Source organism: Thermobia domestica, chromosome 18 (assembly GCF_964235325.1).
Source record: "Thermobia domestica chromosome 18, izTheDome1.hap1.1, whole genome shotgun sequence".
Taxonomy (NCBI): Eukaryota; Metazoa; Arthropoda; class Insecta; order Zygentoma; family Lepismatidae; genus Thermobia; species Thermobia domestica.
Genome location: NC_137471.1, coordinates 165,424,986 through 165,497,074, shown reverse-complemented (window position 1 = coordinate 165,497,074; position 72,089 = coordinate 165,424,986). Strand labels below are relative to the sequence as shown.

The 72,089-nt window shown below is 35.4% G+C and overlaps 1 protein-coding gene and 1 long non-coding RNA gene across 2 annotated transcripts; both read left to right on the top strand.

The window, feature by feature from the left end:
* Window positions 1-16,389: 16,389 nt before the first annotated feature.
* LOC145676204 (uncharacterized) lies at window positions 16,390-29,163 on the top strand. Its single transcript, XR_014129317.1, has 2 exons — window positions 16,390-17,512; window positions 26,246-29,163. It is a non-coding gene; the product is annotated as an uncharacterized LOC145676204 (long non-coding RNA).
* Window positions 29,164-38,671: 9,508 nt separating this feature from the next.
* Window positions 38,672-70,919, top strand: LOC145675358 (E3 SUMO-protein ligase ZBED1-like). Its single transcript, XM_081745759.1, has 2 exons — window positions 38,672-38,904; window positions 69,548-70,919. Exons 1-2 carry the CDS (start codon window positions 38,672-38,674, stop codon window positions 70,917-70,919), a joined length of 1,605 nt encoding a protein of 534 aa, XP_081601885.1.
* Window positions 70,920-72,089: the final 1,170 nt, after the last annotated feature.

Below are 72,089 nucleotides of genomic sequence, written 5' to 3'. Positions count from 1 at the left end.
TAATAATAATAATAATAATAATAATAATAATAAATCATAAGATAAAAACTAAAGATTTGCAAGAAAAGAGTGATGTGTTTCCATCTGGGTCTACTATTTCCCGTGTACTTTACATATAAAAATAAATTGTACCAATCTAATGCCCTGTTAATTACCACAGCTTTCTAATATGTTTATTACTTTTTGATAAGAACATGTAGAATGTTCCATGAAAACCATCCTACATTAAGGCAATCGTTTTAGACATGGAGTTGGAAACGCCAGTTATGTAGTTGGAAAGAACCGGGTTTCATGAGCACAGCGGTTATGTTATAAATCGGTCCCGTGACCTGAAAACAAAGAAATCGGGCCCCACGTGTTAATTCTGTTCGATATGGAAAAAACTCTTTCTCTTTTCGCTGACATCATAGGTACAATTAATATTAATTTCAGAAGCTTTGTAGATTCGCAAAATAAATTTTCTAGATTGTTGCGAACAATTCATTAAAGCAAACCAAGTTATTGACAGTGATTCAAATTCCTCTGCAGCGTAGATTGAAGACAGTTCGTGGCATATGTTAGTGTTATAAAAAATGTGAATTGATCACACTTTATTCAGAATTTATCTAGGAAGATTTAAAACAAATTGTGGAAATGTATCTAAGGCAAGCAACATTGCTGCGATAAGATGTATTTGGAATCCTGGCTACGTCCCTGCCAGCACGATCCTAAGAGGGTGGATATGTTGAAAGAACAGACGATATGCTCGTTGCCAACAGGAGAGAAGGGTTATTATGTTATGTATACTTAGCAATTATCTTCTCTGATGTATGTATTTAGTAATGTTATCATGTAATTGTATGTGTGACACTGCTCCAGTGTACAATGATTATTTTAAATTGTCATGACAAGCTTTTCTGTATTCATACACTGGAAGGGTTCTAGGTTCGATTCCCGGAGGGAGTTCATGTGGTTCGGATTCCACGTTAATCAGTAGGTTCACGTCTCATATAGTCTCACAGCTAAAAGGGACGTTAAACTTAAAATAAATTCTTTTTAACTATCTTCATTTCTGTCATCTAGAACGTGGCAGAACCTATCAGCGGTGTCTGCGCTACCAGTTATTACAATGACATAATAACATATTGAGACGATTAAAAATGGTTCTGTTTACTCTCAATATATTGTTTATCGGAGTATCTCATATGAAAATAAATCAAAAATACTGGAGAATAAGATGACCTACTCCGCTCCACACTAGCATTCATATGTGAAAAGTTACAGTCAATTATACTGTATATTAACGTTGTATTTTTTGTTGTTGGTTTGCACAAGAATGTAGACCACACATGTGCATTGCCCCAGGGGTTGGTGCTTTTCCAGAAAGTTGCAGGTTTGGTGAGAGACGCTTTACCTCTTTTGTCTAGTGGCAAGACAGTTTTTAGGGACTGACTAGTGGGAAAGGGTTGAGAATGAGCAACAATAGACGACACCACTAAGGTTGTTGTTCTCTTCTTTTGAGGTTTAGTCTCAGTGTGTCCGTTGAAAAGTCTGCAGCTGATTCTTCCAGTCCAGAAGACTGTTGAGAAGAAGGAATATGTTTCAGTAGTTACTGTTAATGAAAATTCTAAAGTTAGTTCGTGGAGTAAACGATAGTAACAAAAGTAGTGAACTTCGATTTTACGTGTTTCGGACGATATATAAGATGCTAACTAGAAGTTATTACTATTATTATCCTGAATATTATCGTTGGTTTTGTTGTATTGTTACGCATCATATACTAAGATTTTGCTATACCGACTGTGTTAACAGTATTGTACCTCAGCTCGTCTCGAGTTACTTTTCGAGACAACGAGAACTTAACATTCGAGATGGTCTCATCAGGGTGTAGTTACATAGTAAAACAGGAAAAGTGTTTGTGACATAAATAATTCATCATCGGCTACAGCCTTAATTTAAACGTAGTTTGATTTGTAACTACACCACTTTCTGAAATTCGAGACAACCATGGTATGCCAGCACCTCTCTTCTTAGGAGAGACTAGTTTTTCTTCGAGACCAGTTTTTTGGGATGCAGTAACCCCCCGTAGCTCTGAGAGGGCCCCCCGGAGCAGACCAAAATTACACGTCTATAATTTAATAACAAATATAATATTATCAGCAGTGCCCCTCCCGGAATACTATGTGTGCCCCACGGAACATTGTTTCAGAAGGACACAGTGGTAGAGAATGTTTGGAGGACTCCTAATCTGACCTTAGTTAGTGTCAAGAGTTATGTTCAATTTCTGCTAGATCTATAAGACACGAACTCTGTAACCACATATAGGATTCGCCTCAAACGGACAAATGGAATTTCTTATGATTTCTTCCAATCAAAATTTGGAAATAGGATGTTGGAACACAGTGGACTGTAAACTTCTTTTTCTTATTTTGTTTTTAAATCAGTAATGTGTCGTTATTATTGCGAATAGATGCTATAGAAAAATTCAGTGTTTTTTAATTTTCCTATAAATATATTTAGTCGAGCAGTGTATCGTGTGCTTCACTTAAAATATATATTTCATGCATAAATATTGAAATGTATCCACAATGTTTTTTAATTATTGAGAAAAGTTTTGTGTGTTTTTGAGAAGTGGTGCACCTCATAGATATAGATGTGTGTGTGTGTGTGTGTGTGTGTATAGATATGTCTACATGAGTGTTTATTGGTGTTTTTCATCATTATTGAAGTTAAAATTTAATTCCTACGCTTGGATTCTGGATGATTTCATCTCTGTTTTGGTAAGTACGATAATGGTCTGTCCTATATAGTACAAAATGATTATCTCATCTATAACTGTCGTATTGTAAGAATATAATTTGATAATAATTTTGAAGCGTAGTTTTAATACCGATAATATGTATATAATCGGGAAATGTATATTTGTGGTAAATTTCATCGGAAACAAATTATAAATACGAAAATTAGAACGAGTGAAACAAAATGTTGCTAAATGGAAAAGAAAGTTTTATTTTAGTTTTATTTTTCTTCTTTACTGCTCTTTTGACATGAAATTTTCAACATACATGTATTTTCAGATTAGACACATGTTAATATTATGAGAAATACCTGGCGAATTCGTTATAAAATTTTATTCCTACAACAACATATTTATAGACATGCGACAATAATTTTGGACATTAGTGTACACCAATGTATATTTTTTCTTTCAGAAGGGATATTGTGAGGGTTACCTCTTACGTTTCAGAAAAAAATGAAACCTTCTCTAGTTGGGAATAGGAAGGGTGTATGCATTGGTGCTATTCACCCGGTTCGCACCTGTTCGCTAGAACCGGTTGTTAAAATACTTTGAGGTCACAGAGCCGTTTGTTACACCCAGAGATAAACACACACACACACACGACCTAGGCCATAGTAATAGAAGGAAGCCAAACAAATTATATCAAAGGTTGATAACAATGTCAAGTATATTGTAATCTTAATTGTTTTAATAGTCTTTGTGTGATACGATCAAGCAAGAGCTCACATTTGAAGTTATACAATGAATATATTTCTAACACATTAACTAAAAATTTCTATCTTTCAGAGAACCTGGTTTGATGCTCTTACGAAAATAGTACATAATATATTGTAATGTTCACTTGTTAAATTAAAAACCTCCAAGTGTATTTCACGTAGTCTTATGCTGATTATAATACATTTCTCATCTCCCGTTGTAGTGTCTCTGAAACACGAAGTATAATCCATGCACTCAAGATCAGGAAAAGAAATTATTTAGAAAAAACATAACATTACATTTCATTCATACTCTAGGCGGCTCCTAAAAGAACCTTGCCGTTTTCATTCTGTACAAATTGCGCTTGTCCACTATACATGTATATATATAAAAAAAATCGAATGTAGGTTAGCGGAAGACCGTAGGACGTATAAGCATCTCAGTTGCGGCAACTAACCTGTAAATAATAACTATGAAGATGATAAACCATGTACATTGCTAAAGATTTTGAGGCATTCTGTGAGGTGACGATATTATCTAAGATAGTGAAGTATTGACTATATTCCATCGTGAATTTCTTTTGCTTTACCTGAAATGAATGTTGTGTATTAACGGTATTGTAAGTATTGTGAAGGTACGAAAATTACATATGAGGTATTCATTTAATATACCTTCAGTAGCTGTCATCGAGGTTTGATGTCTATGACCGCAAGGTATAATACCAACTTCCCCTTTGCGGGCCACAGTGGTTCAGTGGTACAGCATTCACCTCTCGTACATGTCTGGGTCCTTGTTTCCATACCAGTTCGCACCAAGTGAACTGTGTGGTGTACAAACACCCTTTGCGTGGTTTTTCTCCCACTTTCTTCATTAAAAAATTTCATTCAATTCCCATCATCAACGTCTCATTTAGCCTAGAACGCATAACCATGTGACGTAAAACTTTCATGTTTCCAACTTCCCGTAGCATGACAATGGTTTTAATTCATTTGTTATTGACATTAATCATTTATTTGGTTTAGATTTGTTCATTTGGCCAATCTCTACTATTACCGGTGGTGAACCCTTTAAGATGTGGAAGCATATCTCCTCTTTGTCGAGCTCTTTCGTGGCTAAGCGTTTAGCGTAATCATCTTTGGTGCCGGAGACCCTGGTTCGATTCCTAGCGGGAGTTCATGTGGTTCGGATTCCACGTTAATCAATATATTCACGTATCATACAGCCTTACTGCTGAATGGGACGTTAAACTGAAAATCAACTCAACATCTCCTGTTTGTTAAAACAGTAATTAAACACACATAGATGGAGGCAGATGCTCTACTTAAAGTAAGAATTATGACCCTAAATATTTTGATTTGGAAGTGAAACACGTAAAATATTCTTTGTTATAGTTGTACCATTCTAGTGATTTTGTCTACGTTATGTACCCAGAAATAAAAATACATGTCTGGAACATTTAGCTTCTGCTTATGATAAATCAGCAAGTGGCAAGTTGCACCTGTGGTAAATTAATAATATTCATGTAACACCTAAGGGAGTGTACGTGTTTCGCTGAATGGTTTATGAAAACGTTTCTCAAATTATTGTCCGCGGAACACTATTCGTTGTCGAAGGGGCCGCGGTGGCTCAGTGGTAAAGCGTTCACCTCTGGTGCTTGGGGTCCCGAGTTCGATCCCAGCCACGGCCAAGTAAACTTTGTGGTGGACAAACACCGTGTACGTGGGTTTTCTCGGGGCTCTCCCGTTTCCTCCCACTTTCTTCATTCCACCATTTCATTCATTTCTCATAATCACCGTCTCCTTTAGCCTAACCGGCATAATCGTGGGACGTAAAACTCAAACATATCATTTCATTTCATTTTATTCGTTGTCGATGTATGCACACACTATAGTTGGTAACCTTAGATATGTATTGAATGTATAAATACTACATTACGAATTTTGAATGTATAGATTGCACATCTTCTCATACATTAGATACATGTATTATTATAAAATATTCATAATGAACTTAAATTATTTATTTTTAATTTTTGTAATGTTAATAACACTTATAACTTATATTTACAACTTAGGCTAAGAAAGCAATTTGTTGTACATAATTAAATTATATCCAGAGCAATTTTTAACAAAAGAATCAAAATATATATCTTCCTGTACGTAACATCACTCGGAAACTCATGTTGTGGGTAAGGCATATGATGCAGAACAATGAAATGAAATGAAATGAAATGAAATGAAAATGTCTTTATTGAAGCGGGCGAGGTTCAGCCATGGCTGCTCTACCGCTAAATGATATCATTCAATTCTTTTGTGCGTACATTCAGTAATAACGGAAATAGAGAGACCAAATACGGATAGGAATTAATTACTATTGCTATCATGCTATCTGGTGATCTTCGTACTTCGATACAATACGGGTGAATAGTAGGTACCATGATTTCGTTGGGCTGGCACCAAATTATAGGTCAGTATGGGCGTGATGAGATTGAAATCGAGACTGATCGCACCAGGGTTTGCTGGTCATAATCAGCTGTTTAAAAAAATGGTTTAAACAAAAACACGAAAAATGTTCGTAAAAGTGTAAATGTCCGTACAATCTTGATGAGTACACATTTATGGGTTATCACGTTTCACTCCCGTATATTATTCGTATTATATTCAGACCTAAATTCCCCATTCATTACTTAAAAAGATTATACTACAAAAGCAACTTTTGTATTTTTTTATAAGTTTATGAATGCTTCTTTTGTGATTTTTTTATAGTTTGTTATTACTGTTATGCAAGTTCAATCAAAGAAAAATTCTAAATATTGTTTCGTTTTAATAATGTTTACTGTTGATAAAATACATCGAAATGCTGTAGTTTTTTAAGGGGAGGAGGGTTCATACAAATCCCACGAGAGGCATTTATTGAAATCAGAAGTATCTTTGGTATTTATTTATGTATGTATAAATGGGTCAGAGCCAAACTGGACTCAAATAATTCGTATCTTTATTCACTTTTCTTACTGATATGCAAATTAAGCCTATTTCTTCTTCTTCTCGGTGTATTTCTAACTTGGACTTATAAAAGTCGTAATGAACTAACTTGGACTGAATTAGTTCTTCTGTACTCTGCAGCATTTTGAAATTGTCCATATGTAATTCTGAATAATGGTTTCACTTGTGCAACTGGTTATCTTTTTGTCCTTCTGAACTGACTCTTGACAGTTACATTAACAAGTACCTAAAGATCAGGACAACGTATTTTTACCAGGAGTCCTTCATGAGTGAGTCGGCAGACATATCGCATTTGTGGTCAATTAGTCCAGGATTAAGCCGAGAAGCGGTTTGATTCCGCTTTAAGCTTATGTGACCTCTTCCAGCATAACCCGGTTGTTGCACAATAACACCAAGATGAAACAAATTTATTTATTTCTTCTCTCCATATGTGATATAAATACATACAGCAAATTTTTTAAACAAAAAATCTTGTTTAAACCCAAAAAATACCGGGTTTAAACAGAAAATGGGTTTATTGTTTTCATTTATTTAATTTTTTAAACATGGTTTTTGTCAACCCTGCATCGCACCATGCTACTCGTTTCTATGGTCCAGTCACGGCATTCTGTTGCCAGTGTAAAACATTAACCGTTGTGACATATAATGACAAGTAGTAACCTCGTGTGTTATCGGCTTCTGAAGTGCATATGATGAAGCGAACATTGTCTACTAACTATCCGGCTAAACCCCTTATTCAGTTGGGTGTCCGTCTTGGTTAAGGTTTACTGGTGTTCGGTGCAGTGAGCAAAGTTATGAAAACAATTATACCTTGTTCTCTTTCATGTGAGTTTCTTTTTACATTGTTAAAGTACTGTAGATTTTCAAATTATGCAGATTCAATATTGAAACCGGAAATATATCTATAACGAACGGCAGGAATAGAGTGATAGTGTGAGAGTTGCAACCTGTTTATCGGAAGCTGATTTATCATGATCTCTTACGATTTTAAATATTTAGGAATCAATATTGAAACCGAAAGTTGTACTAGTTCTTACTTTAATAGAAGACTCAAGCTGAGATGAAATCTATTCTTAAGATTTGGAATCCATACCATAATCGTTTGGATCGTTAGAGAAGGTGTCGATATATATACGATATATGAGTAGGCCAATCGCAAAACCCGTTAAATTTACAAAAAAACAAAAAAACAAAAAAAACGAGATAGTGGTTGCTTTGGAAACCTTTGTTGTAAAGCTATTATTTCCAAATAGTAGAAAAAGCCATTTTAACTAGTTGAAAATTGAGATTGAAGTATGTGCCAATTACCAAAACTTGTTAAATCCATCATGGCAACAGATGCAAAACCAGTTAAATTCCTCTTCCATATTCAGTTTCATAAACTGTTAAATCCCAAACCTGCAAATAACCTTATGAGGAAAGCAGAATCAAACCCGGTTAATTCCATATTTCAAACAATTTTAGGTTTCGTGCTGTATAGGATTAGTTTAGTAATCTGAATATTTATTGCAACTCTTCCGAAATCATTCGATATTTTATTTGGCAGAATTTGAAGTGTGTGCTTTCATTTTCTTTATTTTTGGACTGAAAATTGAAAAAAAATGAAAATGAAATATTTAGTTTTACGTCCCACGATTATGCCGGTTAGGCTAAAGGAGACGGTGATGATGAGAAATGAATGAAATGATGGAATGAAGAAAGTGGGAAAAACGGGAGAACCCCGATAAAACTCACGAGCACGGTGTTTGTCCACCACAAAGTCCACACGGCGCGAGCTGAGATCGAACCAGGGACCCCAAGCACCGGAGGTGAACGCTCTACTACAGAGTCACCGCGCACCCTGGACTGAAAATGGAGACACTATATGTCTTAACCTAACTGTTCGTGAAACTTTTCTGTGGTTATTTGCTTTTCTTTAATAATTACTAGACAAATGCACGAAAAATCGAATGAAAACGATACTCTAGGCAGCGATGATCATAATTTTATTATCAGACAACACCAAAATTGTCTAGAAAACGTACAAGACACATGAAAAACTGGAAACGAAATGTAGCCTAAAAGACAAGGTGAGTGGACTATCCTATGCTTAAAAGTCATTTGTTTTACATTTCAGGGTAACTCTTTACTTTGAACAGAACATTGTTGGATTAAGTTCTTCTCTAAACAGTATCTTCAGCTTTAGCAGAACCTCTTTCTTAAAATGTCTCGTATCAATTATCATTCAAAATTATAACATGCTTCTAGTACAACATGTTAAAAAAACTTTGCCACTTATTTACCATTTCTGATTCTCTTTCTGCCACTGTTTTGCTCAAACTCAACATTTGCACATTTTGTTTTGCTATATTTCAAATTCATATATTGGGATAATTGGCTAATTAATATTCACCCTATGTTAGTCCATAAAAGGTTACAAACTCTTCCAAAATATATTCATTCAGTTTAGAAATGTATACAGATTGGTAGGCCTATAATTAACTCCGCTTGTAGTTACGAAGGGTTTGACGATTGAAAGAAGCTCAAAGCTCACGTTTTACAAAGAGGTTTTTGAGGAATAGAAAACCGAGAAAATGGTGATGCACCAGAGGACGAAGACGATATGGATTTCCATTTAGTAGATGATGGAGAGGAGGTTACATAACTCAATTTTTTGCACATTTGGATCCATTGTTTTCCATTTAGAACAAAATTAATGTAGCATTTGTGTATAAATATTCATTTGTGCCAATCTTGTGCAATGTATAATAATCTTGTAATAGTTGATAATACATTCCCCCCTCCCTCCCCCAATTTTTTAGTAGGCATAATACTGATTTCTCACTCTGACTCCCTTTCTTTTTGATAGGTTTTGTATCTTGAGCCTAAAAAAATGGCCGCTCGTCCAGATGCAAAAGCTGTTATTTCCATTTACATACGCAAAAGCTGTTAAATCCAAACTATTTTCTTCAATAACGCAATTCACAGACTAGTGTGATTATGCAGCTTTCGACAGACCCACAACCACAATATTCTTAATTCTTTAATGTTCTCTAGTTTCTAATGTTATTTTGCAATTATGACGTGTTTAAACAGTTTTTCTCGATTTGTCACAAATTTTAAAATGTGAATTTAACGGGTTTTGCTATTCGCTTACTCATATATATTCGTATATATCCATGGTCCTAGTAAATACATAAAGGAGTTTTGGTAATTTTAACTTCTCGAAAATAGTTAATATAATATTAATCTATATACTTTGCATTTCTTAACTCTTTATATACTAGGGAATTTTCTCTTATATAATTTCCCTTTAGTTGAATTTCCACGGTTTTTTCTTATTGTCCGCCATTTTAGGCGTAACATGGATTAGACAAAACGAGGATCCTTTTTTTCGCCTATAATGGCGGACACAAATCTTATCATTTATCTGTCATAAAAGTGTCAGATAATTGGAAAGGCGAAACGAGGATTAGGCCAAACATTCGACACGTGTCGACACGTTCATGTAGGCCTAGTGTTGAATGAGGTAACAATACTAACTATTCCTAACTAAATGTATTTATGGCTGCCAGAAAAGAGAGGAGGACCAATAATTTATTTATTATTCGACCTAATTTCGGTGCTTCCTTGACAAGATAAAAGGATTGTGTGGTTAAAAATATTATTATGATTGCCGGCTACAATTCATGAACTTCAGGTTCTTCAGAGGCATAAAATTAATCTCAGAAGAATGAAATATAAACCTTTTCTAATGCATAATATTAATCTTCATTGTAGTGGACTAGCCAAAAAAACTGATAATTTTTAACTTAATCTTGCTTTAATTAACAATTTAGTAAAATAAACGATAGCACCTACTACAGTAGATAAAAGGGTGAACCCGAAAAAAGTGTACGAAGAAGTTAAATTTTCAGTTCATTTCTTAGAGAATACATCTTTAAAAAATTCCATGCATATATTGCAGCTATTTATTAAATATAACGTGCATTTTATATCGGTATAATGAACATTTCTTTACAACGCTACTTTATTGCAGAAACCCTCATATAAGATATTTAATGACAAATTGTATGCATTTTTTCTTCGTCATCCTCTAGAAAATATGATTGTTAGCCAGTGAGATCGCGTGATAAATTTCAAAATGCATAATCGCATGGAATTATGAACTTTGCAAAAAATCGTAATTCTTGCAATTATTAACCTATTCTGCAATGTATATAGGAACCTATATACAAATGAAAGTGATTATGTTTGTAAGTTAAAGACTGATCTCGATCACATTTTCAACATGAATTAGTTTCGGGCCTGGGATGGTTTTCATCATTTAACTTCGAAGACGCGACTTGGGGCTATATAAAAATGATCGTAAATAATCTATATTAGTGTCGAATCCATAGTTTTCGGGATCGCCGAGATGAACAGTGACAATTCCGTCGTCGTTTAAATCCCAATTCACCCCGCAAGTTGGGGCAGAGGGAGGAGGAGATATACAAAGAATATGACGAATATTAATGTCCAATCCATAGTTTTCGGGGTCGCTGAGATGCACAATGATACTTGCAATGCCCTTTAAATTATAATTCATACGCCATTACTACTCCTGAAGGCGGATGGTGACAGGTAAAATTCATTGTAAGTTACCGATATTAGTTTCTAATTAATCGTTTTTCGGGTCCATAAGTTGATTGGTGATAATTTTGGTGCCCTTTTATGTCAAAACTGAAACTATTCTCCCCATGCGAAGAACGGATATTCTGCTAGTTATTTACTAAATCAAACTTAGCATGCGCTAAAATCATGATTCTTCAGAATCTTTGAATATGGCAGCTGTTTTAAAGAAATATATATTTTTTCTGGCGGCGAAAGATTTAATGGAAATTAACGGAAATATCTACAGTCAGGGATGTTCGCACGAGGGAAACATGACCTCAATAGTGTCATTACAATTTTGGGGTGGGGGATTGTTTTAATTTAAAAAAATTAAAATTGCCTCTTTTCACGCAAAGACAAAAAGAAACGTAAAATCCAGTTACCAAGTTAATTATTACATTATTGTACCCAAAAAAGGAAAATGGTTAGCCTATAGCAAATCTAAACATGCGACTTTCAGCGTGCATTGCATGCTATGCCTCACCAAGATATCAAACCGTATGATCTTCATCGGGATACAAAGGGTGGATTTCTTTTTTTAAAAATGCTTCTAGAGATAGAGAGGTCACCTAAATATAAAAATGGTATTTCGAATATCAAATTGCAAGAATACAATTGTTAGCAGGAAATCGAATTGATTCAAGTGTTTTGGTGCAAAGTAATGAACTTGTAAATCATCATCGAGAAGTAATGAAGGTTATTCTTGACTGCTGAAAATACTTAAACGAGGAAATGCTGCTAGCTTTTCGTAAGATAGACTGTATGACGGAAAATTAATGAACAGATTTCGACTCTTTGCAAACCATAACTCAGACGCTGTAGTGTATTGTGAAAAGGTCATTAGACTAGACGAAAATATAGGAAGATGGGATACAACCTTTTAAGCTACCGAAACATTTTTGACCTCATAGATGTTATGAGCAAGCTCGTTGTATCGAACCATGCGAAATGGCGTGGGGTAGTTTCATGTGACAATCGCTGGACAATGGCGTCAGTGGGACATGAGGGCAACCGCCCCCATCCCCACTCTGGATTTAAGATTTTGGACTCAGTAAGGAAGTTTTAGAAGTCTCTTGATAAGCAAAGTCCAACAAAACAAGCTTGAGGACCTTAAACCGAATAAATACGGAGAACACACAGATAATTAAAACTGTAAAGTTGCTCAAGCCCAATTACCAAATGTTAAGCAGGCTCTTTTTAATCCTTGTGCAAAAAAGTATACAAGAGAGCAATATAGGCTTATAGCTCCTTACGGCCAATGGAAATGGATTATAACTGACCAAAATTCGTACTTATTAGGTGTAAGGACTTCCAATTTTTTATGTTGGACTTTGCTCAGCCAAAGGTTTCTATGTCCCCAAAACCTGAAATTCGGGGTAAAGGGCGGATGACCTCTAAACGAACACCCCTCTCTAGCGGCAATTATATAAAATTCTAGATTGCATCTTGCCATGTAGTTTTTCTTTCTTTCATCTCTGATTCGTAGTTATGAAAATTTGACGTCAACCCTCATGTTCGACTTGAGTTTTAGCATACATACGTTCGATTAAAGTTCTATGTCATGAAAAAAAGGAAAGTTTCCTTTAAAAAAAAAAGAAGTTATTCTCAAGCGCTTTATAGATTGGCATACATTGCAATTTATAGTTGACTGTAATATTTTGACAACCATAACAACAACAGAGATGATTATAGTAAGAAGAGAGAAAAATATAACTGTAAATTATGCTCCTTGGATTAATAATCCTGAAACATACTTTGCATATGCGTGTCAATGTTTCGTAGACTCAGTCATACCGTGTTTGTCACCGAGTATATCTGTTGGCTTGAAAGCTTCGGGGACATGAGTGAAAGTTAGTAACTCTTTCCGTCACTGATATAAAAATATCATGGTGCCGAAAAAAATGATTACGTAACAAACTATCAATATTATATTGTAAGTTAGCCATGCCTTATTGTTAAATATTATTGTTTACTTTATTCAGTTATGTATTAATATTTAAATTTAAACATGATAACAGAGATAGAGCGTTCACCTCTGCTGCATGTGATCCTTGGTTAGATACCCGCCTAAGCCAAGTGAACTATGTGGTGGACAAATAATGTTAGGGTACGTTTTCTGTGAATTGTCCCACTTCCTCCCAATTGTTTTATTCCTCCATGTCCTACATTTCTCATACCCGTCTCCTTTAACGTAGTCAGCGTAATCGTGGGACACAGTAACCGGGTTTTACTTTAAGAAAAAGATGAAAAAAAGAATGAAAATTCAAAGAAAGGCCAAATAATACAGGTCCATTATGGTATGTGAATTGAGGCAAAAGTTGGAAACCTCCTTCTTTTTATTCCGTGCCTTTTTTTTCCCACCAACTTCACCAGCACAGCCCTTAATAGTTGACACGTTCCAGTTGACTGGGTTGCATGCAACATGCGGTCACTCAAACGGGAGACACGCCTCTTTGTTTGCTTATACAGTTTCAGAAACCCACAGGCTCGGTTCCTGTCTTCCACGAAACCAGAAAACAAAACTAAATAACATCAACAGACAACTGTCCCGCTGTGAAAACCCATACGTCATTTCTCACTCCCATACGCCAACAGCTCACTCATCCGACCCGACTAGAGCCCTCAAAATTTCTCTCAAAAGCTTTAAATGTGCGTTCATACATTAACGTAAAAGACAAAAGACAGGCAAAATAATTGTTTTATAATTCTAGTCGTTAAATTCTTAGAGTGTCTTGATTTGTTAATACTTTAAGTATATATAAGGTATTCCAATGACAATTAACACAAATTTTCTTTATAAGCAGTTAACGTACGCGCATTTGGCGTGGGAGAACTGGGTTCGATGTCGGCGGAGGCTGCTGTGGTTCGGATTCCACGTTAATCAGTAGATCCACGTCTCATATAGTCTGGGCCCTGAGCCCCAATGAAGAACGACCCTGGGAGGCACAGCGACAATACCATTCGACGTACGGTACCTTATGGGATTTAAATTTTAGTTGGACCCCATATATAGGCCTATATATATATATATATATATATATATATATATATATATATATATATATATATATATATATATATATATATATATATAACTTATTTAAAGTAAAATTTGTAACTAACAAATAAAGTAACGTCTACATACGAAATATTCGATTCCCGGTGGAAAATATTGACATTTGAACCCACTACAGTGGTTCGAATTCCAAGTTAAATGGTCTCTCTGTATTTTATATAGCTTCGGTGATGAGAAAGGCCTATCTAATCTACCTACTTGAAGATACCTTAGTGAACTTAGATTTAACCGATTACACCAGCCTATCAGCATTCGAAAAATGTTTCCAATAAAATTTACGTATCGAATCATCAATTAAAATGACGGGGTTTGTAAACAGTTTTTCAGTTTCGCCGTACACCTCTAAGGCGGAAGGGAATTTTAGCATAGAGAAATTTCTGCCTGCAAAATATAAATTTTATTTCGTACATTTTTTCGTCTGATGCTTTTTTTTTCGAGATATTTTGCAGTATGGAATAACAAAATTCACCCTATGTGTACATTTTCATCCCTCATTTTAATGAACCTACTCCATATTTTAAGTCCTTTAAAAACAAGGTCAGTGGTAGAGCGTTTATCTCTGGTGCAAGGAGTAAATGGTTCGATCACAGATTGCGCCATGTGAGCTTATTTAGTGATGGGCAGTGGGAATATTCCCGGTGGAAAGGAATTTAAAAAATGGGAATATTCCCGGGTTTTTCCCTGGCCTATAAATTCCCGGAAAGGAATATATTTCCATTTCTTTACTTCATCTTCCAAATTATAAGAACCGTACGACTAATTACATTATTTTAATATTTTATGATTTACTTCTAGGTTTTAAAGAATTTGAAGGTTAAAAAATTTAAAATTCTTTGACAGTACTTTATATAAGTAATAATATGATTTTTTAAGTTCAATTTCCATTTGCACTAAAAAGTAAAGTAATTGTTTAGTATTGGGGGGGGGGGCAAAAATAGCCGAAAGTAGGATGATTTACTGAAGAAATGAGTTGAAAGTAGTGTTCAAGTAGTCAAGAAAGTATCGAACACATTTTTTTTTCTTTTTAGGGCAGTAGGGGATTTGTACAAACCGTAAAGGTAAGTCGAAGTGATTTATGTGAGAAAAGAAGGTGAATTGTTGGTAACGAAGATAGAAAACAACGTGCCCTGCGGGGCTATAATCCGCCATCACTCGCTAACGCTTGCTCGGCAATGCTCTCTAAATTTAATGTTGGTAACGTAATTTAACGTATGAAACCATAAAACAACAACATCGGAATAGAATATCGCAAAATTTAGGCAGCCAGAATTCAGGGGGGGGCTAGACCCCCTGAATACGGGCCTGGAGACAACTGTAATAATATAGCTACTGTGATTAAAAAAAAACGAACTTTGAAACCATAATATAGTAATAGTAAAACTTAAAGATTTCATTTCATTTTCATTTACAGAATTATTAATATATTAAAATAAGTTTTCTGATTATTTGAAATCAGACGCTTTTCTAAAATGAACATTATGACTATCTATTCCGTGTCAATACTATAAATTATTAAGCTTTACAAAAGTAGAGGGAAAAAGGAAACCAATCGAGCATATTTTACAACTAACTTTTTATTTATTTATTTATTTATTTATTTTTTAATCGAAGTCTGTGCAAACCATTGAAACATTTCCAAATTACAAATGAAATTATTATTTATATACAGACAAGGTGACCAGAATTTTCACTTGCGAAAACGGGACGCATACGAATCGGCTACGGGGGGGATATCTGACTTCCAGATTGTATTTTGGGACTCAGCAGTGTTCTCAATTTACAAAATACACAAGTAAGAGTGATAACACACCGTTTCTAACTTTACGTATACCACACAACAAATAATAGTTCCCGATTGCAAATTCTGCCCAACAATTCTTTTAATTAGTTGAACACTCAGAATTCCCACTTGAGCCACGAACACACAACTCCCATTTGAAAATTCAGAAGTTCTAGACTAGACACGGCTGAACCTTGGCGACGAGAGTTGGTACGGAAGAGAGTAGAATTTGCATTGACGATTTATATTTTGAATAATAATTACGGGACACCTAGACCATTTTTATTTAAAAACGGGACATTTAGGCGTCCCGTTCGATAATCAGAAAAAAAACGGGACAACTGTTGGAAAAAAGGGACTGTCCCGGCTAAAACGGGACGTCTGGTCACCTTGTATACAGAATAAATTAAACGATGGAGCAACTTATGGTTTAATCGAATATGATGGTGGTTGCTACGATTTAGAAGAAAGCAATTTTCTGTTGGCACTGGCATCGAAACTATTTGTGTACAAACAAGAATTTCGCATAAGCATTTACTTGACATATTATTATAGTTTACTAATAATTAAATAATTATATATTCGTGTAGAAGGAGTTCCGGTCGACCTTTGGAAAAAAATCACCTCACATATCTATCTAGTTCAATTGCACATACGCGTATGCTGATGAACTAAATAACTGAATGTGTTTCAAACACTGAAGTAGCAACACTGAAGGCAAAAATTATGGAATAGAGACCATGGCGACATCTCATGAGAAGTAGGTAAACTAGAACTGGGACTGTGTAAGTCTGGCTGAGTCGCGTTATATGTGGATGGTAGCGACATTCAACGGCGTAGCAGATTATTGTTAGGATTAGCGTTGTCTTGACGCAAATCATTTCTGAAAGTGTCCACTTCATTGCACATTCAAATAATTTAGATGGTACTGGCACTCTGCGTCTAGGAGACCCTCTCCCAAGCGGCTTGTTGCTAAAGTAAGGACGATCTACAAACAAACAATCAATTGCCGAGTGAACAATTGTCACTGATGAAGAAGAATAAGAGGGAGAAGAAGAAAATTGGAAATATAAAGTTCCTTTTGTGAACGGACTTGTTAATCATTTCATTAACACTGGCAACGTAAAATATAATGGGAGTATAAGAACAGTGTTAAATTCTTATTATTTTTCAATTCACAATGGCTGGTAAGGCGTGTGTTAAGTTGGAATTGATGTGCAAAGAAGACATTGCTTATGACTTACCTCATGATGATCCGCTCGAAGGGAGAGGGTGGACATACGAACTAATGACTGACAACAAAGAGTTAATATTATCTACAACGGAAGGAGAGGTATCAGTGTACAAGGATACAGCTATGTGCTCCTTGGATGTGAAACTAAACGTTGATAGGGTAAAACCAGAATCAGCACTAGAAGAAGATCCTGCATTTGAAAGTAATATAGAAACGCTAAAAAAAAAAATGTGGTTCAGGAGACTTGCGCGTCGCATTCTAATGACTCCCAACAATTAACAACAAAAAGTTTAAATTCAGTTCGGCCAGAAAGGTAATGTTCAATTTTTCATTAACTAATTGGCTCAGATTGATAATACGGTTATATGGCTCCGGAAATTTTGTTGGTTAAAAGCAATACTTCACGAGAAATATTTAGGTATGGGAGATATCATGAACGTAAGTAGGTAGCCTACAATTTGGAAATGACATGGCACACATAGACAAGCTGTATACCAAATAAAAATAATAACAAGATTGATACCATCCATACAATTCTTATGTAGTTCATATCTTGATAAAATAATTATTTCTTTATTATTGGTTACACATTTCTCACTATTTGTTTCACATATTTTAAATATGGGTGCTCGACGATATTGTTTTATTTATATAGAGACTTATGTAAAATAACAAATAATGAGAATGGTAATTATCGTAAAATTTTACAAATGTAAAAAAGTGATTTTATTTAAGATTTAGCTCAAATGGGTCTAGCTTGATTTTTTCGGTGGGCTTCGAAAGACATATTTAAAATACAAGATAAAGAATATTTTAACCAACAATGGATGTTCATTATTTGTAGAGGTCCATACATCAGTCCATTTCATAGCTGCACTCATTTTTTCAAGGAAGTCGATTTTTTACATTCCCAGGAATCTTTTTTAGTGTATGGATCTGCATCTCTCAATATGGGATCACTTTAGGGGCTTGGTGAACGTACTTAATATATGAATTATTGTAAAAACAATGCTAACCAGCATTTGCTAAATGGCCGGTAAAAATAAGATTGCTATGCAGATTAGAGCATTACGCAGAATGTGGGTAAACAAAGATAACGCAAAATTCTGTATTCAGGATGACTTACATGTCTTACGTGTACAATGTGTTCTTGTACATTCCTAAGTATTTTATAGGTAACATCCTGAAATGCTTTCTTTGCTTGTATAATTGTGTTCCAAAGTAACACTATACATTACGTACGTAACTTCTTAATTATATGGATCCCTTCATTCCGAAACATTTTCATAGTTCCGTGTTATGATTTGCCACACTAAATTTTGATACTTCATTTCGCTTACACTGGTTAGTAGCTACCTTGACAAGGGATTACTTTGCACATCGGGCATTACTTCGCACAAAATATGAAGAGAGTTTCACAGTCCTCCGTCGGTAAAACAATGAACTGTATACACGAAGTTTCAACTACCCTCTACGATAGAACATGTAACTTTATTTTCGTGTTAATGTTGGGGGTCAGCATCAGTTTTAATTACAGGGAGGGTTTGTTGTTGTAGTGGTATGGAAAGCTGGAAAGACCGCCAAATTTTAAAAGAATTTCCTTGAATGTTAAGTCAGTTTTGTTATATTATGTTTAGTTACTTGCATTATACAACGTAACTAATAACCGTTTGAACCTTTTAATACAAATAAATTAGTTAAACGGCGATTAGGTCCTACGGAGCGCCATTCTGTGCGTAATTAGATAACAACACAGTTTGTAAGTCGTTCATGAAAAATACAAGTATAATGAATTGGATCCTAAAACCAATGGTGTTTACGATCTCTTACAGTTCAATCTTGCAGGGTCCCTGACGATTCGAATGAATCGCTTCTACCGTACGACCTTACATACCACCCTAGTTGCATGCCTTCGGCATTCAAGTCATGACAAATCAGGGTTAATTTCCGAACCCCAATTGGGCTGTCAACATTCAGGCCTTGAGGAGGCATTTTAAGAAAATAAATCCACCCTGGGAGGAGATTTAATGCTACAGCCCAACATTTCATTTCATCAATTTTTTAATCATTAGTATTACTTCAGGCCCGCTCGTACCTACAAAATTGGTAGGTTTACAAATGTAACCTTTTAAAGAGCGCTAGCTAATACTTTTGTGTGGCTTACAAGCAATTGCACTTTCTTTATTGAGAATATCACATCCGAGAGCATTTGTCACAGTAGTGAAACACAAGATAATAGTAATATTAACTTGTTCAATAAACATTATTCTTGTTCAGGGCCTACTCGTACGTAGCAATCTTAATATGTTCTGATAACATAAACCTCAATTTTACCATATACTGCGTAACTGACATAGGCACTCCGTACTATCGATACATCATATTATCCGGTGTTTATCGTAGTACAGGGTACCGTGGAATCGTAAACGGGCTTCCCTTCTTCTTTTTCTCGAGGCCGGTTTATGATTCCGGGCACAAGAATACAACAGTTATTTTCAAACATCAGAAAGTATAACAATTAATTTACTTTCTCTAAATCCAAATCAAAACTCTAATTATTTTCTATAAATCCAAATCAAAACTAATTATTATATCAAAATCTAAAATCCGAACATCAATTTTATTACTATTACACTTTTTTCTAATTATGCCAATTATTAAAAGTTAGAACAAAATTTTGAAATTATAGTCAATTGCCAAATCTGCACATTAGCTGGGACCCAACCAGGCGTCCCACTGGTTTCATTACTTTAATTTTATAACGAAAGTACGGATGTCCCTAGGGGATGAACTATATTTTAACTTTCAAATCTTCTTAACTTATAATATCGCTTTCTCTGAAGTCTATTAACTTCAGGTATCATTAGTCACATTGAATGCACATTGACTTTTCATAGTAGACGGCATATATATATCGAACGACGAACAAATCAACGAACAACTTTATCAAATTCAAGGTTATTGTCAACTACTTTCAATATTATACTAAATTGTGTTTAACTTACAGTATTTTGACAGCGACTTAATCTTACATTAAAAATTTCGTATATTTTCCCATTATACAAACCTAACATCAGACGAAAAAATTCACTATCTCAAAAGCACATTTTTTTAATTACCCAAAATTTAAACTTTATGATTAATTGTAGTTATTACTAGTACTTCTCTAATTATGTTCGTAATTATATCTAATTGTGTAACATGTCTAAATGCTTGATTGTATGGGGACAACTAAATGTTAATATAAACATAAAGAGGAATGATTTAAAACTCAAAACAAGATTTGATAATAAAATTTTGTTATGAAGTTTGGTTCCCAAAACTGGAATGACCTGAAAAAAAAACACAAAACTTAAACATCCTAATAAGAATTCGATACTGAAAGTCCGCATCCAAAACGGGATAGCCATACTTTTCAAAAGTGGTGCGGTATTATTACAATTTCAAAGTCCGAAATCGCGTTCTAAATCAATTACCTGTTTAAAATTTCCAATGCTGTCTTTCCTCTCCTTTCCACATTCATCTTTCATCTCCAAAAGCTGTAAGAAAACTATAAAACATGACATCTAAGTGAACGTTCCTGATTGTAGAGCGATATTAATGGTTTCTTCGACTGGTGCGTCAGCGGCGGTGGGCACACACTTTGATTCTGAAAAGTAACCTTCGAAATTCTGGGAAATTATCAAATAAATAAACAATAATCCTTTTTTCATAATCTAAAAGTTTAAAAGTTCAAATTCGGTATTTCTGATTTCTCATCTCTTCCGGGGTTTAGCCCGAGTTCGGGTGAAGTTCACGCTTTTTTTGTGCTGAGATTTTAATTTTCCATCTGTGCCGGTTGCGCTTTTAAGCTGTAATATAGCACTTTTAAGTGTACTTTTCCAGTTAGTTTGTTTAATTTCGGAACGTTTCTCCTTTTTACAGCGTATTTACTAAACTTCCACGTACTGACACGCCTTCCTTTACGACGTTTGGATTTACGCTGCATTGCGATACCTGTCATAAATTTCTTTTTAGGTTTGCGCTTACTATTACTATATTTTTCCTTTTAGTTTACTATACAATGCTGGTACTTGTTTTCGCTTTAGCTTTTTAGTGCTCTTTGGAGTCAATGTATACTTCTTCCGCATGTTTTACTCGAAACAACCTCGCCTACAGCTCGACTTTAATTTGCATGGAGTTCGTCTTTGACCGAGTTTAGTGCGTTGCGAATTACGCATACCAAAGCACTTTCCTTTTATTCTCAACTTATTTCCTACTGCACGCCTAATGTGTGGTTGTGCGTGCTGAGAATACGCTGTACGTGGAGGTGGACGAACATTGTTTTCATCATGATCAATCAACTTGTCTACATTTTGAGTAGCACTATACTTAAATTTTCGCTCTTTACAATTTCGCAATAGTGAAGTACTAGCTTGAAAATTCAAACATTTCGGCAACTGAAAGTTAGTAAATGTCGCATCTGATGTACTGATATGATCACGTCTGGTCATTTTAACTCTACTGATTATGCTCCTTAAAATCGAGTTTACGTTAATAATGTATTACGAAAACTCAACTTGGTATCATTGGCCATCTTCTTTTTCTTCTTAATCTTAGTGTTGCATTTCCGTTCTGTAACGGAAATATACTTTCGACTGCGTGTGCTTTATTGGAAGTGTTACTTTTACGCTTGTTTACGGTAAACATTTCCGACCGATAAATTATGTACGAGGCCTTCACTACGTAAAACAATTCGCTTGGCGGGTCTATTGTGAATTTGAAGTCGTTTCCTTCTACAATATTCAAAGCTGATAAAGTCGGAATGGATTTGCAGCACTAAAATGCAACTTACCTTTAGACATACACTGTTACAAAGACAAGTTTGAATTTGTTAAGTCGCGCAAAACCATTTGCCTGCGACACAAAACCGACAACACTGTAACTTCGTTATCACACAAAATCATCAATTGAACTCTCAAGCCTTCCCTGGCTTTTTCGAGAGGGCGGATACGCGCAACCTGAATGCTACCGCGTATCACGTGTGAAACATCGGTATCCCTTGCCGGCAAAACAATTACATTAGAAACAATTGTCTACAGGTACGCGTAACGATTCTTCTTTTTCGCTATCTCTACACTGCATATTTCCTTTTCCTGACTGTAATTGACTTTCTGATTTATTTGGCACATATCTTTCACAACGTGGGCCGGCTCGAATTTAAGAGTATTTACGGTTTCTTTTCCGCCTTGCACTCTTTTATTTTGTTGGTTTGCCTACACTCAAACTGTGCCGTTCGCATTTATTCATAGAACACAGTGAGACCTTTCTTTCATTCCACTACACTATTTTTAAACTCAGCAGTTACTGAATCAACATGATTGGCCGCGTTAACTAATTCAGAGCGTACTTCAGTTAAGGAGTTATTGGCTACTTTAATATTATTACGTAAGCTGTCTGCTTTGGCATTCGATTCGCTCTTTCCTACTCTCCCAAATCGTTTCTGTTACAGGCTGTTGAGGTACACCTACTGATTCATGTATTTTTTGTCCTAGACATCCAATATTCATTACCATTTTTGAGTAATGGTTTCTAATTGTTTCTCTAATTCCTCTGTCAAGATTGCTTGAAATTGTTCTAAAACACTAGCCTCCATATTGATATGAATTACGAGCAACTAGTTCAAAGGAGAAAAATCTAAATGTCTGAGTTTAATACGAAAATAATAAACATACACTTAAAACATGAAAGACTAAGAATTTTGATATTACGACCATTAACAACCAATCCTTCTTTTCAAAACTCAGGTTTCACTTTGCGATGTGCTTCAATATAAAATTAACACAGATATAAACTAGTACCATATATAAAATATTTTCTATAACTATTCTATCAGGCCTTGATTCCATTTTGTACTAATACACAACACACACAGCGAGGCCATGTGATAATATTTGAAAAACAGTATTACGTGACAGTTTCTACACAATCACTGTGTCTTCACCAGACTTCCACTCCTTCTGGCTGCTGGGAGTTGGTCATCACTTGTACATACTGTCCGGAGATCAATTTTAATTATGTTCCTCCCCTTCTTTAAAAAGTAACAATTGTCTGGCTTTCACTTTCACTTTTTAGCTGCACACGTATCCAATTAAAGGTTTAGTTTTTTCCGCTGGATGCGTCCTGTCCTCTATTTATCCTTATTTTCCTTGTTATTTTGTTTCTCTTTCTTTCTTCTTCCTTTTTATTCCTTCTTCTTTAAGCAAAATCTTTACTCACTCCTTATTTATCGAGAGTCCTGCATTCCAGTTCATCACCTTGCCTCCTGCTTTCATAATCTCTCTGGCTTCCTTCCATTTTCTCACCAAGGTTTTGTTCTCTACTTCTATGACCTCTGCTCCTTCCCACCCTATCCTGTGGTTTGTTTCTTTCTGATGCTTGGATATCGCATTGTTGTCCATTTTCAATCTTACATCATCCTGGTGCTGTTTAATTCTTTTTTTGCATTTTTTGTTTCTGCTAAGTAAATTTTGTTACACTCCTCGCATCCTACTCTATATATTACTCCCCCTTGATCTTTGTTCACTACTGCTTTTCTCTTTTTTCTTCTGACTAGTTCTATTATTATGCTTCTTTTTTTCCTGCACGTAATAATTCCTGCTTTCCGAAACATTCTCTATATGTTCTCTGTTTGTTTGTTCAATTATTGTGTTGAAACTGTTACGTGATACTGTTTTTTTTTTTACATATTATCGCATAACCTTGCTCAGTGTGTTATTGTGTATTAGTATTATCTCATTTACTCTTATTCATAAATACACATGAAGGTGCATAGTGTAAGACATGTATGTATGTGTGTATACTCAATCAGCTTTTTGCTATCCACTCACATCTACATAGAATTAAAAATCAACAAGAAAAATTTATATGAGCTACATTAATCTCTCTGTTGCTCTCAAGGTCAAAATATATTTACTTAACTTACATGAAAAATCTACATCAATTACTTCTTGTTTTTATCAACCCGTCTGCTTTATTTTTAAATAATTGTGTTCGCCGAGGATCTGATGGAAATTGACTGTCGAAACTAGGCTAATCAGCTTCAAAACTCAACACGTTATCAGTATAACCAATGGTATTGTAAAACCAGTTGTAGGAAGATTGCTATAATTTAATCCGGAAAACGGTCGCCTTGTGGTTGAAATCGTGTTTTTTGGTAGTTGTTAAATTCTTGTAAATATAATCGTAACCTTCACAGTGATTTTAGTCTTTTTCCCAAGATTTGTCACTTGTTTATTGCATTTATCCCAGCTTTGCGGCGGCAGTGGGACGTAATATTGAGGTCTCAAATATTCAGTAATAATAATAGTATAGGTAACAAATCCGTATCAGGACACATTGTATTAAAGCCTGTAAAATAACCCTTAGCGTGAGCCATAAGTTACAAAATAGTCGGGATTGGAGAGAAGTGTCTGGACCAACAGCACATACCCTCTCGATACGTTTCTACAAATAGCAACATGTTATAACGGAAAGTTTCCCTACAACTAGCTAAATGTTATAAAGGAAAGTTAAATGTTATAACGGAAAGTTTCGAGGTAATTTTCGTGTAGAAAGTAGGGATTCTGAACCACAAGAGCCGTAATTACAGTTGTTTTTAAGTAATGGTTATGCTGGATAAGCTACAGAAGATGTCGAACGGGTTTCGGGAAAAAGGTTCCGTACCATCATGAAACACCTCTACAGCTAATCAAATTTAAACGAAAGATTTCCGCTAATATTTCAGTAGAATATATTCTACTGTACGTTTTCAGGAAAATAACTGAAAAAAAAGAAGTGAATATGATTGAAACCTAAAGCTTGTAATAAACTAACTTGTGAAGTTTGGAGATGTAATTATAAAAGCTATGCTACAAAAATATATACACAGACCAGAATTCAGTGAGCTCTGAAATACAAACTAACAAAATGATGTATAAGATTCAGTCTACAGAGCAATTGTTGCTTAGAGAGTGGCGTACACTATTTCTAGAATCGAGATAAGATGAGAAATGTTTACGATAGTTTTGGTCTCGTCTCGATTCTCATCTCCAAAGCATGAATATAGTGTGAGTTAACCTTGTCCCGTCTCGAATTAAAATGTTTCATCCCGATTTTGTTTGGTTTGTTTTAGAATCGAGATGAGAAATTCGTCTTTTCATTAACAATATTACACAAAACCGAAATATTTTTTTTTGCCTAATATCACGTTTCTGCTTCTAATGGTACGACCTGAGCGATAATATTTTTTTAATTTTTAAATATTCTTCGAGATAATTTTTATTATTATTAGTATTATTCCTGAAAATTTGATAGCTCAAGTGCTGAAACAAACGAGTATTCAAATATTTGAATGTAATGAACCGTGTGTTATCGCCGATCTACTTCCATCAAAATTCCTAAAGTAAAAAAAAAGGAAAAAAGTGCTTGACGTGTATTCGATTGAAGAACCTCGAGATTACTGGTCAAGCCCCTAGACCACTGAACCACGATAACTACCCTGTAAATGATTCGTCTTTTTCTTGTTACTTTAATTCCTCTGCCTCAGCTTGGAAAGTTGTATATAATTTTTAAGTTCGTTTCAAAACGCGTTGCGTGTTCCTCTTATGATGATATAAGTGAATGATCTTCTGTACAGTTTCTATTAATACGTTGAATTATTCTTAAACCTTTGGATCGCAAGTTCTTTTTTTCTCCACACGAAACTACAGATAAGACATTTAATTCTCATACTGTGCATTTGTGTCAAGGCAGCCGACAATACCTGGTCATAGACTTATGTCCACCACGACATAAATGATAGTTTAATTTGATATAGTGAAACAAACTACAGCAACTTATTTTGAGACAGTAGTGATATAGTACTCCATTTCATATCTCTACAATATTTAATGTAATAACACATATAATATAGCGTAACTTTGTAATGTAATATAGCGAATGATTATATATATGTTTTCTTGCTCATTATCTCATATATGTAATCATTATCTCATTTATATTTCATTGTTTGTTGAATTTGTTACAGGCGCGATAACATCTTTGCTTTCCACGGAGAAGGGAACACGTTTACTACATTAAATAAAGCCATTTCTCATTCTTATGAGGAATCTGATACTTCGAAGCAGTTTGGCAAAGGATTTCATCGATCACGTTTGACAACAAATATGGTGACACAGGAATGTGAAAAGCGTCATACGTACCAAAAAAGTGAGAAACGCTCTTGTCAAAGTTCAACTATGTCTAGTGGTGAGTTTGTGCATTCAGGACACATGTTAATCCACACACGAGAAAAACCTTACACGTACCAAGAGTGTGGGAAGGCATTTAATCGTCGTTCGACTTTGGCTATACACATGTTAATCCACAAAGGAGAAAAACGTCACACGTGCCAACAGTGTGGTAAGGCATTTACTCAACGTTCACATTTGGCTATTCACATGTTAATCCACACAGGAGAAAAACATCACACGTGCCAAGAGTGTGGTAAGGCATTTACTCATCGTTCAAATATGGATAGACACATGTTAATACACACAGGAGAAAAGCCTCACATGTGCCGAGAGTGTGGTAAGGCATTTACTCAACGTTCACATATGGATAGACACATGTTAGTCCACACAAGAGAAAAGCCTCACATGTGCCATGAGTGTGGTAAGGCGTTTACTCAATGTTCACTTTTGGCTAATCACATGTTACTCCACACAGGAAAAAAATCTCACACGTGCCAAGAGTGTGGTAAGGCATTTACTGTACGTTCACTTTTGGCTACACACACATGTTAATCCATACAGGAGAAAAGCCTCACGCGTGCCAAAAGTGTGGTAAGGCATTTACTCAACGTTCAAATTTGGCTACACACATGTTAATCCACACAGGAGAAAAGCCTCACTTATGCCATGAGTGTGGTAAGGCATTTACTCGTCGTTCATATTTGGCTAATCACATATTAATCCACACAGGAGTAAAACCTCACACGTGCCAAGAGTGTGGTAAAGGATTTAATCATCGTTCGACTTTGGCTACACACATGTTAATCCACACAGGAAAAAGAGTTTACACATGCGAACGGTGTGGTGAGGCATTTTCTCATCGTTCAAGTTTGCTTAAACACATGTTTAACCATACAGGAGAAAAAGTTTACACATGCCAACAGTGTGGTTAGGCATTTAACCGACGTTCAAATATGGATAGACACATGCTAATTCACACGGGAGAAAAACCTCACACGTGCCAAAAGTGTGGTAAGGAGTTTACTGATCGTTCACATTTGGCTTCACTCGTTTTAATCCACATAGCAGAAAAACCTCATATGTGCCGAGAGTGTGGTAAGGCATTTACTCGTCGTTCAACTTTGGCTACACACATGTTAATCCACACAGGAGAAAAGCCTCACATGTGCAGTGATTGTCATAAGGCATTTACTCGTCGTTCATATTTGGTTACACACATGTTAATCCACACAGGAGAAAAACCTCACATTTTCCAAAAGTGACATCAGGCGTTTAATAAACGTTGAAGTTCAGGTGCACACATGCTAGTCCACACAAAAGAAACTTATGTGTGCCAAGCGTGCGGTAAAGGATTTAGACTACGTTTAAGTAGTGATGAGATACCGGTTAAAAAAAATTTTGTGTATAAACCTTAAGTAAATACCCAGGTATTTACCCAATTCCTCGGAATTCTCCAGTTTCCTCCCCTTTTCTTCATTCCACAATTTCATTCATTGCTCATCATCACTGCCTCTCTTAGTCTAGCCGGAATATCCGTGGGACGTAAAACTCAAAATTTCATTTCGTTTATTCGTTTGGAGATAAACGAGATGGGGAGAAATCGAAGAGACAGAGCATACACTGAACCAAGTTCCCAGAGTTCTCGTTCTCCAATCAGTAGCAACCACCAAGCATCATCAACGAGTTCAGCACCATTTAAAAAGCATGCAAATGCAAATAGCATCTCGAGATCCGACTCTGACTCCAACCAGCTTATCCTGCTTTGCAGCCTGTCTACAGCTTGCTACAGCAAAACTACAATCCAAAGTACTTTAGTTCGAAGGTTTTACTTCTCTAACTTCTCCAGTATCGGCAACGCAAAGATATTTCGCAAATGGTAGAAACCAAAAAATGAATTCATCATTAAATCACAGTCGGCTAACTTCGCAAAATAATTCGTGACAATCCAGTTTCGAAAGGTTCAGGAAAACTAAAACTTTAACTTCTCTCAACAACATCCGACACTAGCAACGTCAGCCACATACCATGTCAATAGTAGTACGAGGGGTCCCTCTATCTATAACACTTGATATATTGGCTGAACTTCCTGAAGTGGGATACACCTTTAAAGATGCATCCGTATTCGGAACAATCATGGACCAACGTACATAGTTCGAATTCTGAGAACATCACAGGATACTATCAAGACCTTTTGCATAAACAAATCTTAATTTTCAAGAAGAGACGCCGATTTGAAAAATCCTGCTCATTACGACCAATTCCTCTCCCAGGTAAACGCTGTCAAGAAAACAAAGTACATCCTACTAATAGGTGCAAGCTATGAACCTGTTATCCTACAAAGAGGTGCACATTGTATTGTATTGTATTGTATTTATTTCGTCCTTTTTTCATACATTTAGCACTGTATTGCAATGCATATGAAGTGGACACGTCATTTATATATAAACACAAAAGTAAAAAGAACAATAATAATGAAAATTACTCACACTAGATTAATAATTAAACATTACACCTTACATCTTATCCATTACATTTTGCATATTATTAAAAATAAAGTAAGAGTAATTATTACTTGCAGTGTATGTAGAAATCCTTGAACATATATCAAATGCTAAAAACAAACAACGACAGTGGTTACTACAGATAATGTAGTTTTTTTTTGTTAGCAATTCATGTATTCCTCTATCGAGTAAAAGCAATGCTTTAGTAAATATTTCTGTAGTTCTTTTTTAAATTTAGCAATAGATTTTTGAGTCTTTATATCTTTGGGAAGTTTATTGTATAGCATGATAGCCGCGTATTTACACCCTTTTTCATATAATACGGTTCTGTGTTCTACGATGGAAAAGTTTTGTTTGTTTCTTGTATCATGATCATGTTTTTCTTCTACCCGCGTAAGAACACCTTCTAAATGTCTCTTTACAAATATCGGTAGATTTAAAATGTACAAACAAGGTACTGGGAGTATACGAATTTTTTTTTAAATATTGATTTGCAGTGTTCTTTTGCTTTAGAAGCCGCCATCATTCTTATTATTCGTTTCTGTATTGTAAAAATACCTTGGCTTTGTGTGTATTTCCCCAAAATATAATGCCATATGTTAAATTTGACTGGAATAATCCAAAGTAAATCGTTTTTAAAGTAGACTCTTTTAAAACATTTTTGAGTACTTTAATTGCGAAATAAATTTGATTTAATTTTTTACCAAGTTTAGTTATTTGTACATCCCAGGAGAGATTTTTATCTATCCAGATTCCTAAGAACTTAGTGGAGTTCACATAGTCTATTCCGTTATTTTCAATTGAAATATTAACAGGCTGCGTATGTTTGTCGCGGATATGATGAAAATGGATTGCTTGTGTCTTTTCAATGTTTAATTTAAGCTTATTTTCTTTAATCCACTGAGATAGTTTATGAAGGATTTCATTTGCATTACCTTCAACATCCTCATTTGCGTTCCCTTTTACTATGATATTGCATCGTCTGCATAAAGGGATAGTTCTGCTGGAGCAATATTACATGGTAGATCGTTAATGTATATCAAAAAAAATAATGGACCTAATACGGATCCCTGTGGCACTCCACATGATATTTCTTGTTTTCCTGATGTGTAATATGTAGTTTGGTTTGTATCTTTGTTACTGTATGTAATTTCTACTACTTGCTGCCGATTTTCCAGATACGATTTAAACCATTTGGACGCTATGCCTCTTATTCCATAATCTTGGAGCTTTGAAAGAATATTTCTATGTGAAACTAAGTCGAATGCTTTGGAAAGATCAAGGAAAACACCTATTCATTTCTCCTTACTATCTAAACTTTTATGTACAATTTCTACAAAATTATATATTGCTGTTTCCGTTGATTTCTCTTTTAGGAAGCCATGTTGCTCGTGTGTAATTAGATCATGTTTAAGTAAAAAGGATGATAGCCGGATACTCATTATGGTTTCTAAAATTTTGGAAAAAGTTGAGAGAAGTGAAATAGGCCTACAATTTTCAAGCTCTGATTTGTCGCCTTTTTTATAAATTGGTTTTACTTTTGCAATTTTTAATATACTAGGGAATTCTCCACTTAAGAACGTCATATTTATGAGGAAAAACAGGGAGTCAGCAATATATTTAATGCTTTTCTTTACAATACTTCGCGGTATACCGTCTACGCCAGCTGACTATTTACTTTTCATCTTATTCACCACTTTTATTATTTCTGCATTTGTAACTGGATGCAGATACATTGTATTGTTGCAAGTTTTTGAGAATATTTTCGTGGGCATTGCTAGCTCACTATTGTACGTTTTTGATAAGTTGCTGTAATAATTATTAAATAGGTCAGCTATTGTACGAGGATCTTTAATTACGTTGCCATTTTTAATTACCTCTAAATTACCGTTATCATTACGAGTGTTTACACTTAACTCGCTTTGCGCTAGTTCCACAACGCCTTCGACTTATTATCGAATTTTTTAATGATTTTGTCATTGTGTAACTGTTTTGCTTCTTTCAGAACTCCTTTATATATGTTCTTATATCTTTTGTAATATGTCTCTGTATATGTTGATAGATTTCCTTGTGTTTTAGCCTTCTTAAGAAGTCTCATTTTTTTACTTGCTATTCTGATCCCTTGTGTTACCCAGGGTTTTGACTGTTTTCCTGAAGTTACACATTTTACAACAGGGAATGCTAGATTGAAATAGAATGTTATGGTGTCAATGAAGTAACTGAAAGCTTCATTGACCTGGTTATACAAGTAAAGCTCGTTCCAATTTTCTTCCCTGAGGAGGTGATTAAAATATTGTATATTTTCATCATTAAATTTTCTTTTGTACGTTACATTACTTGTTCTTGTATTACAAAAACTTTTATTGGGAGTTACATGTATATCGAGTACTTGGGCAAGGTGGTCTGAAAAACCACTGTTGAAGACGTATGTGTTGTAGTTAAGGTGTTTGCTCACTATGAACTGGTCAATTGCACTTTTGGAGCATTTTGTGATTCGTGTGGGAACTTTAACAACTGCCTCCATATTAAATGAATCTAGAAGAAGTTCTACCTCGTGTTTTATCGGCTGTAAAAAATCTATGTTGATATCCCCGACAATTACGACAGTCTTCTTGATTTTTATAAAATTATTTAGTATGGTGTCCATCTTATTTATAAAGATTTCTATATCACTGTCAGGAGTTCTATATACACATACAATTACAAAGTTATGATCTACAATTTCTAATGCACAACTTTCAAAGTGTTTTTCTACATTTAAATATTTAAACCTAGTACATTCTCTCGTTTTTAGGTCCCTTTTTGCATATATACAAGCCCCTCCTCTATCTCTACTATGTCTGCAGTATTGTGCTCTTAGCTCAAATTGAGGAATGCCTAAGTATTCTAAGCACCCTGATTGTAACCAGTGCTAAGTTATACAAATTAAATGTACTCCTAACAGTCTGTCGAAAAGTAGTTCTTCTAACATGCTCTTTTTATGAAACGTAAACCCTTGTACATTTTGATGAAAAATGACTATATTATTGCTATTGTATTTGTACCTAAGTTGTCAGACTGTATACTTTGATAACATGTCGGCACTCCAACAGTATCACTCTTACTAGACAGTAGATTTAATTTATTGTCAATTAGACGTTTATCAAAACTGGAATTTTCTTTACGGATGTCTTTGTTTTGGGTTGATGATCCTACCATAAAAAATAATCCGGACGATGTGTTGGAGGCTTTCTTTGTCTTTTTGATTTCCTATGTATATTGTCCTGATGTGATATAATCTCTTGAGGAGAAACAATGTCATTTGAAGCACCCCTATTTGCAATATTCGATTATACACTGATATCTTCTTCATTAGATAGTATGGTATAATTTTGTCTTCCATTTACTACTCCAGAACAGATCGTTTCGTCGATTGACTTTTGCGAAAACTTACTGTTACATGACCTAGAAGGTGTGCTAATGCTTGTTTTCCTGTTTGTACTTACAATATTGCTAGCTTTTGGTTCATCTTCTACACTATTACTCGCTAACCAAAGACTGTTGTTATTTGTTGGAACTTTCCATGTTGCTGGAATAGCATGGCATATCTTCTTCTTGTTGTGGATATACTTTGCCAGTAGCTGGCTTACCTGTTTCTTACCTATCTTATTTAAGTGCATTCCATGCTTGGTGAAACAGTTTCTTCCTAGATTTGAGAGGTCAACAAAGGTTACATTAGGCTGACCTTTACATATTTTTTCGAATTTTCTATTCGTTGATTTAATTAACTCATTTACGCACGAGCTTTCGATTAGATCATATCTAATTGGAATGCCTATTACAACTATATTACAAACTTTATCTTTGAGTAATGACAGAGCACTGATTAAAACTGAGACAGAATTTTCACTTCTATTTGAATATACATCATTAGCTCCCCCCATTATAATTAATGTTCCCGTTGTTTTTGAGTAGAGACTATTAATTGAAGGATCCTTTAGTACTTCCTTCATTGGAGCTCCAGGTTTTACTAAACTGAAAATTGTGTAACTGTCATTCAGCGTATTGCTTAACATTTGAGCAATGTTTCGACCATGACTATCAGCTAAAATTGTAATAGGACTTTTAACATACCTTAAATCGGATCCTTCTACAGAACTTGCAGCAGGATCAAGCGACTTGGAAGAAAAGTTCGGTGTGATACCACTACACTTTAATTTTACAATTGAATTACCCCCTTTATTGTCAGAGCCCATTTTCATTTCACTCATTATATTTTCATTTGACTTTCTCATATCACTACACGCACTACCAGTACTCGTTTCAGCACGTACATTTTTCACAACTAAACTATTGCTCTCTTTACTCTCATTTGGCATTTCAACTGTAGCATTTTTAAATGTTTCCTTCCTTGCACTTCTTCTTACACTGTTAGCAATAAGCACTTCATTTACTTCGTTTCTTTCTTCCCTTTCACTACTTACAGGTATGTTACATACACTTTTTGATCTTAAACCAATAGATCTAACGGTTAAATTTACACTTGCACTGCTTTTGCTGTCAGTCGAACAACAGTTTGATTTGTTGCTATTCACTTGATAAGCACTCCGAGATGGTGTGGTTACATAACTTTTTTCTCCTGATACATCTTCCAGAGCTGCGAATCTGTTTTGCGTCGGTACTTCTCGTGAAACACTGTGCAGTCTGAAATTACTGATGCATTTTTTGTGAGAGTTAATTTCCTTGTGTTTAGGGAGGATATTTTTTGATACTTCTTGGTTCTTTATACATGTTTGTTTGTTGTTACTCGTTTTGTACCGGTAACTGCTGGGCACTTGCATTTGTAACAGCTGGACATTTGTAGACTGCTGAGTATTTGTTTTGCAACTACTTTGCTTTCTTGAGTCTGCTACCACTTCACTCCATAGCGGACTGCACTCCCTTGTACGAAGGAGTACATCTTCAGATTTTTTTTGATAATGTTGGTTCGACACACCTGCACATTTATCGTTTGTCAGCAATGAAATAATCTTGCGTAGAGAATGTATTTCTTCAATCAGCTCACTTATTAGTTTATTTTCAGATGATTCACCCAAGCACGATTGATCCTCATTTGTTTTCTGGTTACTAGTTGCTGCTATACAATATCTACATTTTGATTGTTCAATATCGTTGTCTTTGTTGCAAATATCCGAAAATTTAATATTTCTATTTAAAGAACTGCACTTCAATTCACAACCAGGCACGTTATCATTTCTAAATATACCTACTTCAGCCAAACTTTTACAGTTTTTAGGAACTTCTCGTGCTCCAGCTACGGCAGACGCCACCATGTTGCCAACTTGTCCTATGTAAACTGTCCGAATCTGCAACACTTGGTATCAATTCCCGCCTCCGACATACAGCTACAAGTGCAAGTCTCGGCTTGCTCCAGAAGAATTCAGGCCGAAACTTGTAGTACCACAATTGACTCATTATGTTCAAAATCGAAAAGGTGAGATTTCGTAAGACTAATCAATTTCTTTATATGCATAAACTATTAGCATTTGTCACCCACACACTTCAAAACGTTCGTCTTTTGCACAACCATTAATATTAAAACACGTTCAGCACTCAGCTCGCAAAATTCTTCACCTCGATTTTCATGCCACTTACAGTGGTTCGTACGTGCACTTTCATGTATCTCCACCCGAAACAACTATTTAACTTCATAGTGATCATGTATCTAGTTATTTGACTATGACTTTTATTTCTATTTCTCAACATTCTCTTGTACTTACCTCATAAACTCATATTTTAACAACTATTACACGAGGAACAATTTGACACATTACTTATTAGTAAAACGCATCTCACTCCCAAACTTAATCGCAAATTTACCGGCTATCAACTCATTCCACACGATATGAAGCTTCCGGCTCGATGCGCCACTAGCGGCGTTACAATACTATTTTATCCTTACACATGTAATATTTTCCATAAGTAGAAGCTTTGCTTTGTATATACTTAAACACAAACAAAATATTTGCTGAGCAAAACAATATATTCACATAAAAAATATTACATACGTGTTATAGTTTCGCCAACTAACATTTTTGCTTCATCAGACACTATAAGATACATGAGAAACGTGCAGTCTTATATACACACAAGAGCTGAGATATCTTGCTTCTGATTGGCTCCTGGCAGCAGCCAATCCACTATCTGTTGTAAATTACACACACACATCAAAAAGACGATCTTAGCACAACTAATCTAAAGTAACAAATAATTGGCATAAATAATGAAATAATATTATAAATATATATAAATACACATAAATAAATAAATATATAAATAAACAGATAAACATACAATTACTCATACGCTTAAAAAGACGACACGCACATACACTATATACTAGTGGTAGGAACAGAAACCGGTTTTTCGGTTTCTGGTTTTTAGAAACACCAAGACCGGTTTTTCAAAATTTTCAAAAGACCGGTTTTCACCGAAACTGGTTTTCTCCAAAAGACCGGTATCGGTTTTCTTCAGGACCCGGTTTCAGTTTTCTTCATTTCCGGCTCGGTTTAGATCGTAACCGGTTTCGGTTTTCTCCAAAACTGGTTCTTGTATTCTTCAAAAACCGGTACGGTTTTTCTACTGAAACCGATTTCGGTTTTCTTCAAAGCCGGTTCAGTTTTTCATCAAAACCTGTATCAGTTTTTCCAAAACTGGTTCTATTTCTGACCAGAATATTTTTCGTTGTTCTCCGGAACCCATTTCCTTTCCACAGATAATTTTATGTGTTTTCCAGAACAGTTTTGAGTTTTAGTTTTTTACTAAACCCATTGCGATGTTTACCGAATCCGGTATTGGTTCCTTGAGAATCTACATGTTTTAGATCTTCAAATCGGTTTAGTTTTCAATCAAAATTGGCTTCCGTTTTCATCAAGCTTCTACTTAAATCCAGTTTGAACTTTCATCAAAACCCAGTTGGGATTTTTGTTATAACGGTACTTTATTATTAATATTATTATTATTATTAATAGTTACGCTTAAAAACATGTTTTTCCTTCGATTCAATATTCACTCTTCTCTAAATCTCTAGTTGTTTCGAATACAATTACCTTCCTTATTATCAATAGATTTTCAGAACCTGGATTTATTTTAATTAGACTCGCTTAACCTGCACTCTCTACACAGCGCATCATTCACATATGAGCATGAATTTCCTTTTCATTCCTCCCAACATCTGTACATGTTCCCTTATAGACACAAATGAAAGACGTCTTGATAAAAATCGGCAAGGGGTACCACAAAGGAGAGACTTTTAAAATTATTTTTTCAATATCTCGCACCGATTGCAAGATTGAGCCTACTTCTGGTTGGAATTTCTAATTCATGTATGATCAGTGCGTTCTTTCTTCTTGCATGCAGTATGTAATAAGCAAATACATTACATACACAATTTATAACAATGCCATTGATATATGGTGTTCATTAGCAAAACATTCTAAATATTAAAGAATCTCCATCACTCGAGAAATAGTTTTCTTCGATTTTCATTATCAATTGGTCATGAAACAAACGCCTGAGAAATATACAACCACTGTATACACACATGTTGTGTTTGAGTGTATAACTTGAAGAATGTGTTATTTTTTAAAATGTCAACACTTCCAGTGTACCGTAAAAAAGTATCAAAGAAATAATGGCCCTGTTTTTAAATATTCAATTGGAACTGGGCCAATCTACACAAAATTTGGAATCGACCAGCAAAAATGGCACGATTCTAGCACTTGTGGTTTTCGAGATCTCATTGTCAAAAGGATTGGAGACAAACATATAAACTGTTCTTTGCACACAAACATATAAACCTATAACTTTAATATATAGATATTTATAGTCACAAGTGATCAATTTAATGGGGAGAATACTGAAATGAAACACTGTGCCCTGTATGATAGAGTTGCGTAATATTATGTAGTAGATAGAAGAAATGGTAATACTAGTACAAAAATTGCTTGATTTATTGTCTTCACGAATAAAGACAGACGGAGGCATTCTTACGGAGGCTCATCTACCGCCTTTTCAAAAATTACTCTGTATTGTTTCTTTGAAACAGCTCTTTCTTAGTACCGTCGTTGAATTAATCTACTATAGAGAATTTTTTGGCTTGTTTGAGAACTGGATACCGAATGTCCGGATAACTATTTACCAGTAAGAAACTGAAATGTATGTAAGCCTATTGGTGTTCATTTCCTGGACTCAGAGTATAAAATTATTGTGTAAATCAATTTTTTAAGCGCTCTGAGCCCTCATTCACTAACGGTTCTCGAGCTCGACACAACATAATATTTGCGTTTAGTTTGCGGTAATGAAAATAAGCATTAATAAATAGCTTTTTTCAGTTTTGTATTGTGTTGGTGTACGCACATTTTGGTTTGCATGAACACAAATCGCTACCACGCAGTGATATAATGCAGTGACACACATCACAAATGGAGTGTTATGTCGAAACTTCAGATTCTTAAGGATGATCCTATTTCGTTCCTGTACAGTTAATGAAGAAATTTTGTGTCTTCTTTACAGGTCAAATTGCTATGAACAAAAATACAAGAATTTTAAACCATCTAAAATGTTCTAATTTGGGGGTCATAAAAAGGGGTAAAAGTGGATCTGAAACGGTAGGAGGACGGTAGGTAGCAGCATGACTTCACGCTTGTTCCCCCTTCCTATCTTTCTCCATTGTATTTTTTTTAGGAACTGGGCGACGCCTGCATATTTTTTTTCGAAGTCGGGACGGAGTCTCCCCGCGTTCAGAATCTATACTCTAAGTTGCCGTTTATATATAAATATATCAACGCACGAAATATTGATTTAACCTCTCATAGTCAAACAGTTTTGAACAATGGAATAACAAGGCTCCCTCTACGCGGTATGTTCTTCCTCATATAGGTATTATTTTCTCCCTTAGTGTTATTCTAGGAAAGTGAAGTGCATTTGATTTAAAAAAAAGGAAAATTAAAAATAATAAATAAGTAAAATAAAAATATTAGGTTCATTGTAGTTCTAAACTGGCTATGATATGCTATACCACCAGTTACAATATCAGATTTAATTTCTTGGGGACACAATCGAAGGGTGGATACATTTTATTTAAGGGAGTTATACTGAAAAGGTTGATTTCACATTATTTGCGCAATATTAATATATACTACCAGTCTGGGGTGCAGGTATAGCCTACGGGTAGCGCCCGCCTCCTTGGCCCCCTTCGGGAATGTTACTTGTACCAGATTTGAATAACAACTCCAGGTAAGGAAAGTTCTATTAATATTTTATTTTGTTTAAAAGATGTTAGCTTAAAACTGTTAGCTTAAAACTAAAATATTGTTGTATTAAAAGATGTTTCGAAGTGCACAATAGCTAACATTGTTAAAATATACTGGTAATCAAATGTACGAAAATGTCATTTTCTGTAATATATAAAACAAAATCCTAAACAACGTTTTTTATAACGTATAACGTCCTTAAATGTACTTTATTCTAATTTGAACGTTTTGGAACCTAAAAGTCTTAAGCCTATAATGTGTCGAGCTTTTGATAGTAAACATTTGCAGGTGCATATGGTGCAACGATTGTCAAGGTCAATTGCTCAAACGCACTGAACAAGCATTTAATATTCATTTCAGTGACCTGCAAGATAAGGGTGAAAGTAGCAATTAAGTGTTAAGCAATTAAGGTGAAGCAAAACACAATATGTCACGGAGTGAAGTGTGGAAATATTTTGAACGTGCCGAGAATAGAGAAGAAGCTAAATGCTTCTTGTGTAAAAAAGTACTTAGATGCAAAGGAGGATCGACAAGTGTTTTATTATCGCACTTGAGAACTAAACACGTGTCTTGTATTAATAAAGTGATTGCACGGAACACTCAATCAGAAGATGATGACGATCCTGGAATCTCTGGTTCTACAAAACACATCACGTTAAGGTAAGAAGATTTAAACACTTTTCTTTCTTATGTTATTTGATTCAAGGGATATATACCGTCGTGTGTTTTATCATGTAATATTTCATTTAATATTTAACTTTCGTTATTTTGGACATCCGTTTGGTCTAGTGGCTAACAAGCTTGCCTACGGCATGCGTGAATTCGGTTCCCGGTGGGATACAGTTGAACGGAAAAAGTGGTTCAGATTCCATTGTAATCAGTAAGTTCAAGTCTCCTTTAGTCATCATGGCATAACCGTGGGGCGGTAAACTGAAACAAACCAAAACTTTTTATTTATTTTATTTTACCTTAAAAGTGGCTTTAAGGGATAATGGGATTACAGTAAGGGCAGTGTTTAAATTCGTGCTAAAAAAAGTACTGGGGCCCTTCCTGGCTACCTTATATACGTATATATATATATATATATATATATATATATATATATATATATATATATATATATATATATATATATATACAACGTGTGTGTGTGTGCGGTTTAGTCAAATCTTGTAAACTTCCAGGCATTTCCATATTAAATAGAGTTGGGAAAACTTATGCAAACACAAATCAAACAAATCTCATGACAACATAGTATTTTCACATAATTTTTATGTGAATAATAATATCAAAATAGCTGAATTTACCTCTTATAAGACAATGGATGCAGTTAAGTCACAGTAGTTTCCACAAAGCCTCCTTCGATTTGGTTTCTTCTGCCTCGATTTCTTTCCTAGCAACTTGAGAGGGCGTTATTTCTTCCTTGTGATATCCAGCGCTTAACGTACGGGAGGGGTTGCGGACAATGGCGGACCATTATTATTTATTGTCATTAAAGATGACACACTTCCAACCTATAGCGCGTTTCTAGTTGGCGTGACAACATTATTCATTACACTGAAACCCCTCTCACACTCAGCATTGGTGACTGGTATCGTTTGCACACACTGCATTAGTACCTTCATTCTCCCCAAGACCTGCCTGCCTCCACTATTCTTAAAGTCGTGATAAGTTTGAATAGTTTCTCGAAAACACAAAGAAAACAATTCACACAATTCTTTCAAGTCTTGTTCGCTATAATCAACATTAATATTTTCCGGACGGTACTCAGGGTAAATAATTTTCATCATTTCGGAGTACACAGTGTCCTTCTCAGTCAAGCACCTTCTGTTCATAGAACTGTTCTTTGTTAATTTCCGAAGCGTTGTTTTTTCTTCCACTCATTTTCAAGGGAACTTCTTTAAAATATTTCTCTTTTATGGCACTCTGTACTTCTCTCCAGTATATGCATCCTCTCTCTTTATGGGCCTTAAACACCTCGATTGTTCTGTATATGAGCTTGTTTGCCTTCGGTAGGGCTATAGTCTTTAACTTGCAAGGACTCTGAAAAGCTAGAAAGCTCACACAAGACAGTAGAAGAAAGAACTTCATAATTTCTGTCACTATCCGCCCCCCTCCTCCCCGAAGGATTAAATACCTCAGCTATAGCCCCTGTTGAAAAACAAATAGAAAAAAGAAAATTACCAGCAGCGACCGGAGAGAAAAGAACCTGGTTTCTGCTATTATCTCACTCCCCGGTTGCCTCAATAATGCACTTGAATTTTACATTAATATGAGCCACCGAGCTACCGATACAGTGACAAAGGAAAGTTAAAGTACGGCTTTTATCAACATTATTTCAGATGCGGAGAATTTTTTTAGAAAAGCAACGAGAAACGATCCGGGGCTGAGCCCCGGCAACCACAAAAGTACCGGCGCTGAGCCCCGGGAGGGACACTTCTGGATGGTACACTTTTGCCGTAAATTTCCATATGGGTGTACCATTCAGAAGTGTTCCTTACTGTACATAAAAGTTTGAGGCTTCTTATATTGTTATAGCCCTGTGCATACTAACTAGGGTTGCCAACAGCCCGTTATTATATATTGCGGTTATTTTTATTAAGGTCGGTGACCGGTACACACTATAAACTTCTTACCAGCCTCTTTATGACCACTATTTTGAAATTTATAATCTAGAATAAAACATTAAACATCCTAATTCTTGAACAGTGTCTTATTTGCAAATACAAATTTCCATTGTATTATACATTCGGTGATTTTTTAAAAAACCTAGGGCAGTTCTTTTCATGATGCTTAGGAGTGTTCTTTTCATTTATTTAACAAGAAATTTGATAATTAAATGTTATTGTGAAACATTGTTTTCGACAATAGATACAGACAGGGACGAATCCAGAAGCGACTTCTGGGGGGCGGTGGGTTGTCATACTGCTACTTTTAAAATCTCCAAACTTGGGGATGGGTTTTATTTATTTATATATATAAAATAAGAAATTTCTGGGGGGGCGATCGCCCCTTCCCTGAATCCGCCCCTGGATACAGAAGTGTTTAATTTGTCATAATTGTGCGGCATAAACATAGCGTGAGGATTTGTCCAAAATTGACACGTACAGATTAAGATAATATTTTTTCATCTCTCGATAATTTTAAAGAAGTAGCAGTTACTGGTAAATAGAAGAAAATGATCGATACGACTTCAGAACACAATGTATATATTACGCTTATAAGTGCATGTATTAAGGATATGCAGAATACGGGTCCTAATTAGAGATGCAAAAAAGCCGGCTTTTTTGAATCGATGGTTTTTTCACATAAAAAGCAGGGTCTTTTGGAAAAAAAACGAGAATTTTGGAAAGTTTGCCTTTTTTCAATTTTATGATTTTTCTATCTAAGTAGCTTTCTTATAGTGTATTCTATAGTTAGATAAGAATTCCATGACCTAAATGCCATATTTCGCTGATGGATGGAGCACATGTTTTACGAATTAAAGCTAACATGAAGAATGTAGTATTTGAGGGCAATTTTAGAGCCTATTTAACTTTAGTTTAACTTTTGAGTTATCGACATTTTTTTCTTTTCGTGATCATTTCAGTTTGTCGTCTGTGTTTCATTTCTAAGAGCTTAGGGCCATATGCATAGTCGACCATGTAGGGGTCCCCTAGACGAACCGTACCTGTGGGCTTCCTCAACCTTCCCCTTGACTGTGCAATGCATAAAGCTTCCAAAGTGATCCCTCAGGTACGGTTAACACTGAGAGCTGATTGGTCTAGTACACCTCGAGCGAGGCTAAAATTTTGTCAAAAAAAAGTTGAAGGTAGAACTCCGAAACTCAAATCTACTATGATAAAGCATTAACATCGAAGCAGCAACTGCATGGATACAACGTATGCTATATCAAAAAAATGAAATAAATGTTCTGAACTTTGTTCTTGTCAAGGCGGAAAAATCAGTGTAGATTAGGAATACAGTTCTTCTTTTTTTTTTTTTAATTTTCAGATAAAATCTGTTAACTTGAAAATAGTTATAAAGTGATATAGAAAAGCGGAAATATATCGGTGTAGATTAGCAATACATTTCTTTTTTAATTTTCAGGTAAAGTCTGTTAACTCGCAAAAAGAAATATGGGTATGTAGCTAGAAAACGTGTGAGGCTGTAGTTTTACAATAGAGATCCCACTAGAAATAAATTACATATACACTGTAATTTTTTTGCACAAAATCAGCGCATAGTATTTTTGTGAACGTATTTTCTAAACAATTTGTCAGTAAAAGTTAACCTTAGGAGGGCATAAAAGTTATGTCTATAAATACAGTATTTTTGGGGGGATATTCCATGCAAATAGCGTAAAACTTCTTATCTACTTATTCCTCGAGTGTTATCATCTAATTGCCTACAATTGTATAAGACATACATACATATAGTGAAAGCCAGACGTCTCAAAACCACGCACCAAACTTTGCAAGCTGCTTATTACAAGCAATTTTTGCATCTACTACGGTTTAATGCCAAGGTGAAGCTGGAGGGCTACAATCGAGGTCCGTCCGTAGGGAACGGGCGAGTTTGCGATTGTGTGTAAACGAATTAGGGGTTCACTCGAGCAGACACTTTTACGAAATAGAAAATTTATAGGTAAAATACGATGTAAAGCCCTACATTTTTCGTGAAGGAATGAAAGAGTAAATATAAGTAATTACCACCAATGGCAGCACATTTAAATGATTTAAGTGATAATGAAAGTATTGTATGTGTAAGTGTGCTCTTCCACTATCCTCGTATATACGTATACCCCCATCGCTGACGCGCCTGCTATCTATGGACGCACCCGCTCACTATCACTCGGAGTCGCCTGATGCGCTCCTACCATAACTCAGTTAGGTAGCATTCGTGCTTTTAGCCACATAGCACAAATTGATTCGTATCTTATGTACTGTAGTTTTTATGTTATACGCCCACAGTTTATTTATACTGAGCCCTCCTGAAGTTAATCTGCAAGTAGTAATGGAGCTCTTCATATAGACATACTTTGCTAAAAGAAATACAAAGCTCTAACCTAACTTGAAAATGTAAGAAATGTGTCAAAATTTGATAGAACTGTTTAATCGAATAATGATCAAATTAGTATAAAAAATATGCATCTATCTGTAGTAGGTGGTCTCTAGAACCTTGTTTTCCATTATAATTGCATAATTATGAGCCATACTTCTTAACACTGTTTCCATAATCACGTGAACCGATGCATACTTTGAGCAATTACAGCGCGTCGATAAACGGTAGTTCGATGATTTCCACTTGTCTTTCCTTATACGCTTATCACCAACACTAATGTGCCTGCTTCCGCGGACAAAATCATGCGTGATCCCTCAAATTGTGCCCAGCTTGGAATCTGAATAAATGCAAACTTATCCTGTGTTGGGCATGGTTTTTCGCACTTATTTATTTATAATATATAAGTGTGCAAGCATATTATAAATGTGTACGCAGCTGGTGGTCAGGTTAGAAACCAAGAATGCAGAAGACGTTAGATCATTAGTGAAAAAAAGGGATGTTAGCGCTCCTCAACTTTACCTATGCAGAGAAATGTAGTAAAAGGAAACAGGGAGAAGGATGTAAAACACATTAGAATAACATTTTCACGATGAAATATGTGTAACTATTGAGTCAATTTTTCCCATCAGTGATGATTCCTTTTTTTTTTTTTTTTTTTGTGGCGATTTCAATATACTGCGGATGAAATGTATTAGTAACGAAAATACTGAGAATTCACATTGAGCACGATAGGCTATGTGGTCCTGAGGGAATGTCATGGTTCTCGGGGAGGAATTTGCCCCCCCCCCCCGGTCGATCCTTGAAATCACCACTGGACCCCTAGAATCAATTCTGAAGCTATTCTACAATCTAATCTAAAATCTACTTCAGTACCAATACTGTAACAACAAGTATCTCTCGCTTATTTTATTTCAGGTAGAAGTTGTCAGTCCATTCTTTGACCTTGTATTCAATATTTGTACGAGCGAAAGCAAAATATCCTGCAATCTTCTTTCAGGAATTGCTATAGGGGAGAGGGGGGTACATTTGAACAGGAGGTACCTTTGAACATTTAAGATAACAGGCTAGAAATAATAGCATATTTGGTGGTTTCAAAATTTTTAGTTTGGCAAAACTGTGTTGCTTGACGGTCAACTGTTATCTGCAATTTTAGTGTAACTGTTGATGAACAGCAGTTCTTTGTTACATTTGTGGGGTGGAAAGTTGAAATTTTTCTGAAGTTTTGTAAGATTTTTGCCAGAAGCCTGTATTTTGATATTATCTGCCATTCATTGCAGAAGCAAGTACATTAATTTACTTATCTAATGTTGCCCTTTGTATTTCACAATAGTGTGTACTATCTGGGTATTACCAAATTCCGCTTGGTCATACCGGTTGGGGCAGTTTTGAACAAAAATTAGGGGGCACATTTGAACATTGTTCTACCTATACTTTTCTGAAACTTATAAGTACCAGCAACATGCTTGTGTTCTCAGACAAGGAAGACAAATGTTCAGTGCCAACTGCTGATATTGTGTGTAGACTTTCTAATCCCACAACTTCTGGAGAGACAAAGCGTACTGCAAAAATTCTGACATTTCTTGTTGATTTGCAGAATTTTAGGGTAGAATAAATTTCATGTCCAGTACCCGGTTAGTAGTGAAAAAGTGTAATTTAGATCTCTTAGATTGCTAGTAGTAATAGGTTTTCCATTAAGCCTATCAAGTATGACGAGCTAAATTAAAAAGTGAATCATAATCATATTTTCACAGATATGCTTCGATGATCATATTTTTTTTAAAAATTTTCTTCAGATTACACCTATGCCTATAGATATGTTGTCCACATATCCTTTTTTTTGTGTGTGTGTGTAACGTACAACGTACAGCATATATGCAGGCCCGTATTTAGGTAACTGCTATTCTGTGCTCGAGCACAGGACGTCACAATTTTGGATTTTTTTTTAAAAAAAGATTCACAATAAAGTTATATTTAACACTGCCACACTCAAGAGTCCCGCGCAAAAGCGAGAAAATGTTTAATTCGCTCTAATTACAGTAGTTACTAATTGGCTAGCTTATTTGATTATTTTTTAAAAATTCATCCTCTCCTACTCCCACCCCAAGAGGTGAGGATGAACTTGAACATCATGAAAACTGATATCGTTAAACTCAGCGACCTCGAAAACAATGAATTCAACATTAACATCTGTCGTTTTCGATTACTTTTAAACTCTCGCCCGCCTCACTCGGGACTTGAGTATGACCTTGAAGTTGAATTGGATTAAAACTGTCACTATTCATATCAGCGACCCAAAAGATTATGAATTCAACTCAATTCAGATGTGCTTCCCACGGGGGAGGCAAATTATTTAGAACACAGAGGCGCACAAAATACAAATACGGGTCTGCATATGTGTTTCAGCAATTATTACTATTATTATTTCCTTGCCATACGCGATTGGTTAATTCTTGTGCCTTAAACCGTTAATGCTGCTTGGTTACATTAGCCTTGTTGTTCGTAAACGAATTCATCCTGAAAATCACGATTATTGTAGTAAAATAATGTTTTGTTCAAAACTGCCTCACGTATGTTCAAATCTACCCCATGCTTGTTTCAATCTACCCCCCAAGGGGGTACATTTGAACGACACCCCCTGCGCCCTTGGATAGAATGACAAGATCAAACAAAGTACTCTATTTTAATGGCAAACATAATGTATATTATATTTAGCTTTTGTTACAGTTCTATAAGGAAATTTACTGAGTGTTTGGAAGCAAAAACGAATATTCGAAAACAGATGTTCAAATGTACCCCCCTCTCCCCTATATTTTTAAATTGGTTGCCATCAATATGTCATTTATTAACGCTTAATCAGCTCAACGAATTCGGTAAACTCATTAACATACTCAAATATTTTGTCAGCACGGAGCATATGCATTTTATACAACAACAGAAACTGCTACGGGCTAGCAAAGGGAGCGTTGAAGCACCCCTAGCCATCCCCTTGACTTACGGGACGGTTGCGGGCTTGTTTGACCCTGCGGGAGAACTCTGCAACGCAAATTATCACGTGTCCCGTACGTAGCCCCTAAGTAACCCGCAGAATAACTATGCATACGGCCCTTAGTACTCTAGCTTCTAGCGCAAAAGTTAAACTTACGTTTTTCTATATATCCGTCAAAGCGTACGTTTTTCAATAAATCCGTCTAACCGTACTTCCACATTTCTGTTATACTATAGCTGTGCAACGATTTTGCAATAATTTTCCGGATACAACCTTGAATACTAATTTATACAAATAATCAGTAGCGGATTTAGAAACGTACTTTGGGACGTGTTTCTCTGATTGTTTCATTTTCTAAAATGTCCTAATTTTATTTGGGAGGAGCTTGAAGTTTCTGAGTACAGGCATAACTAATACTGTATTTCGTTTCGTTTATGTATTTAGCGATAATCTTCCGGATACAACCTTGAAGATCATTTTATATTGAGAATCAGTGGCGGATTTAGAAAAATATTTTGGGAGGTTTTTTCTTACTAATGTTTAGTTTTTCTAAACATTCGTAATTTTTATTTGACGGCAGCTTAAAGTTTATGAGTAAAGGTATAACTAATAGGTATTTCGTTTATTTTACACATTCCGTAATTTTGGGGAACAAGCTTCAGTCCGAAAGACCGCCCCCTTAACCTTCGCAAAACCGTCACTACTGGTAATTAGTAATAATAACGATTTAAAAACAATAAGAAAGGAAGTCAACCAACTCACAGTACACGCACTCTTTCTACTTCATAGATGGAATGAAGATAAGTTTTGTCAGAATGGTCAAATGCTGAGTTGAATCTCGGACTTCCCGATAGAAGTGCAAAAGCTCCACTCAGTCATGTTTGTTGTGCAGTTGTATTTATCTTAACTTAAATATATTCCGTAGTTCTCTTTTTTTGGGGGGGGTATTGGTGGGGGGGTTCCATAATGATATGAAGGGTGTGAGCCAAGAACATGATAACTAACAAATTTTCAATTGCTGAGTTATGCAGCACCAGATAGACAGCAACGCATACCGCTTCGTTTAATCCCTCATGTATAGACTTATGTGAAAAATCAGCTTCCCGACTTTCAAAATGGATTGTGCAGCAGAAAATTTCTAATTTCTTAAAATAGTAAAATTATGGGTTACCATGTTCTTATCTCACACCCTTCATGTTCAATCCCTCTTGTTAAAAATACAGAAAACTTGAGGACTGAATAAACCGTGATGGTGCTTATATAAAACTGTAGAATTTCAAGAATATACATAACCAAAAGCTCTAAGTGTGCAGCCTTTGTGTGTATCATATAAATCTAAGTATTTTTCTTATGTTTTATTTTAATTTTATTTTGTTCCAAACAGAGGGTATGGAATATTTTGAAGTAATAATACTACATAGAATTTTGCTACTTATTTGAGTGTTTTTTTTTAAAGAAGTATTTACTTTTAGGGTTTGGCTGGTTTACACCAGCTGTTTCTCTCTTTTTTTAAAAAAATAAACAACTGGTTTAAACCGAAAAAAAAACAAAAAGAACGAAAAATGCGAATCGTGTGAACTTCATGGTGACGTTTCCATACATCAAACCAATCTGCATTAGTTTTATTTCCTTTTTACCTTTTAATCAAGGTGTCTCATGTTCAATTCTCGGTCGAACCACAACCCTTCTTTCATGCGTAAACAAAGTAGCGGTTCGGATGTAACTTTAAGCGAAAGTCTTCTCCTTGATAACTTTGGTATTACGTAAGGATGTTAAGCCTGAACATACGAAACGAAACTAAATTGTATATTTCTGCATGCCTGAATGCCTGTTGTTTTATAAAGAAGCCAATGTTGCTTAAATATACTGATATAAATTGACAAAATTTATCGATTGCCTACGTTGCTTCCAACATTAGCTTGGATTGTTCTATCAATGATATGTACGTACTAAATTTGTAATTTAATACCTCAGTTTTAGCGTACTGATTATGATACGTTGACCTTTAAATTTTACATGCAAAGCAATAACAGGATTTTTCCGTTATTGTTTCACATTTAGAGTAATGACGGGATTTTCCCGATGGCTAGGGCGGGAGTTTCTCAATTTAAGAAATTTACTAACCGGACTTCTTTAAGCTTATGTGACCTCTTCCAGCATAACCCCGTTGTTGTATAATAACACCAAGGCGAAACAAACTTATTTCTGTCAACATGTAATATAAATACATAAAGCAAAATATCTAAACCCAAAAAAACCTGGTTTAAACCAAAAAAACTAGTTTAAACTCCCCCCAAAAAACGGGTTTTTGGCATTTTTCAAAAACCCTGCTTACTTTTGTATGTAGGAGGTTAAAAAAATCTTATTATACACATTGGTTAATCCTTTGGAATTCATAATGTAAATATGTTGAGAAGTAAAACTGTTTGAAATATCTTTTCGAAATTCATGGTTTATTTTCGAGGTTTTATATTATTATTGGCACCAACTACTAATTAAATGACTTTTTGTGTTGCAGAGAAGCGAAACAAAATCTGGTTTATCAATTTAAATCAGAATTTTCAAAAAAGCCCAAAATTTCCCAAGCAAAAAAGCTAAGCAGAAAAAACCGAGTTTTTTTTCAAAAAAGACGTTTTTTTTCGAGCCCTTGCATCTCTAGTCCTAATGCATTTTGGTGGTCGCTAACGCTTTCGCCTTTGGTGTGAGCGGTCCCGGGTTCGATTCCTGGTGGGGGCACTCGGTCGAAAAAGTGAAAACGCTTTTTCATGCCAGCCATCCTGAATGAGGTTTTCCTGGGTTTTCCTCATTCACACCAGGCAAATGCCAGGGTGGTACCTAACTTTAAGTCCCAGGTCACTTCCTTCCTTTCCCAATCCTTTCTTCCTTCCCTTTTCCCGGATTGTGTGCTCGCCGAGGGACGTCATCCCTCAAAACGTGAAGGGCTAAATGGCCTTCAATGCCGATAGCCCAGAAATCTAAATCCTAATGCATTTTGTACAAGATAGTACATTTCCTTCCCATGGATGGGTTCGAAGAGAGAGACATTTCACTTAGACCTATATCACAAAAAATTTTGAGCCGGTGCCGTTAATTTTTTTTCAGAGTTGGTAACCATAATACATACCCATTTTAATTTATGAAAGAAGAAGCATATAAGGGGATGATGGGTAACATTATATGTTTGAAAACAGTTGCGCGTATACCTTACCAAAGAATTATATCCTTACTTTCATGCCCACCTGCAACGGGAGTCAAGGAGGACATTGCCCCCTGGATTATCAAAATTGGTTCGATCCCTCTAAATACATATCAAAACATATTTGCTTATTTACACACATTACTGTAGTAAACTTACGCCATTAGCGTAAGTAATTGTTTTACATGCAGTAGAACTTATATTGTGTGTTTCAAGGGGCTTGTATTTGCAATTTTGCTTGTTTGTCAGCCTCCCTCCCTGGAAAAAACCCGCGGGCGTTATTGCTTAAACTACTGGTGTTTAATATTGTGTGACCAGTGATTTCATGGTGTGGCCTGAAGATACTGCACCAGAACGACGAAATTTCCGTGGGCATTTCTCTGATTGGGCTTAACCTCTGGGAAACCAGTATTTTAGTAGTACTGTACTACTTACACTCGTTGCTTATTCAGTTTCTCCGGGGAGACTCTTCTGAAATCGTCAATGTGTATGTGTGTGTGTGTTTGGGCATATATCATCAGTTGTGAGAGGAACAAAGACGAGGGTCATTCAAATAGTTACAAGACTCATTTTATTATAGAACGCTATTCTCACAAAATTTTATTTACACTATGCATGAAACACTCTCATTTGAATGCATTCGTCCCATCTACTTTTGGAAAATAGCATGGAATCAGTTTTCCGAAAGCTTGTTTCAGGTACCCATCGAAGACTTGTTGAGGCTTTGAGGTAGTGTTGGGTAAATTACTTGTAAAAATGTAACGCGCTATAAGTTACTTTACTTTCCCTTACTGCATATCGTTAACAGTAAGGGAACGTTACTTCCCCTAGAAAAGTAACTGTTACCGTACTTCGAAAGCAAGACAAGTAACGCGTTACATTTATGTCCGGAACTTTGAATATAATCATATACAAAAATCATTCTTTTCATTAAATTTTTCCTACTACTACTATTATTATTATTATTATTATTATTATTATTATTATTATTATTATTATTATTATTACACATTCTGATTTTTTCCGATCGTAATAAATGTTTAGAACTGTAGGTTGATAATAGTAGCGCTGCTATATCCCTTCATGCGGACAGTTTAGGCTTGCTCATCAGCGTTAATTATGGCACCCATCAAACATATCTACACTAATAGCAACAATAAACAATGCGCTATTATTGAAATGCTATACTGCACTGTTCAAAAAAATTGTATGCGTAAACTGCAACTTTTGATCACTTTTTTACAATTATATATTTGTGCAACAGAAGGAGCGAGAAGCGTATACAAAACGTGTGAGAAATGTGCACGACTTGCACCCTTGGAAGTTTCTGCACATTTCCCACACATTTTGTCACTATTGCACTCCTGTTGCACGCATATATATATATATATATATATATATATATATATATATATATATATATATATATATATATATATATATATGAAAAGAAGTAATTATAGGTCGTTGCAGTTTACTCGTACATGACTTTTAGGGATTATTCCAAAATATGATCAAAAGATTGCGATCTTGGGCAAGAAGTTTAAGAATGATTAAAAAAATGCATCAAAGGATTGCGATCTTGGCTAATAATTAGTTTTCGGATCAGGGATCACAAAATTTTTGAACGGCCTCTAAATTGAGTGTTCGTATTTTTTTACGGAATAAGCACATCAAACTGAGTTTAGAGATAGTTTGGGTTCAATTGGATTCAATTGGCTAAGGATAAAAGTCAATGGAGAGCTTTTGTGAACGCCGCATTGAACCTCGGGTTCCATACGCCATAGAGTTAGTTAGTTAGTCATATGTAGTTTTCCAGATATAAGGCATACAAGAAAATTTTTGATTGAAGTATATTGGATCTTTTGGGCTAATTGGATCAGGGCCTACAAAACTTTTGAACCGCCCCTAAATCGAGTTTTCGTCAGTGGCGTATTTAGAGGGGCTTCCAGGCTTAAGCCCGCCCCCCCGAAATCTTACTTACTATAACATCTTGCAGAATTTTCACATTTTCAGGCAAAGCCCCCCGAAACAAAATCGTAAATACGCCACTGTATATATTAACCGCGATTCTTAATTATTGATTTATAAGAATAATCATATCCTATAAAACATTTTAGAATATTTTTACGTCAAAGTTTTTACGTTTCGATGATTAACTTAAAACCTGCTTATTCAAGTTGAAAGTAGTAGAAAATCACTATATTATTGTCACGATAACCAATCGACTTATTACTTCACCTACTTCGACACTTCCTACTTCACCTACACTCAATATACATTTCGTTTTTTTCAATCTCTTGAGAAAATGAAATCTTTTTTCTCCATATCTCTCCATATAAACAAATCTCCATAAGTATAATCAGAATAGCACTAAACAAGTATGAAGTATTGAAGAAAGTATTAATATAGTATTAGTAAGAGCACGTGTAAAGAAATTATTAACATTTGGACAATAGCTTTATCCGCAATGCTTGTGTGGGTACTGTTTCGGTATACTCTAGAAATAATAATAATAAAAAAAAGCTTCAAATATGTATACAAACTCCTGCCTATTGATAAATATTTCCCGCCGGTACACTTCAGACATTTTACTTTTAAATTATGTCCTCATCCTCAGCTTTTAAGAAACAGTATTTTTTAAAATATTTTCGTTAAGGAAAGTTAGACTATCATTGCACTTGCAGTTCACTCACTGAATGTATTGATTTAGAGCTGTAAAAATCTACTACAAAATCTTCCAGGTGCTTGGCTTGCAATCAGTACACGTGATTTCCCTGAGGTTATACTCCCTTTCTAAAACCAGCAAGTGGCCTTAAGATCTTATCTGTTTCTTTGTGTGTCGGTGACTGTTGGTCACTGACAGTTCGTGCTCTATTGTTCAATTCTAAGAGATTTACAACAGGAAAGAAAACAAAGATTTGTTTCCGGAAACCCATACGTATTATAGTTACTCGTCCGAAATGTAACGCAAAAGAAACTAAAGCAAACTATACTTGCCGCTACTTTATCCTTAAAGCCGAGATACGCAGCTTCAATTCAAGCGACTCCGCGCACAATACATAGTTCCTCCCGTTACACATGTAAAACATTACTTACAAGGGACATCACCCAATTGTCCGGCTCCGATTTCAATGAAATTTTTATTGCTGATAGAAGACATGTATTCATTACTTGTGATGACAGAAATTTTTGCCATGGTGCATGTTCTTAATTTTTTAATAATTTTTAAAGGTTGTAATGTGGTTAATAGAGATTACTGCAGAAGTCCCTTACTACCCTTTGTAAACGGAGTGTTAATGAAAGAACAAACATGTAGATACGTATAAGGCCTAGGGAGAAGTCGCATGGTAGGTATGACCTTGACGGCAGCCATCTTGAAATCCGCTATTTTGAATTAAGGTCAAGTTTTTTAAATAGGAATAGGGTAATATGATACATAATTTCGGGCTAGAATTTAATCAGGAAGACAATGGTGAAGTTAGTTTTAAGATGCGCTCATTTGGTGAAAAGTTACAGGCATATTAATTGTTTATACTTATTATGTGCGTAAGTCCCTTACCTGCGCTTCTAACCCGCGTATTAATGATAATAAGTGGATAAAGGATTCGGTAATACATATTATGCCTAGAGGGAAGTGATACGATAAGGGTATCATTGACGGCAGCCATCTTGAAATCCACCATTTTGAATTAAAGTGAAGTTTTGAAAACTGAAAACCATAGCATGTGGCACCAAATTTTAATAGTACATTTTTCCCAAAAGCCAATGGTATGCTTATTTTTGTTCTATAGTTAACCAGTATCAATTTATGACTCTTCTAATGTGCACGAAACGTCCATTATTCGATCTTTCAAACTGGCAACACTCCTAATTTTCACCGAATGTTTTAAGATTCCAACTGCTACTTTGCAATTGTTTCCATGGCTCATGTTTTCTAAATTTATATCATTTTTTAAGTTGAAATTTGTCAGTTCATGAGTAGTGTTGGGATACTCATCCAGCAATCTTTCTGAATTTTGAAGACTTGCCATGTAATTATTAATTTCATAGGCAATGTAATTATTTATTTCCTATACCTGCTCTTCAAAAACTCGTTTACTGACATGAATCAGCGCAGAACGAAAGAACTCCAACTTTGCATTCAAGTAATACCGGCGACGTAGCTTGTAATGAATAGTAGATGAGACGAGAAATAAGTTGAAAAAAGGAAACAAAATATGATTGTTGTGTAAATCAATGGTCTTTTGTTTTGTTTTATATTTATTTGTTTATTGTATATTTATTTATTTATTTATTTTCTATGGCAATATTTTAGCTAGTCAGACAAAAAGTCATTCGTTTTCTAGCGATTGTTGTCGATGGTTCATGTTTGTAAGGTTTATAATCAGTATTGATCGGGAACTCGATTAAGTTACACCTCTTTATAAACAAGTTACCTGTTTTCATATTTTGTTCACGGTACAAACAGTGTGTTGGGAACAATCATATTATGTCTGTTTGGTATTTTCTATCATTGCTGCTGTTCCTTTAAAGTTGTAAAGTTGTATTCATTTTTCTAAATACTGTTTGTCGTTTGCGCAACATGTAGGCTACATTTCGTGATAATTTTGAGTTTGTGTTGCACCAATTTCTTATAATTTCATTTGTATTTTTTTTTTACAACACATAGGTTCATAGGTTTCTCATGTACTCTGGGTTAAAATAAATAATTACACTGTCTAGGAAATTAATAATTACATGCCAAGTCTTCAAAATTCAGAAAGATTGTTGGATGCTTATCCCACACTACTCATGAACTGACAAATTCCAACGCTTAAAAAAATGTAATAAATTTAGAAAACATGAGCCATGGAAACAATTGCAAAGTGCCAGTTTCAATCTTAAAATATGCGATGAAAATTAGGAGTGTTGCCAATTTGAAAGATCCAATAATGGACGTTTGATGCACATTAGAAGCAGTACTAAATTCATACTGGTTAACTATAGAACAAAAATAAGCATACCATTGGCTTTTGGGGAAAATTTGCTATTAAAATAAGGTGTCACATGCTATAGTTTTCAGTTTTCAAAACTTCACTTTAATTCAAAATGGTGGATTTCAAGATGGCTGCCGTCAATTATACCCTTATCGTATCACTTTTCTCTAGGCATAATATTAATTACCGAAACCTTTATCCACTTATTATCATTAATACGCGGGTTAAAAGCGCAGGTAAGGGACTTACGCACATAATAAGTATAAACAATTAATATGCCTGTAACTTTTCACCAAATGAGCGCATCTTAAAACTAACTTCACCATTGTCTTCCTGATTAAATTCTAGCCCGAAATTATGTATCATATTACCCATTTAAAAAACTTTACCTTAATTCAAAATAGCGGATTTCAAGATTGCTGCCGTCAAGGTCATACCTACCATTCGACTTCCCCCTAGGCCCTATACGTATCTACATGTTTGTTCTTTCATTAACACTCCGTTTACAGAGGGTAGTAAGGGACTTCTGCAGTAATCTCTATTAACCACATCACAACCTTTAAAAATTATTAAAAAATAGAGAACGTGCACCATGGCAAAAATTTCTGTCATCACAAGTAATGAATGCATGTCCTCTATCAGCAATAAAAATTTCATTGAAATCGGAGCCGGACAATTGGGTGATGTCCCTTGTTAGGAGATCAATTCAAAGAGCTAATTGAGTTCAAGTATATAAAAATGTCAATACAGAAACAATATTTAAAATAAATGATACTACATTTATTAGTAAATGGTTATGAAAATGACGTCACGACTCAGAATCGGAAAGAGAGAAGGAAAGAAAGGAGTAAAAAGCCGGCAGCTAAGATGCGAGTCTCTTGCAAGTGTTGCAAGATTATAAACTTGAAAAACCTTATAACAAAAGCAGAGGACCAGTAAAATTACTTAATTGGTCAATGTTAGAAACCGTCCACAATGGATAGGAAATGGCTTAATATTTTTATATGGTATATAAATTAAATAGAGTAACTACCCCGTAAGAAACTTCATTGCCTGCTGATAAATGAAACAAAAGAAATAACGAAGCTCACATGTAACTTCTGCAATTTTTGTGCAGAGAGTAACACTGCTCTGCCAAATATCGTCTTCGCGCGTGCGTTAGAGTGGGTACGTGGGTGTACTCAAACTGAAACCATGAAGAGTGTTAAGCGCGTAGTTGAAAATATGAATTAATCCGAATTATCATCTTCTCAGTATTATCGCAAACACGAGGAAGGGAAACCTCTTTAAAGTCAAGCAAAGTAAATTGCCAACAATTTGTACGCTCGACTAAGAGAAAAATATGCAGACACAACTATTGAAGAAATTGTTAATATGATTGTTGCCGGTTCGCTGTGGTTTATTCAGTGTCAATGTAGAGTTGCTGTGCTTTTAGAAAAAAAAAATCGTATTTTTAATTTATTGTGTGGGAGGGTGGCTGCTCGTATGTTTCTGTTTATGATTGACCTTCTCCAGGTAGATATATGAGAATAACTTCATTTCTTATCCTTTCTTACCTTAATCAATTGAAATGAATAAGCAAAATAGTTTTCATGCTCTCGGGTTTTAATTGTGAGGATTGCAAATACATGGCGTGCGAATTTATAATACATTTATTACTATTGTCGTATCTTCATGAATTATTAAAACAAATAGACCAAGAAACATATTTTTTGTAAGCGGCAGGAAAAGGACGAGAAATCATCGCTCCGCGCATAACAGCTGAAACTCAGAACAGCGCCAGTTGAAACCCTGGCGACTGAGAGCCAAACCAAAACACACACATATATATATACAAAGGCTTCCCTGTGAAAAGGTTCGCGCGCCGATATGTATTAATGCGATTGTGATGCGGCTCTCAAGTTAACATTGCGTTTAGTATAGATATATTCCTTAGAAATTTGTAACGCGTTACCGTTACAGTTACTTTGGAAAAAAGGGCTTAGCGGAATAAGGATGTGAAAGCTCCCCCAAGCATATCTGCACCAAATTTACAGTATCGATTAACATTTATGAGAAACTCGGTTTCCAAAAGTTTCAGCCCCCCAAGCGCTTTTGGAGGGGTGTTAGGAGGGGGGAAGGAAAATTGATTTTTTTTAACGGCTCAACCGATTTGCATGAAAAAAAGATGTTAGGTGTTCTCACCAAGAGGAAAGTCGGAAAATATTTTTTTTAATATTTTGAGGTTGAAAATTGGTATTTTGTTTAAATTTTCAAAAAAAAAATTATTAGAAGATTAACTGGGACACCCACAATTTTTGCCAGCTTTTTCTTGAGAGGGTCCCTAACAACATATATTGTTTTCATTTTGTTCGCAAGTGTACCTCATAGTGAAAAAAAGGCAAATGTATGATCTGTCAGGAAAGTAAATGTACACCTATTTTTCGAGTCTGGCATTCCTGCGCTCCATCCGTGGAGAGTATGAGAATTAAATCAATCAATTGTTTACTGAGGGGCAAAATGAAAAGCTTAATCTGAATAAGACATTGCAGAGGGGCACAAGCTGTGAATACGAATAGCGCATTGTGTAAATAAAGGACGACACCGAAAGAGAAAGCCAGAAACAGCTGTTAAATTTACAAAAAAAGAGTAAAAATTGTCGAAGTGGGAACATAAAACACATATACAACAAATACGCCGACAACTAAACAATCACCATGCCATGATCTTGGTGTAGTGGTTAAGGTGCTGGCTTACAAATGCAAAGGACGCAAGTTCGAATCTTAAGCGAGGACATTTTAAAAATTTTTGTTAATAATACATACAACTCATGAGAGATGGTAAAAGAGGTCGTATTTAGTTTTTCGTAGCAATTATTATCGGTAATGTGTAGTACTGTTAATACTTTTTGTCTTTGCGTATTGCTTTTGTTCTTGTCTTCATTTCGAAAGAGAATAATATCCGAACAAATGCCACCAAAATTCCTCATATTTTGAATGTAAACGCCATTTGCAATTAGTGAAGAATAAAAATTGAACGTTCCGATGTAGCTGCAAAAAGTAAAAAGAAAAACATGGAAGTGGACCATACTCATGGTTATTAAAAATACAATTTCTACATGCCTTTCACCTCCCGACCACGTTTCTACGTTAGCAAGTAAGAGGTTTGTGTTTAGGTTAGGTTGGTCAATACGTTTTGCAAAGGGTTTAGCTCTGACGCACCACAGGTGCGAGAAGGGAGAAAAACACTTTTTCTCTCTCCCTCTGTGTGTCTACTTATCTATCTATTTGTATATATATAACGCTATTTGTGAATGCCATAACCACCCTAATTTTCAGCGGATTGAGTCGAAACTTGGCACAAACATTAATTGTTGAAATATCTTGATGAGTTCGTTAACCAGAATAATCAGATGAAAATGTTCAAAATGGTGGCCCTTCAAGCTCTTAAAAAGTTCCAAGGGAACCAAATTTCGCCCATAAATAGGTAGTCAGAAAATTTGAATAAATTTTCCTCTTTTACTGAAATATTTGTGTGCAGAAACTTATTGAAATATTGGACCCGATTAATCGCCTAAAGAAGGTTCACGCCCTTTCACTACGGTCAGTTTTTTTTTCTTTTTTTTTTTGCAGGAGGGGGTTATTTTCCTATTGGAACAAGATGATTGTCAGTGATGATATGAAATTACACATTGAAAGTGAAGTAACTTGTGTAACGTGTTATTTGAAAGAATAATATAATAAATGTGCATTTCTCTAACACAGAGAACTGTAAATCATATATTTCGAGTTCGGGAGCCTGAATGGCGAGGAGTGTTATTTGATTTGCTTTTTAGTAACACATTGCATTGCAAATAAAGGTAGGCAACATTACTGGTAAGTAAAATAATAATAATAATAATAATAATAATAATAATAATAATAATAATAATAATAATAATAATAATAATAATAATAATAATAATAATAATAATAATAATAGATGTTGTTTGTGGCAAGGTAATATCTTAATCAATTCTTCTTCAAACGTAATGATTGTAACGCCATATCTCCCTTACAAACAAAATATTAGCAATTTATATCGAGAGAACGAGAAACTGTAGAGCGATGGGACCAACGTTGGACAGTATGCACTCATAGTACTCAGAAAAGTAAGCGATTTCAATGCAAAAGGAACGAAGAGTCATTGTCATGGGTAGTCATGGGGCCACGGCAGAGCCCTCTTTAGGCAAAGTGTCAATAACTTATATCGAGAGGTGATACTGGGATGGGACCAACTTTGGACACCGTGGACCCATAAAGCGCATCGAAAAAAATAGGGGGGGCGCCAGCCAGCCTTACTTATTTCCACATAATAATATAAAATTATGTTGTCGAAATACACACACGAGTTAGCTACTAATGTTTCATATTATTATTATTATTAATATTATCGACAGCGTCTTTTCATTACGTGTGCGTGTTTGACATGAAGCCAAAGAGAAGATCCATCATTCGTAGAAAGAATAATAGTCAGTTACTTTAACTGTGAACGACAGCGAAAAATACGAAAAGAGTGGACTACCTGTAGCGTAAAGAAGCAATATTTTCTCTCAAATGGATAAAAAATCAAGCCGAGATTAATTCGAACTCGCATGGACGGCGCGAAAAGCCAGTGCTTTGTCTACTTTTTTTTTTAACTGACTCACTGAACGTGTTTCAGTAACTTACTTATTGCTAATTTTACTTGCTTCACTCGTTTAACTTGCTTTTTCTAATAACTTATAACGACAGAGACACGAACACAGAAACATCGAGAACAGTTAAAAATCATAGATGCTCTCCCGCCGGGAATCGAACCCGGAACTCCATATACCAAAGGCGCATGTGCTAGCGACTAGACCAGCGGGAAGGGCACCACTCTCTCCCTGTGTCGTTAGGGATTACGACCACTGTCTTGCCAGCTATCACTTCTGTGGGTTGTATACTATGATCACATGTTTCTTCTTTGCTGGAAGAGTTAAACCTACATTATATGTAATACATGAGGTATTTAGACCTACATGCTCTTCATATAATGTAATAAAAGGGTCATGCTGGGAATAAGAAAAAGAACATTCCTTGGACAAAACGGAAACTATTGGCATCAGAAATATTTATCTACAAGGCATGCGCAGTAGTATATTTCAGAATAGTTACTGTTTTGTTCAGTAAACGAAGAGAGGGGTATAACAAAGCAAATATGTCGCGTCAACGAGATCGACCAGATTTGACAGGGGCGGAAGCAGATGTATAGTAATACAAAACTTCGCTCAGTTGATACGAGCCGAGTCGGTTGATATCACTACCCGAGTTGGTCTTCTGCTTGGGCTCAAGAATTCGACCGTGCAGGTCTCAGCCTTAATTTTAAGAACTACAGTATAATTTTAAGTACTACAAGAAAAATACCTTTGACTCGACTCGGATTGAACTCGAGTCGAGTCGAATTTTGGCTCGACTCCTGCTCATCCCTATTCGTATTTGTATTTTGTTTCCACTTCAACAATTTTTACTCTTTTTTTCTTCGTTTACCTATTGTTTCTGGATTTCTCTTTCGGTGTCGTCCTTCATTTACACGGTGCACTATTCTTATTCCCAGCTTGTGACCCGCTTCAATGTCTTATTCAGTTTAGGCTTTTCTCCTTACATTGACTTGACATGTGATTGATTTAATTCTCACTTTCCGCGCACGACCGATGAAAATGTTTTTTTATTATTATTATTATTATTATTATTATTATTATTATTATTATTATTATTATTATTATTATTATTATTATTATTATTATACTATTGAACTTGCACGGCGAAATTACTGTATAATACGATATCATTTTAGTAATTTTATTCTATTGTATGTTATTTAATTTATTAATGGGCACTAAATTGTCTCCAGATCAACGAATAAATTAACTACGGCATGCACTTTGGTGGAAATTTCATTACATGAACATGTTTGGAACGAACCAATAATCTTATTGCAATGATATTTCCACCAAAGTGCATGCCGTAGTTAATTTATTCGTTGATCTGGAGACAATTTAGTGCCCATTAATAAACTAAATAACATACAATGGAGTAAAATTACAGAAATGATATCGTATTATACAGTAATTTCGCCGTGCAAGTTCAATAGTATAATAATAATAATAATAATAATAATAATAATAATAATAATAATAATAATAATAATAATAATAATAATAATAATAATAATAATAATAATAAAACATTTTCATCGGTCGTGCGCGGAAAGTGAGAATTAAATCAATCACATGTGAAGTCAATGTAAGAAGAAAAGCCTAAACTGAATAAGACATTGAAGCGGGTCACAAGCTGGGAATAAGAATAGTGCACGGTGTAAATAAAGGACGACACCGAAAGAGAAATCCAGAAACAGCAGGTAAAAGGAGAAAAAAGAGTAGACATTGTTGAAGTGGAAACATAAAATACAAACACGAATAGGGATGAGCACAAGTCGAGCCAAAATTCAATTCAACTCGAGTACAATTTGAGTCGAGTCAAAGGTAATTTTCTTGAATTGAGTTCCGAGCCAAGTCGCTGTTTTCGAGGTCTAGTTTCGAGTTGAGTTGAGTTTGATAATGGCTCTCTCGCTCGTTCAGCTCGTTTTAACTCGTTTTGAAATATTGGCCTGATCAGACTGGAAAGCAAAAGCCATGAGAAATGTAAGCAATAATGTGGAATACTTTTAGTGTTGCTCACGACAGAGGTGCGTCTCATCCCGTAATTTTAGTGCATCTCGTGGGGCAATTTTAGTGTATCTCGTCTCGTCTAGATAACGAGAAGACAAGAGTTTATTATTATTATTATTATTATTATTATTACGAGACAGCCTCAAATGTCGTAATCACCAATATAAGTATATAATGTAGTTCTTAAAATCAAGGCTGAGATCTGCACGGTCGAATTCTTGAGCCCAAGCAGAAGACCAACTCGGGTAGTGATATCAACCGGCTCGGCTCGTATCAACTGAGCGAACAGCTCGAGTCGGCTCGGTTGGAATGAGCCGATGACCCGAGCCGGCTTAGTTGGAACAAGCCATCGACTCAGCTCAATTGAGCCGATGGCTCGAGCTTTCTCGGTTGGGATGGGTCACCTACTCGGCTCATGTGAACCGGTTTGAGCCAGCTAAGTTGAAACTAGTTCATCAGCACGTTTCGACTCAGCTCAACTAAGCCGATGGCTCAAATCGGCTCGGTGTGGTGAGCTGTTGGCTCGGCTCACTTCTCGATTCGGTTCGATATTGAATGAGCTGTAAGCCGAGCCGCTCGAGCCGTTGAGAAGCCCAAACCCGGTCCCAGCTATTTTGAATATGTTTGGATGAAGCCTATAACTTTTAACAATTTTTTGCTCGAACCCGAATACTTGCCCCTTCGGAACTCAAACCCAGAACGTGACCGATGTCCTTGCCTCCTGAAGACTTCCAGACAACCGAGATCGACAGTCAATTAGCTTTTACTATTCAGATACAAACCGTATATCTTTTAAAGATTATACATGGAGTTGATATTATAATAATAATAATAATAATAATAATAATAATAATAATAATAATAATAATAATAATAGTTTTAAACTTGCCCTGAAATTTGGCAAAACTTACTTAAAAGTAGAGATTTCGGGGAAAGGGTTCCGTACCTTCAAGACACACCTCTGCAACTACCAACATTTTAAACTAGAACCTTTTATTGAAGTTTCATGTAGAAAGTATTCTACTGTATGTTTTGAGGAAAATAACTGTAATAAATATAACTGAATATCATGCGACAGTAAGGCATATAATAAACTAATTTTTAGAATATGCAGAGGTAAATATAAAAGCTTTGCTACAAAAATACCTACACAGAGCATAATTCAATGAGCTCTGAAATACAATGTAATGAAATAGCCTATGAGATTCAGTCTACAGAGCAATTGTTACTTAAAGAATGGACATACACTATTTCGAGAATCGAGACAAGACGGGAAATGTTTACGATACTTTTCGTCTCGTCTCGATTCTCATCTCCAAAGAGAGACGAAAATTTTGATTTAGCCCTGACCCGTCTCGAATGTAAAATGTTAATTCTCATGTTATTTTATTTGTTTTAGAAACGAGATGAGAAACTCCTCTTCTCATGAGCAACATTAAACCAAACCGAAATATTCTTTCCAAATGTCACGTTTCTCCTTGTAATGGTATGACCTAAGCGATAATTTAGCTTCTAGCTTTTAATCTTCTACGAGATAATAATAATAATTATTATTACTATTATTATTCCTGAAGATTTGATAGTTCAAGTATTGAAACATCCGAGTATTCAAATATCTGAATATAATAAAACGTATGTTGTCGCTGATCAATCGCCATCAAAAATTCTAAAGTAAGAAAAAAAAATTGCAACGTGCATTCGCAGAAGCACCTTGACCACTGAACCGCGATCGCTACGCGGTAAACGATCCGTCTTTAGTCTGGTTACGTTAGGTTTCTTTGTCTCCGCTTGCAAACTTGTATGTTATATTTTTCGATTCAAAATGTCTTTCGTATTTCTTTTATGAAGTCGGCAAAGTTTATATTAATAACTTGAGTTTTTCTTAAACCACTGGTTCACAAGTTCGTTCTTTCTCCACATGAAACTACAAATATGACAGATTGAATTCTCATTTCTTTCAAAGCAGTCGCCATTACCTGGTCAAAGACTTATTTCCGCCACGATTCATATTAACCAAAATAAATTCATTTTTCGGAAGCGGAACTTTCACTTTCCGGATTTCGCAAAATTATGGAATTCAGTTATACTCCGGAATTCAGAAGAATTTCGGAACTCGGAAAGAATCCGGAATTTAGAAAATTCCGGAATTGAGAAAAACTCCGACTTTCAAAAAAATACGGATTTTCCGAATTCCGGAATGTTAACGAAATCAGAAATTTATAAATTCCGGATTTTTCCGAATTCCGAAATTATTACAAAATTGGAATTTTCCGAATTCCGGAATTTGTCCGGCTTTACTTTCGCGAGTCCGAAAACTAATAATTCCGGAACGGCTATCCCTAGTTTATACACAACCTTTCAGAACACTAAGCTAGTAGCTGTCTACAAACAAACAAGTAATGCAAAGCATGTTGTATACTGCAATACGTCATGTATTAAAATCCGACACCATGACCCTTTTATTACATTATATGCAGAGCATGTAGGTCTAAATACCTCATGTAGGTTTTACTCTTCCAGCAAAGAAGAAACATGTGATCATAGTATACAACCCACAGAAGTGATAGCTGGCAATACAGTGGTCGTAATCCCTAACGACACAGGAAGTGAGCGTTGCCATCGCCGCTGGTCTAGAGGCTAGCACGTGAGCCTTGGGTGTATGGAGTCTCGGGTTCGAATCTCGGCGGGAGAGCATCTATCATTTTTAACTGTTCTCGATGTTTCTGTGTTCGTGTCCCTGTCGTTATAAGTTATTAGAAAAAGCAAGTTAAACGAGTGAAGCAAGTAAAATTAGCAATAAGTAAGTTACTGAAACGCGTTCGGTGAGTCAGTTAAAAAAATAGTGGACAAAGCACTGGCTTTTCGCGCCGTCCATGCGAGTTCGAATCAATCTCGGCTTGATATTTTATCCATTTGAGAGAAAGTATTGTTTCTTTTCGCTACAGGATGGATTTTCTCTTTGGTTTCATGTCAAACATGCTCACGTAATGAAAAGACGCTGTAGATAATAATAATAATAATAATAATAATAATAATAATAATAATAATAATAATAATAATAATATGAAATATTAGTAGCTAACTCGTGTGTGTATTTCGACAACGTAATTTTATATTATTGTGTGGAAGTAAGTAAGGCTGGCTGGCGCCCGCCTCCCTAATTTTTTCGATGCGCCTTATGGGTCCACATTGTCCAACGTTGGTCCCATCCCAGTATCACCTCCTGTTTTCTCGATATAAGCTATCGACATTTTGCCTAAAGAGGGCTCTGCCGTGGCCCCATGAGTACCCATGACAATGACTCTTCGTTCCTTTTGCATTGAAATCGCTTACTTTTCTGAGTACTATGAGTGCATACTGTCCAACGTTGGTCCCATCGCTCTACAGTTTCCCGTTCTCTCGATATAAATTGCTAATATTTTGTTTGTAAGGAAGATATGGCGTTACAATCATTACGTTTGAAGAAGAACTGAGGAAGATATTGCCTTGCCACAAACAACACCTATTATTATTATTATTATTATTATTATTATTATTATTATTATTATTATTATTATTATTATTGTTGTTGTTGTTTTACTTACCAGTAATGTTGCCTACCTTTATTTGCAATGCAATGTGTTACTAAAAAGCAAATCAAACAACACTCCTCGCCATTCAGGCTCCCGAACTCGAAATATACGATTTACAGTTCTCTGTGTTAGAGGAATGCACATTTATTATATTATTCTTTCAAATAACACGTTACACAAGTTACTTCACTTTCAATGTGTAATTTCATATCATCAGTAACAATCATCTTGTTCCAATAGGAAGATAACCCCCTCCTGCAAAAAAAAAGAAAAAAGAAAAAAACTGACCGTAGCGAAAGGGCGTGAACCTTCTTTAGGCGATTAATCGGGTCCAATATTTCAATAAGTTTCTGCACACAAATATTTCAGTAAAAGAGGAAAATTTATTCAAACTTTCTGAATACCTATTTATGGGCGAAATTTGATTCCCTTGGAACTTTTTAAGAGTTTGAAGGGCCACCATTTTGAACATTTTCATCTGATTATTCTGGTTAACGAACTCATCACGATATTTCAACAATTAATGTTTGTGCCAAGTTTCGTCTCAATCCGCTGAAAATTAGGGTGGTTATGGCATTCACAAATAGTGTTATATATATACAAATACATAGATAAATAGACACACAGAGGGAGAGAGAAAAAGTTTTTTTCTCCCTTCTCGCACCTGTGGTGCGTCAGAGCTAAACCCTTTGCAAAACGTATTGACGAGCCTAACCTAAACACAAGCCTCTTACTTGCTAACGTAGAAACGTGGTCGGGAGGTGTAAGGCATGTAGAAATTGTATTTTTAGTAACCATGAGTATGGTCGACTTCCATGTTTTTCCTTTTACTTTTTGCAGCTACTTCGGAACGTTCAATTTTTATTCTTTACTAATTGCAAATGGCGTTAGATTCAAAATATGAGGAATTTTGGTGGCATTTGTTCGGGTATTCTTCTCTTTCGAAATGAAGACAAGAACAAAAGCAATACGTAAAGACAAAAAGTATTATCAGTACTAAACATTACCAATAATAATTGCTACGAAAAAGTAAATACGACCTCTTTTACCATCTCTCATGAGTTGTATGTATTATTAACAAATTTTTTTTAAAAATGTCCTTGCCAAGGATTCGAACTTGCGTCCTTTGCATTTGTAAGCCAGTACCTTAACCACTGCACCAAGATCATGGCATGGTGACCGTTTAGTTGTCGGCGTATTTGTTGTATATGTGTTTTATGTTCCCACTTCGACAATTTTTACTCTTTTTTTGTAAGTTTAACAGCTGTTTCTGGCTTTCTCTTTCGGTGTCGTCTTTTATTTACACAATGCACTATTCGTATTCACAGCTTGTGCCCCTCTGCAATGTCTTATTCAGATTAAGCTTTTCATTTTGCCCCTCAGTAAACATTTGATTGATTTAATTCTCATACTCTCCACGGATGGAGCGCAGGAATGCCAGACTCGAAAAATAGGTGTACATTTACTTTCCTGACAGATCATACATAGGTCAGCATCTATGTGGTATACGTATGATACACACTGTACACCACTAGGATAACCAATACCTTTGAATGGGGGAGGAGATGAAGTTGTTATAACATTGGAATCTTATGATAAAAAGTATTTTTTGTTTTAACGGTAATTGGTCTCTGAGGATGAAGGGGATTCTCGACCATGTTCACACCTCCTTTGGCTACACCACTGCTGTACATCAACTGAAATTATACATTCCCGCATTTTGTGTTAATTGTGCACATAATCAATGTTCTGTGATACATATAGATCTTTCTTTAGTAATTGTTCTTTTTTTGTAACAGTTTTTTAATAATATGCCTGTTGTTAATAGCTATTCATGTGTTTAGTTTGTTTCGATGGTATTACTGTATATGTGTGTTTAATATGATCAAATAAGCCCGGGAACACATAGGGGGGTGCTCACGCACCCCACTCGGTGTTTAAACAGTGTGGAAATAAGGAATATGCCACTGACGGTGCTACCCTCTTGTGTATTCCTAGTTTATCATCTGACTGCAGCAGAGAGGGGTGCGCCGTTCCATTGCACAGACAAAGTTTAGTCAGAAGTCGGAAAAAGTGTGTTATTTTGATGTTTGGGGTGTTGTGGCACCCCGCCTGTGTGTTCACGTATTTTTTGATACGTCACTTTCATTAGAGATAAGACATTGAGTGTAGGTTGGCTTTACAATCATGTGGACTTGCAAGGCTTCATCCTCGAAGGTTCCAGACGACGCACAGATTCGAAAGTGGCTTGAAGAAGAGGAGGTAGGTGATCAAGATACTGAAAAAAACGTGCAGCAAGCCAATTTGCGCTGAACACAAGAAGTTTGTTTGTGGCAACTGTGTGTAATCAAAACTGAGGTGTACTTCAAGAAATTATTCATTAAATGCTTCTTAAGAAAGGTGAAAATGTGTTTCTTTCAAAAATTAAAAAAAAATCTACAAGAGATCCACATATACTTATGGGGTGCTAGAGCACCCCACTATGTAAGCACGTGTGTAAAATTTCCCTATGTGTTCCCGGGTAAAGAATGAATAGAAAGAAATTAATCCTCATCACTGTTTCCGTCCAACATTGGAACAATTTCGGTTTTCGTGAACAGAACTGTTGGCTGCTGTTCTCACGTTGCTGCTATTTTGTATTATTTATCATATGCGAGGTACTTATCGAAAATCATTCGACCCGAACGAAAGAAGTTCCACATTCTGACTGTTTGTATTTCTAATAAGTTATATTGGTTTATCACACACAATATTTTCTAGACCGATACTTCGGTCAGAATCATAGTGTTTTCTCCAAAGTAGGGTCACGATGGCTTAGTGATAGAGCGCTTACTTCTGGTGCGAGATGGACCTCGTTCGATCCCAGGTTATAAAAGTTCGTGGTGGATACCATCGTACCAGTGAGTCTTCTCGGGATTATCTGTTTTCACTTACATTCTCATTTCACGAATTATTTTCCAACAATTAGCTTCCATCTATTACCTGTCTGTATTATTGGATCGGATTTGTGTTTAGCATTCCTTCGGTAGCAAAGTTATATGAGTCATGGAGCTACGAATTAACGTGAGATTCAAACCGCTTGCGTTCCTGCCGGGAATCGGAGCCACGTCTCCTATGCCAAAGTCCCGTATGCTACCCACATAGCCGTGAGTGATTTCTCTGTCTTCATTAGCCTAGAAGGCATAATATTTAAACGTTTTGGATTTCATATAATTTCAGTTCTTCCTCGATAGTCAATTCTGTACTGAGACAAAGTAGATCAGTCAAATATACTTATCTTTCCTTTTTCGAATTCTAACAAGGTTCTTGTAACTTGTACCACGTTCTAAGACTTTTGTTAGTTGAAACATCGTCTTTAGTTTAATTAGTTTAATCGTATGTCATTATACTCAACGTTTAATAAAATATCCCAGGATTTCTTCAATTTCTTTGGGGTGACCCTTGCCCCCGCCCTGTACCACATCGAGTTGTGTATTAATGGAAACTACGGCTAAAAATAATAAACATTCCCTTTCCCCCAACTTCGATCCGATATTTTGTTCTCGAGTTATGTTTTTTTTTTTTTTTTTTTTGCATCTTCCGACATATTTTTGGCTGGTCATAGTACCGAAAGGAAGTATTTGTACACCCAGGTTGGTCTATACTTTTTGTCTTATCTTGGTCAGGAATCTGCTCCCAAACGTTGTCAGTGTTGTTTTAAAACACTGTATATTTCTATCCTGTTTCTGATTAGCTCCTGTCTGCTAAGCACCTTCCAGTTTTCCCAAAACAAACTAAAAGTGAACTACATCTACTTCATCGTCCCCCTCCCCTATGCTTTCTTGTTTTATAGTACTTATTAAATATTTATATTGTAGTTGACAGAAATTGAAATATTGATTAAAATATCTGGTTAAAATGCTAGTAGAGGAATTCTCTCTTTAGTGCAGAAATTCGCTTCTTGTATCTTACCGCCATTTTAGGCGAGAAGGGATTAGGCAAAATGTGAATTCCCATCTCACCTATAATAGCTTACATTCTTCTCTTGGAGATATCAGTGACTGATAAATCGTTAGGCGAGATGGAATGGAATCTCCTTTTTTATGGAAGATATTTTTCCTTCTCTGATAACTTACCACAAGGATGCTGGTGACCAAAACGCCATCCATTTTCCCACCACCCTAATTTCAAGACAGTGGAAGTACGAACAAATTCCCTGAGGCAAATTTGTCAAAACAACTGTTGCATGCATACCCACTTAGTGGCTTGATGAGTCAAATAGTAATACACTAAAACAAGTTTCAATGCTTATATTCATAATTACTTTGATTTTGTCTTTAAAATAAGTTTATATTTAATTTGTTCATAGAATTACATTGTGATTTATCTTAAACATAATATTGTGTCATTTTCTTTTCTAACAGTACCTTTGTGGAAGCTTCCTATTCGGATAGTTCTGAAGATTCTCCTGGACCATAAGACTGTGTTGAGGCCACAAATATATCAGAATATACTACTGTGAAAGTTTCCTGTGAAACTGTCACCAATGACGAAACGCGTGATGATGTAATTAGAGTTCCTCAAACACACAATAAAAAGCGAACATATGAACAAAGATCAATAGTAAAGTATCTTAAAAATAGCCGGCCTTGGACACCAGAACATGAAGAACAGATTGCGAAAAGGATTGCAACATGATAGTAACAGATCTACTCCCAATTTCATTTATTGAAGGGAAAGGGTTTCGGGAGTTAATGTCCTTTCTTGAACCAAATTATAGCGTACCGTCTAGGCGGACACTATGGAGACGCTTGCAGCTTTTTTATTCTGAACTGAAAGAGCAAGTACAACAGAGGCTAAAGCAGAAGTAGTTGCTTTAACGACAGATATATGGACGTCTCGAGCAACAGATTCTTACATTACAGTGACATGCCATGCTCTGTATAGAAACCTCTGTACAGAAGATTTTGTTCTCAAGACAACTGAACTAGAAGAACGACATACAGCTGAAAATGTAGCTAATGCTATTAAACTGTGTATGGAGGAATGGTGCATCAAAGACAAAGTAGTTGCATTAGTTCACGACAATGCATCGAATATGATTAATGCTGGACGTTTGTTGCCGGTTTACAATGTATCATGTTTGGCACATACATTGCCGCGATCCATACTGACCAGTTTAGAGAAAAGCGAGGTAACAAATATAATTTCAATCTGTAGCAAAGTGGTAGGGCACTTCAAACATAGCACTTCTGCTTCAGTCGCGCTTGAAAAGAAACAAGAAATTCTGAAGTTACCACAGCATCGCCTTATTCAACATACAAAGACTCGCTGGAACAGTGTATATTCCATGATCGAACGGTTGCTGGAACAAAGAGAAGCAATAATTGCAGTGTTCTCTGATAGAAATGTCACTAAACCAATGGATGCAAGAAATTTACAATTAACTGAAGACAACTGGCAAATCATGGAAGATATCGTTCCAGTACTGAAGCCACTGCAAATGGCTACAACAGTTATGTGTGATCAAAAGTGTTCCATTTCTTTTGCTTTACTATTAGGCTATGGTCTTATTTCTAACCACCTGAAGGAATGTCCTTCAGATTCTGAAATTGTTAAGAACTTGAAATCTTCAATATCAGTCGACTTAGGAAAGCGTCTTCAGCTCGATGCATTATGCGATTCTGAATCATCAGATTTTTTGTCAAATAGTGTTCTGAAATGTTACCTATTAGCAACATTCTTGGACCCAAAGTACAAATTATTACCATTTCTGAATTTTAAAATACAAACAAATATCCATAGATTGGTTCATGATATGCTCGTAGAATCTGAAGGATCAGAAGACGATTTATCACAGCAATCGTCCGGTGGGTCATCAGCATTAGACTATTTGCTTGGAATATTTCCATCGTGTTCAAAAAGTCCTAATGTAACAGATGAGCTTACTCTTTATAAATCAGATCAGTGTCTTTCGCAAAGTGGCAACAGCCTTGAATGGTGGAAACTTAACGAACATTTTCTTAAAAAATTAGCATGTCTTGCTAAGAAATTCATGGTGATTCCAGCAACTTCAGTCGAATCTGAACGAGTATTTTCACTTGCTGGTAATATCGTTACTGCCAGTAGATCTAGACTTCTCCCTGAAAATGCAGAGATGTTAATATTTTTGAACAGAAATCTAAAAAAATTCGCTTGCAAACTGCAATAGGTTGGCACAAGTTGCACTGGTGAATTAAATTTAAATTAAAAAAACTCTATAAACGCTTAAAATGCAATATGCAAATACGATTTCACAATCTAACTCAACTCGTAAAATTTATGTTTAGTGAAAGTTTGATAGTTTTTCTTAAGCTATATCAATCAATACCATTTTAAGTTTCCTTTCGGCATATTTTCTTACGTTTCTTTTCTTGTTTTGAATTGATAGAATTCACTAGTGTTTATCTAATAAAAGTCGTTGTCCTTAGGGTTTATTTTATGTAGGTTTAGTTACTGGCGTAAGTAAAGTATTCAATTTTAGGTGAATGAATATAATTATTTGATATCTTTCTTTAGTTTTAGATAACATTCTATTATTTTCCAATTGAATGTTACTCAACTTTTTGAACTTGCTTCATTAAAAAAACTACAACTGTCCGTTAACTTATAACTTTCGCAAAATATGGAAATTTGAAGCATGTAGTTTGATTGATGCTACTTAAGCAGTGTCGCAGACCGAGAAATTTCGTCGATTTCTGCATTGAATTTTAAGTTTACATGGGACAAAATATGTATAAAATACAGAATGAATACGGTAATTTTCATAAAGTACAAATTAAACCCATAATAATAATATCCATCCATAACGTATTCTTATTTCAATTAACTGTTGCTAACGCTTTCAATATCAATGAATCAATGCATATACATGCAGTTTGTATTTCTTTTTGTTTGACTAGTATTGGTGGATGGCAAATGTTTCACCTGCAGATATTAATATAAGTTTAGGGAGCTTATATCTCAAACTTTGGTTTAAGCTCAGGGTGAAAACTGCAGCACCTTTTTTTTTCGCTGCGTAAGTAAACAGAAGTGTAGTCCTTGGTTCTATTGATGTATGTGATGCATGTGAAATATTTGCATAGGGCTTTGTTATTTCGCCGCATATACGGTACGTTAGTGGATGATGAAGTAAGATAAGAGTAATATTAGTAATGTTACATTGTTATTGAAACTTGTAATAGAGGAGAGGCGCTTTTGCTATTTTTGATCTAATGTCGTTAAGAAGAATAAAGGTATGATATATCCATGAATCTGTGAGATGTATTTCAGTTTTCTCTTTTGGTGAATTTTGGCAAGTTTATGTAATTTATACATTATTTTAAATAATGACATTCCCAGG

Excerpts from the sequence above, each read along its gene's own strand:
- LOC145675358 (XM_081745759.1), top strand. The coding sequence starts at position 38,672 with ATGTCACGGAGTGAAGTGTGGAAATATTTTGAACGTGCCGAGAATAGA. Across the intron at positions 38,905-69,547 it reads ACAAAACACATCACGTTAAG|AGCAAGTACAACAGAGGCTA; the intron begins GTAAGAAGATTT and ends CTGAACTGAAAG.